This window comes from Notolepis coatsorum (assembly GCF_963971535.1).
Source record: "Notolepis coatsorum genome assembly, chromosome: 11".
Taxonomy (NCBI): domain Eukaryota; kingdom Metazoa; phylum Chordata; class Actinopteri; order Aulopiformes; family Paralepididae; genus Notolepis; species Notolepis coatsorum.
This window is the reverse complement of record NC_140175.1, coordinates 66,133,416-66,205,504: the sequence shown is the minus strand read 5'-3', so window position 1 is coordinate 66,205,504 and position 72,089 is coordinate 66,133,416. Positions and strand designations below refer to the sequence as shown.

General features: G+C 42.6%; 1 protein-coding gene across 1 annotated transcript; it reads left to right on the top strand.

Moving 5' to 3' along the window:
* Positions 1-37,831: 37,831 nt before the first annotated feature.
* On the top strand, positions 37,832-68,390 carry LOC311236634 (syntaxin-2-like). The gene is made up of 9 exons (XM_084324341.1): positions 37,832-38,041; positions 38,717-38,788; positions 39,099-39,198; positions 46,115-46,189; positions 47,112-47,185; positions 54,828-54,936; positions 65,240-65,313; positions 65,843-65,980; positions 68,037-68,390. The coding sequence occupies exons 1-9, from the start codon at positions 38,006-38,008 to the stop codon at positions 68,232-68,234; spliced, it is 876 nt and encodes a 291-aa protein (XP_084180467.1). The 5' UTR covers positions 37,832-38,005; the 3' UTR covers positions 68,235-68,390.
* The last annotated feature ends 3,699 nt before the right edge of the window (positions 68,391-72,089 follow it).

The window sequence follows — 72,089 nt, the reverse complement described above, 5'->3', positions numbered from 1 at the left end:
CTAACCCCTTGGATCAAATCTGAGGTCACTAGTCTCGGGGTTATCATAGATTCAGAACTGAACTTCAATTCTCATATTAGCAAAGTGACAAAAACATCGTTCTTCCATCTCAGAAATATAGCAAAAGTACAAACATTTATTAATCAGAACGATGCTGAGAAGCTAATTCATGCATTCATATCTAGCCGGTCAGACTATTGTAATGCACTTTTCACAGGTCTCCCTAAGAAAACCACAGAGAGGCTTCAGCTAATCCAAAACTCTGCAGCCCGACTGCTAACTAGAACCAAAAGGAGAGAGCACATTAGTCCAGTCTTAGCTGCTTTACACTGGCTTCCTGTAACATTTAGAGTTAACTTTAAGGTCCTTCTCCTTACATACAAAGCTCTAAATGGACAGGGACCTAGCTACATCGCCAACACTCTAAGAAATTACACACCAGCAAGAACACTGCGGTCATCAGCTGCTGGACTACTAGAGGCTCCCAGAAACAGTCAAAAGAGGATCGGTAATGCAGCCTTTATCAACTATGCCCCAAAACTGTGGAACAAACTACCCCAAAACATCAGAGAAGCCAACTCGCTAGACATCTTTAAAAGACAGCTTAATCTCTTTGCTCAGGCATTTCACTGTGTGGTAATGCAAGCAAATACTTGATGCTCTGTTGTGAGGAGAAGATGACTTTTGACCTAAATCTTTCAAAGTTGCATTCCAGTTAGGTACATGGTGTTCACCGCCTAGCCAAGGTTGATTCTCCTAACTGGGCCATTTTCATCTGATTGAACAATCTTATCACACTTTTTACTGTAACCTTGCTATTTACATTTTACATTTTTTTTGTTTTGTATTTTATTTTTTTATTATTTTTTAAACAAACACATAAACAAACATGACAACACACGATAAGATATACAAGCATTAGTTGACAGTGCACATCCAATGAAATCACATTTTAGTTAATTGTCATATATAGGATATAGGCCTACCCCTAATACCTGTTATCTAAAAACCTACACACATATGCTCCAGCTTGTACCCCCCCCCCCCCCTCCCGGACCCCCCATTGGATAATCCATCCATTTTCCCTCGCTCCTAACCAGACATTACCATTATATGCTAGCTTTTATTTTCTCCACCACTTCTAACCACAATGTCATTTTGGATTCATTGAGACCCAAAATTCTTGCTGTAGATATTTCTTGATAGATCACATCGAGATATGTAATAATCCAGACCTTTCGGCACATTTTTTCCGGTTGGAACCATCGTGATGCTATCAGCTTTTTAGCCACTGTGATACCCGATAAAACCAATCTCTTTAGCTGTGGATGTACTGCACACTCAAAAACATCATTCAGCAGTAATACAGAGGGGTGTACAGGTATATTCCAAGTTAAGAGATTTGATAATTGCTGGGTCACCTCTTTCCAGAATATCTTAACTGGTGGGCAGTCCCAGTACATGTGCATAAATGTCCCCTCGTCCCCATTTGTACATAAAGAGCATTTGGAGTCTTGTATAAGACCCATTTTTTTCAGTCTTATAGGAGTCAAGTATGTCCTGTGAATATAGTTAGGATTGATTTGTTGATGGTCCGGGTTCCTTGATGTGAGTCGAACATTTGCCCAGGCTTCTTGCCAATCAAAATCACTTTCCAGGTCTGGTATATCCCTCCTCCAGACGGAGTCTAGGTGGAGGGTTTCATATGAGGACGTTAGTAATTGATGATAAAAATCTGAAACAAAACCTCTTGATGTCTCTCTTTCATAGAAGATTTGTGGTATCTGTGGTGTTCAATTGGTTTCGTTAATGGAAAATCTTGAGTCTTCAAACATAACAATAACTGTAAGTAAAAAAGATGTGTGGACTTGGTGAGATTAAATTTCTTCTGTATTTCTTCATAACTACAGAAACCCTGTTTGTTAAAAACATCCCCTAATGAGTGTATGCCTTGCTTTTCCCATATAGGGAATCTTATAGGTCGTTTTCCAATCAAGAGTGCATTGTTATTGAATAAGGGAGTATGATTGTGCCATTTATGTGGGTTAGGATATTTTTTTTGTGTTTCACACCATATCCGGATCGCATGAGTAATTATGGGGCCAAATTTCCGTTCGCAATGCTTGATTGGTAGTTTAGTGTATGCTATGTCCTTCAGTCTATGTGGGGCTACTATGTTTTCTTCTAATTTTCTCCAGGATACTAATGCTTGGGGATCAAACCATGTTGTCAATGGTCTTAATGTGTACACCTTAAAATAGTGGAAAAAATCTGGAAATGCCATGCCACCGTCTGCTTTATTTCTCTGTGCTGTGGATCTTTTTATACGTGGTGGTTTGTTATTCCAAATAAATTTGTATGTGGAGGAGTGTAATCTTTTCCAGTAACCCTCTGGAGGGGGTAATGGTAGCATTGAGCTAAAGAAGTTGATTCTAGGTAGTACGTCCATCTTAACTATTGATATCCGTGCCTGTACTGAGTTTTTAAGTTTTGCCCACCTATCAAGGTCGTCTTTGATTTTGTTTTGGATTTTTGTGTAATTGTGCTTCACCGTTTGTCTTATGGTGGGGAATATTTCCACTCCCAAACATCTAAAATGTTTTACCATAGGTATCTCTCCTGGGAGGGTTATATCTTTTTTTGCAGGGGCGTTAAGTGGAAGGAAAGCCGACTTCGGCCAATTTATCTTGAATCCCGATAAATCTCCAAAGTTCTCAATCAACTTGAGCAGATGAGGCAGTGTGGTGTTGGGGTTTTGCATAAACAGTATTACGTCGTCCGCATATAAACTAATTTTATGTTGTGTGCCCTTGATTACGATTGGTTCTATGGATTGGGATTGTCTTATATATTGTGCTAAAGGTTCTAATGATAGATCGAATAGTCCGGGACTAAGAGGGCAACCCTGTCTAGCTGAGCGTGATACCGGAAAGATTCCGGAGGTGATTATACCTGTTGTAATCATGGCCGATGGGTCTTTGTATACTACTTTAATCATATCAATGAAACCTTTACCTAACCCCATCTTCTCTAATACTGCCCATAGATACGACCATTCCAGCCTGTCAAAAGCTTTCATTGCATCCAGGGACAGCATCGCCTTACAGGGCTCTACAGTGCGACCAAATTGCTCGCATATGCCCCTAAAAATATTTGTATGCGAACGGTAAAAATCAATTACGCGCACGCTGTGCGAATACAGATTATAGCCTCTCTCGTCTTTTTTTTCCTCCGCTGCGAGATCGTTAAAAAACTACAATTTCCACATTGCACTCAAGCCAACGGTCCAATCACAGTAGAGTGAAGTGACTGGTTTCATGGGAAATAAAGCAAATGACCAATCGGAAGCTCTCATTTTTCTTGTTTACTTCCTGAAACTCTGCGATCAGGGCTCTCGTTTTCCGAGACACCAATTTATTATAGTCTCTCTCTTACCAATAGCAATAGATTTTAGAACACCTAGATTTATCGATAGCAATAGTAATATAACGTTAATGCAACAAAACGAATGCCTTGCTTTGTTAATCATAACGTTGATGCAGTAGCGTATGTCGGTGTGTTGGCTGTAACGGACATGACAATAACATAACGTGTACACATTAAAATTGCGATAATCTATTCTAACATTTTCAAATCGATGCAGTTGAATTTCCCCCTTAGGATCGATGCATTGTTACACCCCTACACCAAAGTCACTGGCCCACTGTGTATCTGTGTGTATAATAACTTGGCTAGCGTTATCAACAGCAGAGGTGGGCAATGGGTCCAGCTGCAGCGACGGAGTGCAAGCGATGTGATGTAATTGGCAGACTCGACTGTCAATCAATGGTCTACCTGACACGCAAACTCAAACAATGTTTCTGTACTGGAGGTGTGATTGATTGATTGATTGAAAACTTTATTAACAGATTGCAGAATGGGTACAATACAGTACAGCTCAATACACACAATTGTTAAGGGGATGCAGACCAGAGAAAGACTTTCGTCTTGTTTACATCAGGGTCCCCCATTTCAATTAATCAGGAAAGTGTACAGTAGGAAAGTGTACAGTATTTCAATAGGCAACCCTGAAAGGATTATTTTTCTAGAAGAGCAACACAGCCAAAACATACGCATTGTATGCATAAAAGGGGCTAAAGTTAAGTGACTGAACCTTTTGTAGCAGTAGTTTGATTTGATAGTTTATTTGATAGGGACAGCACATCAAGTACAAAATACAAAATGTAAACATGCAGGGTTGTAGCAAGAGCTAATTTACACACATGCACGCACAGTACAAATATACATTTATTTTTGAAAAAAAAATAAACTGTTACTTGAAATATTTTCACTGTGCTCCTAAATATTTTTGGGTGCTCCTAAATTTCTTTGTGTGCTCCTAAATTTTTTCATTTAGGATCACCTGTGCCCCTAGTGAAAATGGTTAGCGTAGAGCCCTGCCTTAGGTATGGTGTCGTCCTTGTCGGCATCTAGTACGTGCAGTATTCGTCTTATGTTATCAGTGATCAGGCGGCCTCTTATGAAGCCAGTTTGGTCCGGATGAACTAAAGACGTCATATGCTTTTGTAATCTGATGGCTAATACCTTAGAGTACAGTTTGATATCGGTTCCGAGGAGGCTTAAGGGTCTGTAACTACCGCACTCGGTGGGGTCTTTGTCTTTTTTGAGAAGGACTGTTATGAGTGCAATATTGTCGTTCTTATGGAAGTTCCCCTCCTTGACTGAGTATAAGATCATATTTAGTAATAAGGGTCCAATTATGTCCCAACAAGAGAGGTACATTTCTGGTGGGATACCGTCTCTTCCAGGAGCCTTACCACTTTGCATTTCGGATATGGCCTTCTTGAGTTCCTCTAGTGTGATCGGTGTTTCTAACTGTTTAGCGTCATCCTCTGAAAGTTTAGGGAGAATAATTTGATTAAGATATGTGTCCATTTTGTTTTGATCGAAGGTTGTTTCTGATTTATATAAGTTGGAGTAGAATTCTTTGAATGTCACGTTTATTTTTTCCGGGTCTGTTTCAAGTACTTGTTGTGCTCTAATGGTAGTTATATCTGCAAATTTTGCATTAATTCTTAATCGCATGGCTAATAGGTGACTAGGTTTAGAACCTTGGGAGTACTGCTGTTGTCTTGTGCTACGTATTTGTATTTCCGATTGTTGTCTGTATATGGCATTGATCTCTTTTTTTAGTGCCTTAACTTGATTTTCTAGTCGAGTTGAGTTGTTGTATTGTAAAGAATTAAATAATGTTGAGTAAAGCGTTTCCAGTTCAGCCAGTTTTGTGCATCGATTCTTGCGCATTTTGGAGGAAAAGCTATCAGTGAAATCCTTGATCATTCCCTTTACCGACATCCATATTATTCTGGGGTCTTGTACCGAGTTTGCATTCTCCCGTAGGAATACTATAAGAGCTTCTTTGAGTTGTGTAATGAATTCATTGTTATTAAGCAGCATCGAGTTAAATCGCCATCTTGGGGCTCGGGAAGATAGTATACCAAATGTTCCTTTTAGGAGTAAATAACAGTGATCTGATAGTGCATTGGGTATCATTTCCACTTCATAGTTATCAAATAGTCTCGGGGATGCAAAGACATAATCTATTCTGGATAATGTGTTATGTCTCGCAGATCGACAAGAGTACTTTCGGGTTGTGGGATTAAGTGATCACCATAAGTCATTTACACCTGTAATCTTCGACCAATCCTTTAATGCATTAGATGAATTCTTTTGTTCGCTGGAAAAGGCGAGGTAAGATTTGTCCATCCTTGGATTCCAAATGGCATTAAAATCTGCACCTATTATAAATGAGTAATCGGGAAGGTCTAACATTGCTTTGGTTAGTGTAGTGAAGAAACCCTCTTCGTACAAATTTGAGGCGTATACCGCTGCCAACGCTATTTTCCTGTTCTTGTGTACAATCTTAGCTATAGTTATCCGACCATCTACATCAGACCATACTCCCTTTAATTCAATATTCAACTTACGTCTAACGACTATGGCTACACCTCGAGTTCTCGTACCAAAAGAAGAGTGACTAATATTATGATATGTGTTGTCCGCTAACGTATCTATGTCTTTCTCTAGAATGTGCGTTTCGCTTAGCAGAGCAACGTCCACCTGTTCTTTTTTCATCAGTTTGAGCACGCTTTTGCGTTTGTGTTGGTTATTTATTCCCCCAGTGTTCCAGATCATTATATTCAAACTAGCCATAATCTATACATGTTGTTGTGTAGTTATTGGTAATGCTTCTGGAGTGCGAGGCAACAATAGATCCAACTAGTGAGGTCCCGTTGAGAGCCGAGCTTAAAAACATACATATATACAAATAAAAATCCCCTTTCCCCCCCTCCCATCGAGAGTCGTACAGGATTGTGTCCCATAGACACATCCTACACTTATGACTCCCTCCCTTAGGCCACCGGATTACCCAAATCGAGCTTTGTAATCCTATTCTTCCTATGCTAATTGCCATAGGATCTAAAACTTTCATTCTAATTCGATAGAATGTCGCTTTTGGTCTTGCGCCTTCCCATTAATGTACTAACAATAGTTTGAAAAATGAAAAATATACCTTCATTACTATATTCATTTGAACCTTCTACTAACTTATGTAGGAAACATCAGAATAAAGGAAAAGAGTGGAGATAAACACTAACACCTTAAAATGAAAAAAGATAACAATGAAAGATAAAAAAAATAAAAAAGGAGTGAGAACTCAAATAAAACTCATCAGAGAAAAACAGAGAAAATAAAATTGAGTAAAGAGAAAAAAGAGAAAAACAGAGACTTTTAGAGCTACATTGTGCAAATCTCTAAATCAGTGGAGTAATTATTTAAAATATTAGAATAACCTTGTTGTGCGTATACATTTAGATGTGGCTAATGTCTTTTTATTTTTTAAATGCTTTTTTAAAGCCTTATTAAAGCCTAATTAAACTTCAGTCGTTGAATCCTATGCTTATTCACACCGGATGTTAGTGTTAAATTTACAGGCCTTCGTTGAAGGGGTGCATTATATTCTAGAAGGTTGTAGAATACTAGTAAATATGTAAACACTGCTGTTATGATCCAGAATGATCTTCCTACCCAGGGGTCATGACCTTCTAGTATTTTCCGGGATATTCCTTTGTGTCCCTGAGCAGTCGAGAGAGGAGCCCAGAATATTCATAATGTCAATGTTGGATTATTGTCTCCACAGAGACCAGAAGACTGTAAATATAAACATCTTGTGCCTTATTGTTGCCAGCGTGCATATCATCTGTTACTTTTGTTGAGCCGTGGTAAAGTCATCCTAATAAAATTACTAAAATACAAAGAAATAGAGAGATGAGTAAGTGTAACTGAGGGGTACAATTCCCTGACTGTATTGATAAGTATGGTATCATTAAACCACTACCGTCTTATGTACTTTAATTACTGGCCATACAGTACATGATATATATATATGATGAACACTTCCCACAATGAATCGGTTCCACACAAAGTTATAATTAAGTATTTATTGCAGCAAAAGGTACATAATATACTTCTCTAATTTACTTTGAATGCGCTTATAAGGCAAAGGAATGTGCGTAGGCAAATCAATAATGAATGTCCATTCTCTGGTTACGCAGGAGGTAATTATACAACCTGAATCTTAGGGAATTATATCTATGGTACACTAGTGATATATAGCGGGAGATACTGGAAGGGTCCCCCCGGTTGTAAGCCAGCAGGGGTAGAGGATCTGTCGGTAGTAGAGCCTGGGTCAACGATGATAAGGAGACTCCGAGTACGGGAGACGGTGCAATAAGATCTTGATCCACAGACGAATACAGCTGTTCTCCGTAGCCTGTAGATCCACAGGAAAGAAAGCTAGCCTGCCTCAGGCTCTCTGAGGCGCAGACTCGACGTGGCTCCTCACAGGGTAAATCCCACACACGTGTAGGCGTCGGCGATTCTCCGCTCCATTAATCACAGGACCAAAAGCAAATATAATCCAGCCGCAAAGGGCTATGTAGTCGTCGGGTAGATTAATCCAGTGTACATGTCCACACGGTTCTCGTCTAGGGCTCCTCGGGTGATAGCGCCATGAAAGCAGCCCAGCCTGGATAAGCTCTCTAGCTGATACGAGGAAGCGTTGGTGATGCTGGTCACTGTAGAACTTTAGCCGCACGATACACTATACACAAATAGACTATTACTGACTTAATAGAAATATGTCGCACTCGACGGTATAGCGCCAAACTCTGACAATTCAGTTATTAATTCGCACGCGGTCTCAATGCTCTTATTTGGGGCCAAACAGGCCATACTTCACCGCACGTCGTATCGTGGGTGAGGCTTCAACTTATTGGGTAACATACTTCTGTATTCACCTGCGCCATATTTATATGCACGGCGAACAATCTAGTGCCAACCTCATTTCTGTCTCGTATTCTTGGGCAAGGCCGGGCATGTACAGACATGTCTTGACGGTGGCTTTGAACCTGACTCTGGAGGCATGGCCTTGGCGCCTGTGGACCGCTGTCCAATAGGAGAATGAAATATTATGGTCTGTACTAGGCTAAAGGGATATTCCGTGTATATGTACAAGGAATATACAAGGGATATCAAACGATATACAAATATTATGCAATATATATCAATCAATAAATATATATATTGGTTTAATCTGATCCTTTGTAACAGCCGCCTCCTAATTAGTCCCACCTAATTAGCTAAGCAGAGACAGATTAACCGCACTGTCCACTACTCAATGTCTGTTGTGAGGGGTCGGGCAGTTCACAAAGTCATGGGGTCATGGTCGTCATCGATAGTATCGGGGAGCCTTGGCAGTTCTATTAGCCTCGCCACGGGTCGGTGTAGATCCGTCCTTGGACGAGCACTTCGGCTGCTCGGACCTTTCCGTCGGCACCGGTGATCACTTTGCTTACGCGGCCAGCCGGCCACATAGCTCGGGGTAGTGACTGGTCGATAATCATGACGACTGTTCCTTCTGTCAAATTGTCTCTCTCTTTCACCCATTTCTGGCGGGTCTGTAGAGACGGTAGATAGTGGAGTAGGAAGCTGTTCCAAAACTTGTCAGCCAATACTTGACTGTACCTCCACATTCTTCGGCCGTTCGCTTCTTCAGGCCTGTACATTGTCTGTGGTAGCGTGGGGTCCAGCCGCCCCATCAAGAGTGTGTTGGGGGTGACTGGGTCGACATCTGCTACATCACTTGAGACGTAACCGAGGGGCTTTGAGTTCAATACTCCCTCGATCTCCGTGAGGACTGTCATTAGGACTTCTTCCGCCACGGTCTGGGCCCCAAGCACGGCGTACAGGGCTGTCTTTATTGAACGTACTTCTCGTTCCCAAGTTCCACCGAAGTGAGGTGCATTCGGGGGATTAAACTGGAAGTCAATCTGGGATGGAGCGAGGTGGGTCTTAAGTTCTGGGCCCATAGCTTGGAAGCTCTCTCTCAGCTCTCTTTCTCCGCCTTTGAAGTTTGTCCCGTGATCAGACAATAATATAGACGGTTTGCCTTTCCGCGATGTGAATCTTCGGAAGGCCATAAGGAATGAGTCTGTGCTCATGGTTGGAAGGAGTTCTATATGCATCGCTCGGGTGGTCATGCATTTGAATACAATACCCCACCGCTTCTCGGTTCCTCTTCCTTTCTTTATATACAGCGGGCCGAAACAGTCCATACCGGTGGAGTGAAAAGGCTTGTCGCCGAGTCGGAGGCGACAGGGAGGTAGGTCAGCCATCCGGGGTATACTGGGCTGCGCTCGCCACTTACGACAGTCTAGACAGGTTCGCTGGAAGCGCCGCACTGCTTCTCTCCCTTGCAGTATCCAATAACGACGTCTGATCTCCGCGAAGACTCTCTCTGCTCCGGCATGATGCACATCCTCGTCGTATTTCTTTATGATCAGCTCTGTGACGGCTGTTTAAGACTATCGGGTACTTGACGTCACCCGGTAAGTCTGGAGCTCTCCGCAGACGACCACCCACTCTGATGAGACCATGGGCGTCGCTCTCGGGGGCTAGGTGGAGCAGTCTGCTGTCTGATGGGACGGGCTTTGCTCCCTGTAGACAGTCTAGCTCATCGGGAAACGAGTCTCTCTGGGCTCGTTGTAGTAGAAGAAGTTCTGCTTCTTCGTAGTCAGCTGCTGTAATGTCAGTAGTGAGCTGAACCTCTGGGTGGTGCCACAGGAATGTCTTTAGCTGCGCACTCTCTAGGGTGAGGCAATCGTCTATGTCGGGGTCTGTGGAGACGAGTGTGTTCAATCCACAGAACATAGATTTCTTGTTTTCGGCCTCCTCTTTACTCGCTTCCCGTGGGGTGGGTGTAGGCCACTCTTCTTCCGGGAGCTTGAGGAACTCTGGCCCGTCACTGTATAGGTTGTGACGGGTGAGGTCATCCAGGGACATTCCCCGGGTGATGACGTCAGCTGGGTTGTGTTTTGTGTCCACATACCTCCAGCTTGCTACTTCCGTTAAATCTTGAATCTCTGTGACTCTGACTCCCATGAAGACCTTGTATCTGCACGAATCAGACCGGATCCATGTGAGTACTGTCGTGGAGTCTGACCACAAGATTGTTCTTTGCACCGGAATGGTGAGTTCACGTTGGATTAACGTGGCGAGTTGCGCTCCTGCTAGGGCTGCGCAGAGCTCTAGACGCGGGATAGACTGTTGCTTGCGTGGGGCTATTCTTGAGCGAGCCAGGATGAAAGCAGTATGTATTTCTCCTCCCTCCTCTCGGGCACGCAAGTAGGCCACTGAACCGTAGGCTACTTCGGAGGCGTCGCTGAAGACGTGCAGGTCCATCTGGCACGTCTCCGGCCTCACTGTGGGTGGGAAGTAGCTGCGGCGTATGTTGACACCTGGGAGTGAGCTGAGTTCCGTCTCCCACTCTCTCCATGTGGACGCAAGGTGCTCGGGTATGGGGTCGTCCCAGCCCTGGTCCTTGTCCCATAGCGCTCTTACAATCATCTTTGCCCTGGTGGTGTAAGGTAGAATACATCCCAACGGGTCATATTGTCTGGCGAGTGTTCTGTATACACTCCGTCTGGTGGTCGGTAGTGCAGTCGACCTTCCCTGCTCCTTGGTCAGGGGTGTGTGTTTATAATGGAGCGAGTCTGTTTTGAAGCGCCAGACTAGTCCTAATGTCATTTCTTGGGCTTCTCCTGGGATGGTCGCCATCCAGGTCTCGCTGCTTGCTGCCTTGTCCTCGGGGGAGAGGCTGCGCAATACTTGCGGGTCGCTGCTGGCCCACTGCCTGAGATCAAAGCCGCCTTTGATCAGGGAGGCGCGGAGCTTGAGTAGAAGGGCCTCGGCTTCTTCTGGCGTCGAGACGCTTTGCAGACAGTTGTCCACGTAGAAACTATTTCCTACACTTTGTCGGACCTCTTCATCAGCTGCTGGGTCCTCTGCGACGTGCTTTTGTAGTGCAAACGTAGCACAGCATGGGCTGCATGTGGTTCCGAAAGGGAGGACTTCCCATTGATAGATGGCTGGTTGCTCATCCCCGATCCTCTCTCTCCATAGGAACCGCAGCAGGGACTTGTCCTCCTCCACTAGTCTCACCTGCAGGAACATCCCTTTGATGTCGCCGCTGATGGCCACCTTGTCTTGGCGGAAACGTAGTAACACGCCTAGTAGAGAGGGGCCGAGTGTTGGGCCGGGCAAGAGCTCTTTATTCAGATTTTGTGATGCGATCTGGTAGCTGCAGTTGAACACAATACGATCCTTGCCGTTGTGGTGGACTTTGTGGTGCGGCACGTACCATGATTCGGTCGTCTGATCGGCCTCTTTAATGTCAATTTTCTTTATGTGTCCCGCTGTGATTAGCTTGTTAATCTCAGCGCGGTACACAGTCTCTTGAGCGGGGTCTCTGGCTAGGCGCCGCTCTGTGTTCAATAGATACCGTTCCGTTGCTTCTTTTGGGGCGTGGAAGGTAGGCATACCCTCTCGCCTCAGGAGTGGAGTTGCGTATCTCATCACTCCGTTGACTTTGACTCTCTTTGTCCCCTGCTCGAGGAGGGCTATAGCGTAAATGTCTTCCTTGGAACGAATGTCTTTCTTTTCGTTCTTAAAGGGCATTGTCTCTAGTGTCCATAGCCTCTCGACATGCTGTAGGAGGGTGGTGTCTTCTTCTGTCACTCTGGAGTGGAGGCAGCTAGTGGCTGCTGTTCGGTTAAGAGACTTAGCGAGGGGGCCTTGTAATGTCCATCCTAGGCGGGTCTCGACTGCTGCAGGACAGCCTCTGGGCCCTGTGTGGACCCGGTCAATCGGGACGATGAGGTCTGCATGGTCGGAGCCTATCAGCAGGGTCGGGGTGGCACCGTCTATGAGCGGTATAGGTAGTTGACGCAGGTGCACATATTTATCCATCAGCTTGGCGATGGGGTAGGTGTACTGCGACAGGCCTATTTCTTGGCTGGTGAAAGCGTTAGTAATCCTATACCGTCTCTCTGGCTGCCCGCTTGCTGCGATAGTGAAGGAGACATTCTCGCCCTTTATCGTCTTTAGATCTCTTCTTATTGTCCGAATCGTCATCTGGTTTTCGCTCCCCCGCAGCCCCAGCTGGGCCGCAGCGGACGCGAGGAGAAGGGTCTTCTCTGACCCGTCGTCAAGGACGGCGTAAGTGTCCATGACCTTGTCTTGGTAACTCAATGTTACGCGGACCACCTTTAAGAGCACCCGGGCGCCCCCGCTGCTGGCGGGGTCAATGTACATAACACTTGCCTTTGTGCTGCTTGAGGGTGCAGGCTTTCTTCTGTTACTGTCGTGTAGGACATCTAGGTGGGCTCCGTCACACCGACTACACCTCTTCTTTAAGCGGCAATCGGCTGCCATGTGACTGCGCGCACATCGGTAACAGCGTCGGTTGGACTTTATCCATTGACTCACCTCGTCGGCGGTCATCTTCTTGAACGTGTCACATTGTGACAACCAGTGTTCCTTTTCGCAGTACGGGCACACCATCTTCCACTTCTCTTTCATCGAGGGGGTACTGTGGTTCTTGCTGCTCGGTACTGATTCTGATTGGTGCATGACGGTCACCAATCTGCGGCCATCGTTTGCTCTCCTAGGTCCCTCTCTGGAGCTTGGTGTGCTCCGCATGAACGTATCCAACCGTAGGCTGTTGACTTCTCTCGCCAGGAAGTCGGCTAGGTCTAGGAGGGATGGCTCGGGACCGTTAGGATCACGGTGGTCTCTTTGCCGCCTGAAGCGCTCTTGTCGGGCGGGCGGAAGCTTCTCTAAAATCCTCTCGACATTAGAGTTCGCGTACAGTTCGTGCATACCCTTTTCTCTTTGCGCCCCCAGCATCCCTACCAGGGATTGTACCTTGATAGACAGGTCATCTAGTGAGCGATTGTCTGTGGCTGGGGGTAGGCGGTCAATATGCCTTATCTCTTGTATTACGTAGTCCCATATGCGTCCATATCTTTGGTCGAGTGCTGCTAGAGCCGCTGTGTATGGGGTAGTAGAGGTGGCATAGGCCAGCGCTATATTGTGCGCTCGGGGCACCTTGAGGTGCTTCAGTAGGATAGCATACTTGTACGGTTCATCAGCTACATCGGACATCATTGTCTCTAAGCACATTCGTAGCTCCGTGTACTGTGCTCTGTTCTCGTGGGTGAAGTCCGGAAACGTCGGTGTGCCAATGTATGATGCCATGGATGGCTGGCACATCGGTGAGCGTTGGAAGAGAGGCCTCCTAGGCGAGTCTCCTCTTATGCCTCTTGGTGGGCTGGTACCTGCTGGGTACCATGGCCCGCGTATCCAGGTGCTGTTCCTCGGGGCTGGTCGTGCGTCAAGCTCACCCGTGAATTGAGTCGGGGGTCTGTAGCGCAGAGCCGCGGGGGTAGAGCCTGGGCTGTACTGGACCTCCTGGTCCTGTGGAGTACTGTGCTGCTGTCGGGCTTGACTCTCCTCCTCTCCCTCTTCTTCTTCCTCTGGCAGGTCCTCTAGATCCTGTAGTCGTCTATTTAGCCTCTCCGCGGTGTAGACCGTTTCTTCCTTGTAGCTGGGTCTCACTTGGACCGGTCGGGGAAGGGGTTCGGAGGGGGGTATAGGCTCTCTCTGGTGGTCGGGCTCAGGGTCGCTTGATCGGGTAGGGGAGGGTGCCCTTGACCCTTGTCTTGACGAGGCCCTGGAACCCCGTGCGGAGGGAGGGGGTGTTGCCCTGGTGATCAGCTGCTCCATTATCTGCGCTTGTAATCGGTCGCGCTCGGCTTCGCGCTTGGTGAGAGCGAGGTCGCGCTCTGCTTCTCTTTGGGCACCGGCAGCGGCGCGCTGGGCTTCGGCGGCGGCGCGCTGGGCTTCGGCCCGGTCCCTTACCATATTCTCTTCCGTCTGAAGGCGTCTAATCTCTAGACGTATACGATCTTCGTCGCTCCGTTGCTGCGCTTGAAGGCGTTCTCTTTCCATGGAAGAATGTTCACGCTCACTAAGCGTCTGTGCTTGGAGTCGATCGCGCTCTGTTGAGGCTGCCAGGCTGGCGAGGAATGCCTGTGCCAGCATCTTGTCCGCCTCGCTGGGGGAAGACGCTGGTTGAGGTGATCCGCTCCTGGCAGTACTCGTTGGAGATCTGTTCTCCTGTGGCGAGTCCTGGAGATCCATCTCCGGGGTGCTCGCCTCTTCTTGTAGCGGGTCGAGTTCCATCCCTGGAGGGCTGTCTTTATCCTGGAGCTCTCCGGGGACTACTTCTTCGGTCTTGGCGGGGGGTAAAGTCATGTCGGGTCCCTCCTGGTCCCTACCGTGAGCTTGGTCAGTTACGTTAGAACCCACTAGGGCCTCTATTGGCGGGGTAGCCTGGTCGATAGGGTCGGACATAATTTTACTATCTACTTTTTCCGCGTTTACCGTCTGTAGAAAGCTAGGTAGTATATTGGCAACGTAATCCTCTAAGTACTGAGGTGTCTGCCGTCTACGCTGCGGGCGATCTACTTTAGGAGAACCGTTTTGTGGAGTGTTCATCATTGGCCATGTCAATATTAATACCACTATATTAATATTACACTAGTTACCCTCCGGCTCGAAGGACCAATTGTAACTGAGGGGTACAATTCCCTGACTGTATTGATAAGTATGGTATCATTAAACCACTACCGTCTTATGTACTTTAATTACTGGCCATACAGTACATGATATATATATATGATGAACACTTCCCACAATGAATCGGTTCCACACAAAGTTATAATTAAGTATTTATTGCAGCAAAAGGTACATAATATACTTCTCTAATTTACTTTGAATGCGCTTATAAGGCAAAGGAATGTGCGTAGGCAAATCAATAATGAATGTCCATTCTCTGGTTACGCAGGAGGTAATTATACAACCTGAATCTTAGGGAATTATATCTATGGTACACTAGTGATATATAGCGGGAGATACTGGAAGGGTCCCCCCGGTTGTAAGCCAGCAGGGGTAGAGGATCTGTCGGTAGTAGAGCCTGGGTCAACGATGATAAGGAGACTCCGAGTACGGGAGACGGTGCAATAAGATCTTGATCCACAGACGAATACAGCTGTTCTCCGTAGCCTGTAGATCCACAGGGAAGAAAGCTAGCCTGCCTCAGGCTCTCTGAGGCGCAGACTCGACGTGGCTCCTCACAGGGTAAATCCCACACACGTGTAGGCGTCGGCGATTCTCCGCTCCATTAATCACAGGACCAAAAGCAAATATAATCCAGCCGCAAAGGGCTATGTAGTCGTCGGGTAGATTAATCCAGTGTACATGTCCACACGGTTCTCGTCTAGGGCTCCTCGGGTGAAAGCGCCATGAAAGCAGCCCAGCCTGGATAAGCTCTCTAGCTGATACGAGGAAGCGTTGGTGATGCTGGTCACTGTAGAACTTTAGCCGCACGATACACTATACACGAATAGACTATTACTGACTTAATAGAAATATGTCGCACTCGACGGTATAGCGCCAAACTCTGACAATTCAGTTATTAATTCGCACGCGGTCTCAATGCTCTTATTTGGGGCCAAACAGGCCATACTTCACCGCACGTCGTATCGTGGGTGAGGCTTCAACTTATTGGGTAACATACTTCTGTATTCACCTGCGCCATATTTATATGCACGGCGAACAATCTAGTGCCAACCTCATTTCTGTCTCGTATTCTTGGGCAAGGCCGGGCATGTACAGACATGTCTTGACGGTGGCTTTGAACCTGACTCTGGAGGCATGGCCTTGGCGCCTGTGGACCGCTGTCCAATAGGAGAATGAAATATTATGGTCTGTACTAGGCTAAAGGGATATTCCGTGTATATGTACAAGGAATATACAAGGGATATCAAACGATATACAAATATTATGCAATATATATCAATCAATAAATATATATATTCGGTTTAATCTGATCCTTTGTAACAGTAAGCTTATCTGATTCGAGCCAGTGTTGCGTCCTGCCCGGGGGGACGTGATCCATGTAGCTTCATGTAATCTTCGGCGGCTTTAGGCGTGCGTATTCCCTGCCTAATACCGTCTTTTCCCATGATCGATAATAGTGCCGGGTGGTTAAGAATTGGCCTGAGACCACTCTTGAACATTCTCTGCATCACATCCTTGTAGGAGAAACGCTGAGCGATGGCCTCTTACATAGATCTTCGTAGATAGCTATTGAATTTTCACCATATTTCAGTTTCCCCCTTTGATTGCGCGCTGCTCTAATGATGGCGTCTCTTATTACCGTCTTACGCAGGGTAACAATGATAACTCTCGGACCGTTACCTCTTTGGCCTCGTGTACCGACTCTGTAACATTGGTCCACTGTCGGCGCTGTGGGAAGGTTGTTATTACCTAAAATATCTACTAACACTGTTGGAAAGCTGTCGTCTGTGCATTTGACTGATTCATCCAGTCCCACAATGCGGATATTATTTTGCCTGTAGTAACGTTGGGTCTCGAGCTGCCTCTCCGTTGCTTTCTCTTCGACTTCTTGTATTTTCTTCCGACATTCTTCCTCCACCTGTTTTATCTCCGTCGATAATTCTGTTAATCCATCGTTGAGGTTCTTCTCGTTCACTTGGACCCTCTGTGTAATTTCTATCACCGTCTTCTCCACTGCTGTGATTCGCCCGGCCTGTACAGCGGCTGCTTCCATAACCAGTTCGAATTTAGCATCGATGTGTGCTTTGAATTCCTCGATAGCGACCATCTGTTCCTTCATCAGGATAGTCAGAGAGTTGAAGTCGGGATGTGAAATTGCACTGCTTGTGTCAGATGATGTTGTGGGTGCAATGATGGACCCGATGAGTTTGTTGGAGATTATCTTCTCAAATTCCCCTGCTTTATCTTTTACGGTATTTTTACACGTCGTTACCGTTGTGTCGTCAACTGCTGTCTCCCTCTCGGGGCCAGTCGTCGTTGGTCCCGGTATATTCTCTACTACAGTCCCCCCATCAGGGCTGGTCTCCAACGGTACCGCTGCTGCGTCAGCTGTGCCCTTCGAACGTGTCAAAATCGGCGCCGTTGGAGGGTTTTTCTTTCCACTCTTTTTCTTATCATTAGTATCCATGTTGAGTCTTTCTGTCTTTTGATATAGTTAGTAGAAGGTCTTATCAATACATACGATGTGGTTTAATCTCTTTTGGTATTGTTCAAATAAGGTTTTTAAACTAAATTAACGTTGACGGGAGCGGAGCTATAACCAAACGCGTATCGCTTCACATTGCGTTCAAACCGGAAGACATTTAAAAATTTTATGCTCGCTTATGCCTGTATTTTTTACTGTTGTTGTACGTCCGTTCTATTTTAAAATTTTTAGACTATTTTTAAACGTAATCATTTTAAACTATTTTATTATTTGTATTACTGAATGAAACTGTAAACAGCCTATTGGGATGCTAGATCCTAATGTGAAACACTGTGATTTACCATACCTTGCTATGCTCACTCATGCCTGTATTTTTTACTGTTGTGAAGCACTTTGAACTGCAACCTCTGTATGAAAAGTGCTATACAAATAAAGTTATTATTATTATTATTATTATTATTATTATTATTATTATTATTATTATTATTATTATTATTATTATTATTATTATTATTATTATTATTAACTGTTTCCGAGCTGGACCCTGGGACATACGGAGGTCATAATTATGACCTCAGGCATTTCCAACAAATGAATGGAACACAGTATTGCTGTGTCTGCTATCAGTGTCAAGACTTTTGGTTTATTTAATATAAGGATCAGATATGGAAAGGGGTCTAAATAAGTTAACAGGTGTTTGCGCTTGTGAGCATGCGCAGTTGGCGCAGCTGCCTTTTAAATGGTGGCTGGCGACTGTCATTCTAAATAGAGCACTGACAGGATCACATCGCCCATTGGTAAGTGGACTTGATTAAGGGATTGAAACGTTGTTAACTTGGCTATGTCACATATAAACACAATGTAATGTATCACGTTGGCTGCTGGCTGCTAATGCAGCCTGCGGATAATATTTGCATGTGCACGGTGTTAGTGATGCTGACTAAATGAATGAACGTTGTGTCTGAATGTTTGCCGCTAGCTTGTGGCTAGGCTAACGCACTTCGCTGAAGGTGCACAGCTGAGTGAATGAATGAATGAATGAAAACTTTATTTAACAGAATGAAAACTTTATTTAACAGATTGCAGAATGGGTATAATACAGTACGGCTCAATACATACAATTGTTAAGGGGATGCAGACCTGAGAAAGACGTTTGTCTTGTTTCCATCAGGGTCCCCCATTTTCAATTCATATAGCTAGTGTCTTTGTGGCTTTCCCGGTTTGTCACGGTGAGATTCATGTGGTGGAACTTTGGTGTGTGTTGATGAATGAGAACTGCTATCTTGTCCATTGTGTGTGGGGAGCTTAGTGGCTCGTATCTTACGGAGGAGGAAGTAAACATTGCCATGCATTCTGGGAAATGTAGTCATTGTAGTTTTCCCTCATTTCACCCACAGTTAAAGGAGACATGACATGCTGGTTTGATAAAGTGTATAGTGTAAATGAAATGAATAGTGTATGTATATTTAGTGGTATTGATAGTATATTAATATGTATATTGATATTAATATTAATAGTAATTAATTAATTGATTTATTGGTGTTGGTATTAATATTAATATATAGTGTATATTAATATTATGCTTAATTAATGTGTATGCACTGCATTTTGTTCTGTTTCACAGGTTTTTGACCTATGGTAAGCCTATGGTCAACTGTGGGAATTATAAGTTGTATTGTGGAGAAAAACATCTCGACTAGTTTGTTTAAATAAACAAACTCTAATGACTAACCATTGAGTCATCCATTGTGTGGTGCCTGTCAGCCCTTTCGGAGGGATTCAAATTGAACATTTTTGAAAGATCCGAACAATCAGGGGTGTAGCGAGGATCTCTGGGCACCCCTCCCCTCACCATCCGTGACTCATATGCACACCCCTCCAGACAATTTAACAAATTACTTGACTTAGCATTGATTATACCGGCAATAAGGGCAGCACTGTAGTTAACCATATACCTTCAGAAATTGGCCTGTCATATTATGACCTATATACAGACTTATCTGCACCTTTTTGTTTACTGTTTACTTTTACTCATACTGTATGTTATATAATTTTTCTTTATGTATTACCTATAGTCTTCCTATTACCCTGCCCATACCTGTACCTCCCCTCCCCCCTCCTCCGTGCTGCTATGACACCTGGATTCCCCCAAGGGGATCAATAAAGGAATATCGTATCCCTTTTGAGGGGCCCTCATTCAGCTCGGGCCCTGGGTTGTCAGTTCCACTATTCCTCCCACTTGCTACGCCCCTGTCTGCCAGTATGATGGACATACACTGCCAGAAACCAACTTTAACCAACTTCTTCAACTGAGTTACTCTGGCATCAGTGGCATAGAACAACAACCCACACAGAGTGAGGCAGAGTCACATTTGGGACAAGAACATTGGCTCAGTTCCATTTGGCCCGGCACCGTAGCTCTGAACTGGGTTAAAGGTGACGGCGCCACACTCTGAAGACAGACTCTGTGCTACTACTGTATGTCCAATATCTCCCCTGTATACTCTCAGTGATGGGACGTCAGATTTGGGGGGAAAACACTGGCCTAGTTCCATTTGGTCCACTGTTGTAGAATTACAAATCCCAACATAAGAATTAGCTACAGTATAGACTGCTTTTGCGTCAGCGTGGCTGATTCCTGTAACACAGCACAGCGTGCCGGCGGGTTGCTAATTAGTAATTAGCAGCTGCTTAATGCCTGGACCGGATACTAGCTATGGGAAGGTAGCCTAAACTGTGTGGTCCAAAAACAATATAATTAAGCACGGCAAGACGCTGCAGGTTTTATTTATTTATGTATTTGCACAATGAAACACTTTTTTTTTTATATATAACAGAGCAAATGAAACAGAACCATCACCTCCATAGCCATGAAGTGCTTTGAGAAGCTAGTGAAGGGCTACATCTGTTCCTCCCTCCCCATCAACCTGGACCCTCTGCAATTTGCATATCGCCCCAACAGGTCCACGGAGGACGCCATAGCCCATGTGCTGCACACAGCAGCATCACACCTGGACAAGAGGCAGGGGAACTATGTGAGAATGCTGTTCATCGACTACAGCTCAGCATTCAATACCATAGTCCCCTCCAAACTCATAGCCAAGCTCAGGGACCTGGGCTTGAACCATGACCTCTGCCAGTGGGTCTTGGACTTCCTGATGGGCAGACCCCAGGTGGTAAGAGCAGGCAACTGCACCTCCTCATCCATCACGCTCAACATAGGGGCCCCCCAGGGCTGTGTTCTGAGCCCCCTCCTCTACTCCCTGTACACACATGACTGCGTAGCACAGCGGAACAACAACACCATCATCAAATTTGCTGATGACACAGTAGTGGTGGGCCTGATCTCTGCCAACGACGAAAGGGCCTACCTGGAAGAGGTAGAGAACCTGTCACAGTGGTGTCAGGAGAACTGCCTCTCCCTGAACGTCAGCAAAACAAAAGAGATGATTGTGGACTTCAGGAGGTCGGGGGTCAAGGACTACAGCCCCCTCAGCATCGACGGGGCACCGGTTGAGAGAGTGAACAGTTTCAAGTACCTCGGAGCCCACATATCCGAGGATTTGACATGGACCACACACATTGACAGTGTTGTGAAGAAGGCACGACAACGCCTCTACTTCCTCAGGCGCCTAAGGAAGTTCCAAGTCAGTCAGAAGATCCTTAGGAACTTCTACTCATGTACAATAGAGAGCATCCTGACTGGCAACATCACCTCCTGGTTTGGGAATAGCACTGCACAAGACCGTAGCAGACTACAAAGAGTGACACGTTCAGCCGAACGCACAATTGGAGGGGGGCTTCCCACCCTCCAGAACATTTACAACAAGCGGTGCAAGGGGAAGGCTAAGAGAATTATTAAGGACTCGAGCCACCCGAACAACTGCCTCTTTGAACTGCTGCGGTCAGGCAAGCGGTACCGGAGTCTTAAGGCGAGCACAGAAAGACTCAGAAGAAGCTTCTATCCCCAGGCCATCAGGCTGCTAAACGAACAATAAACACTATGCAACAACCATCAAATGCACACAGCACACACACCCACACGCACACACTCACTTAAACAAACAACACACTGCAGCACCCACTCTCCACACTTTAGATCACACAAACACACTTTATATTTATTGATAAAGGATTTGCACTACAACTCGTACACCTACTGTAAATTGTACCTAAATTGCACCTCATCCCATTTCTGCCTTGCACTATATAGTATTGTATATTAGTACACTGCACAGTATTGTATATTATATGGTAACTCAGTTACGTCTATTCTGCATCGAACATTGTACATATGTCTATACTGAACACTGTGACCTCATTTTTTTTTTACTTCTAATTTACATGCTATACTATGTTATTTTATTTCATACTTATCTTGTCTTGCACAGTCTCTGGAGCGTAACAGTAAGAAGCATTTTGTATAAAAGTATTCTGTACTTCTGTATGACAACTATTAAAGAAACTTGAAACTTGAACTTGAGAACAGTGCAGGTGGAGATTAAAAACTCCTAGAGGTTTATAAAGGTATCTCACCTTAATGAATAATACAGTTATACAATAAGCACCAGTAAATAGAAAAATGAATCTAAAGCGGCAATAAAGTCCCTTTTTAATGCTTGGTGTGTGTGTGAGTCTGTCGAGGCACTTTCTTTTTGGTCCTTCACCTGCCCATGAGTAAAATCAACAGCAGCAGCAAAAGCAATATAAAAGTATTATATAATAAAACAAAACTAAAACACAAAATAAACTAAATATGAAGCAGTACATGAAGGTGAGGTAAAGACCCCTGCTAGACCCATATCAAAAACCTCACTCACAAACCAATAGGCCTACACAACATGAAAACACACACACATACATACATATTCACCCGATACATACAAGCATCCCCGCCCCTTCCTTTACCAGCACACATGCCTGAAATCAACAATTCCAACCATCTGACAGCGACCCACTCAATATAGTACCGTAGAAGCAATCTGCATCTCGGCCTTGACTCCCACACATAATGAGTCAGGGATATCCTCCTCCTGAATCAGTGGAATGCAATATGAGAATGTGTAGTACCTGCTTGGTATATACATTATTGCATATAATAAGGGTGCAGGGTTGAGGGCTTAACTAAAAAAAAATTAAATAAAAAAAATAGTTCTGAATGTAGAATACGGATTATGTGTTCATAGTTGGAATGGATTCAAAATGTTCCATGGAAGTACTCAAACTCCGATGATGCAATCTGATTACATTTATTTTGGATTCCTGTGCTTCTAAAATCCAATCTGATATTATGTTAAGGGATTACAGTTTTCCAATTGACAGGCTATTGTTTTAATTGTGGTATAGAATTAGCTAGTAGCCTCAAACCAGCTCCTTTCAACAGCACAACCTTACCTAAAAAGTTTAATACCAGTCTTATCCTATCTCATTTGAGGCAACAATTGTGATTGGAGGATCAACAGAAGATGACAGGGTTTGAGATAGGTCAATCCAGTTATCATAGTGAAGCAGGAATATTTCAATTATTCAGGAGTGAGATTACACAAAGTGCACGACCCCTGCTAAACTAAAACATGCTGCTCACATTACGTTTCCAGACTAGTTTCAGGGTTAGATAAAGAGCCTGCAGCCTCACCAAGGTGCCATGCTCTGAAGTCAACCCTGACTACACCTTGCTATTGTGTGTGCAGATCACTCTTTGTATAATGCATACAAAAGAGGAAGTGTGGGCCATTTCACTCCCTCTGCTGACGAGATAGAATTCTACCGTGGAGAGTGAAAAATTAACAGCCTTGTTCATCAATATCTTATTATGTTCAAAGTCAGTGTGAGTTCCAACCCTTGCAGGCGTACAATCTCACATACGAGATTACATTCTTGAGAACTGAACATTCTAATGATGATGACAAAATAAAAGCAATGCCGAGAATAAGAAAAAGGGTAAAAACAATGCAGACAATAACAATACAAATATTGACTCAAAAAAGGTTCCCTGTCGATGCGGCCCCTCACACAGTTTAAAACCTTTCTTTCTTCCAGTTAGATAGTCATAACAAATACTTTTGTTTGAAGTTCCTTTTTTTCCGTTTTGATTGATTATTCTGTCCTCAATCGTTCTCCTTTCTCTGTTTACCACTGTGTATTCAGGAGACAATACAATGTGGTGCACACATATACTGGAAATGTTGTGGAGCAGGTGGTATTCTGACTTATTATCCAGCATTAATTTTGTCCCACAATGTCCATTGAAAGCTATTGAGTGATACAAATCTAAGATAGAATTCTGGGAAAACATTCCAAAAAAACACTGGTTCAGGCTAGTCAGTGTCCACTCACTCCGCAGGTAACAGCCTGTTTAGCTAAAGTACAAGGGGAGACCATGGCTCAGGATCGGTAGAGGCTAGAGCGGTAATCGTCTGGTAATCGGAAAGTTCCTGGTTCAATTATGGCTCCTCCCTGCATCGTGTTTGAGGTGTCTTTGAGCATGGCACTTAACCCCTAACTGCTCCCAATGAAGCACCTTGCATGGTTGTCTACGGCGCCATTGGTGTGTGAATGTGTGAGTTAATGTGAGGCATTCAAGTTGTAAAACGCTTTGGATAAAAGTGCCATATAAACGCAGTCCATTTACCCTTTGAAAGGACCATGGGGACCTAGTAGTCTGCAGCCACTATTGTATTGAATCAATACCCCACTTTATGAAATCAGTATGACACATTTATCAGCCCTATGGGGACATGCATGGGAGAAAATAGTATCACGTTACCTGAGTGTCCAGAGTACAAAAGAGGGCATGATTCACAACGACCACAACAAAGACAGATGTTCACCATATCATAAGGGATCGTAGAGGATCATTTCAATCAGTTTTCAGTTGCGTTTCAAATAGTCTTCATAGATTCGTTCTGCCGAACCCCCCCCCCCCCCCCCCCCCCCCCCCACATTTTCTGTTAATAGAAGATATGTGAATGACTATAGTTTCTAAGAAGCAGAAACATTTTCTTTCTAAGGTTTATTCAAAATACAACTCTCTCATTCATTCATTCATTCATTCATTCATTCATTCATTCATTCACTCTGTGCCCAGACCACCGCTGTAGGTTAATTGTCCATTAATGTATAGTTACTGTACCCATATGGGATGTTATATGCATAGTAACATGCATAGTCATGTACCTACTTGTCTGGAAGCAAGTGATTAGCATGTATGACATAATCTCTCATCTTGGTACAACTGCCGGCATCCTGCAATTTATTTCTAAAGGTTATACTGCCACCACGTGGTACTTTATTGCACTGCAAGGAGCAAAAAATGCTCTGGAAGTTTTACAGAATGAATGAATGAATGAAAACTTTATTTAACAGATTGCAGAATGGGTACAATACAGTACGACTCAATACACACAATTGTTAAGGGGATGCAGACCTGAGAAAGACGTTTGTCTTGTTTCCATCAGGGTCCCCCATTTTCAATTCATACAGTGCAGTTAAAGTCTGGACTTTATAACCTAAACCGCATGGTCACTGTTCCATTTCAAATCCAAAGTATTGGAGTACAGAGCCAAAACAGCATCGGGAGCCATTAGGGGTTAAATGTCTTGCTCAAGGAGGGGGGGGGGGGCTATAGGCTGTTTAACTAGGTGGCTGTAGTTGGCTATGTTTAACTAGGGGTTTATAGCTATGTGAAAAGATAAATTCTAATTACCTCTTGCAAATTTGCCAACAAAGCAATCATCATCATCATCATCATCATCATCATCATCATCATCATCATCATCATCATCATCATCATCATCATCATCATCATCATCATCATCATCATCTCCTTCTTCTTTATGCTTCACTCATCACTACTGAAAGCTTCCCACCACCCGCTGGTAATGACAACCCTAAGGCATATCTTCACACCATAATTACTCAACAGTCCACACGATGGAGGTAGACACCAACACAGTGACCAAGAGATGGATGTGTACTGTTCAAACCAGTCACTGATCACTACAATTCATCATCAAGCAATCAACTAGACATTTTCAGCACGCTTTTCATACAGTATGTATATATATTTTTTAAAGATCACATTTTCATGTAACAAAATCAGTTTGATACTACTTCACTTTGATACTAGACCTACTGATACTTTGATACACTTTGATAGTTTGATACTACTTCACTTTGATACTAGACCTACTGATACTTTGATACAGGACCAACCTATGGACCTGCCTTGGTGTCACTTGGTTCTCAGAGCCCTCACAACTGCTTTTGGGTAAACATTGCTGAACTGCTGCCACTGGTCCGCTGACCAATCACAACTCTTCAATAACAGTTATATTGGTTAGAATTTGCAAATGACAATTTTACCCCCAAAAAACAGACAACCTCAACCCTTTATATGGCACTCATTTAAATCATTTAAAATTCAAAATGTCAACCCTATGGTGTTATTACAAGATATTTTTTCAATTGTACTTTTTTTAAATCAAGGTCAATGAAAAGTTCATAATATGGTTCCTTGCCGGTCGAGGGTAGAACATCAAGATCGATGAAGTGTTCAAATTATGGTTCCTCGCCCTTTGAGGGGAAAACATTTTCCAGAAAGTGTATGTATATTTTATACATTTATACATTATATATTAATATTTATTATGCATATTTTTTCACACACATATCAAAGTCAGTCTTGCGATCAGAGATGGTCTGTGAACTTCAAAGTCACCCCACTTCCATGTCCAGCCCATGTCACCCCACTTCTCAGGGACCTGCCCTGGCTCCCCATTGCCACACAAATCTGCTTCAAGGCCCTTCACCTGGCATATCGTGTGGCAAGGGGAACGGCTCCCGCCTACCTCCGGTCAATGGTCTCTAACTACACACCCTCAAGACCCCTACGCTCTGCATCTTCTGGCCACCTCAGACCTACTCCTATCCGAGCTCCGGGAGGGTCATCAAAGAGAAGTCGCCTATTCTCGGTCCTTGCCCCACAATGGTGGAACGAACTTCCCACCACAGTTAGGACAGCCGAAACCCGTCCAATCTTTCGCCATCGACTAAAGACACACTTCTTCAATCATTATCTGAAATTAAATAAAAAATAAATAAATGTAATCTAATCCTAACTAACCTTACTGTCATGCACTTACTGTCATGCACACAAAACTTGTAAGTAGCTTTGGATAAAAGTGTGAGCTAAATGACTAAATGTAAATGTAAAGTGCAAGGCAGTTACTAGAATGGCAGCAAGAACGACCGCTAACAAAGTTACCACCTAAACGATGCTCTCCTCCCATTTGCCACTGTAGGGAAACAACCAGTTTTCCACCCAGTTTTAGGAACGAAAGCTGGGAGATAGACTTGTGAGTCTAGTCCCAATCCAATCACTTAGGCAACTGCTTCATGTTTGACCTCAAGATGTTCCCCTTCCTGCTGCAGAACTTGCAGGTCTGGCGGTTGGTATAGACAGGGTCATGGAAGAGGGACAGGTCTACAAGATACACTATACGACTAAGGTACCCATGTACATGTCAAAATACTTCCCAAAGGTCAGTGAATACCACAACCACTACACCAGAGGAAGCTCAACAAATCATGTTAAACCCAGATTCGGCTCAAACAAGGGACTAAACACGTTTCGCAATTATGCCACATCAATGTGGAACGCCCTACCCAAAGCTGTAAAGGAATGTGAATCCCTACCCACATTCAAAACCGCTCTTAAAGAGCACCTACGGGAGGCTGCAATTCGAAAATGGCCACCGTAAATGCCCAAAACCCCCACCACCTCCTAATAGACAGTCTCCTCCCCATCGCATGTATATATTCCCTCCCCGCCGTATGTATATTTCTCTCCCACCCACCCACCCCCTCCTAATGTACAGTCCCCTCCCCATCATATGTATATACTCTGTCAGGATCTAGGGCAGACCTGGGCATTGTACGGCCGCGGGATGATTCTGACCGGCCCGCGAAAGATTACATGATACATATTTTTTTTTTTTTTTTTTTTTTTTTGTCAACGTTCACACGCACAATATACGCTTACCTAGGATTTGACTTGATTCAACAACAAAGCAGTCGGGGCAAGCCGAAAACTGTCGAAAGTGTGGTTATTTGAAGTTTGGATTTCTTTTTTCACAACTGAGGTAGGTAGATTACATTTTTAGAGACTAAAGTACAGAAAAAAGGTACCGTTGGGTACCGGTATCGATTCACAGGTACCGGTACCGTATCGGTTCAAATGTGAACGGTACCCATCCCTACTGAACACACAACTGCAGGGCAAGGGCATTTTTGCTCATGAAATGCATAGCCATGTGAAAGCCTTCATGACAAAGTTGCAATTAATTTCAAGGCAACTAGGCAGCAACAATCTCAAACACATGAAAACCCTGAAAGAAGTCAAACCATCAGCTGATCACCGGCACAGGTACTCATCCATGTTGGGAGCACTGCATGATGAATTTTCAAGGCGTTTTCAAGATTTCAAAAAGGTTGAGGATGAAATGCAACTGGTTTCCTCTCCCTTTACCTGCAGTGTTGATAGTGCACCCACTGATGTTCAGCTTGAACTCATTGACCTGCAGTCTGATTCACTACTGAAAGAGCACTTTAAGTCAGCATGTAGAGTAAAAAAGGTTAAGTCAGCATGTAGAGTAAAAAAGGCTACTGGGTCACTTTTCATGTCTTGTTTATTTTGGCTATAAGATGATGTGATATCTTTAGAAAGATAAGAAAATCCTTGTTTCAATAGTATATGAAACTCAAAATAATAACTTTATTTGTATAGCACTTTTTCATACATGCCCTTTGTTATTAATGTTTCACATTTTGTTTATCATTTTGGAAATAAATTCTATTTGAATAAATGATATTTTTGAAAGCTAACCTCACCTTTTAATTGCCAAATAATAACATACACTCTTACCAGGGGTCAAAACAATGCCATTTACTGCTTTTTATATAGAAATAAAATGTATATTATGCATAATTGAGTTTGGAATTTTGGCCCGGCCCTCCAACATATTTTCAGTTGCTCATTCGGCCCCCCGGGAAAAATAATTGCCCACCCCTGATCTAGGGGTAACAGTACTGTATATTTGAATACCGTTTATGTCACAAATGTATCAGTACTAAATACCTATATGTCCCTATGCCATAAATGTCATGTATGTTGTGTATGTCATAAATGTCTATATGAATTGAAAATGGGGGACCCTGATGTAAACAAGACAAACGTCTTTTCTGCATCCCCTTAACAATTGTGTGTATTGAGCCGTACTGTATTGTACCCATTCTGCAATCTGTTAAATAAAGTTTTCATTCATTCATTCATTCATTCATTCATTCATTCATTCATTCATTCAAATCAAATCCTCTGGGGCGTGGCTGCGGTGTCCCCGGACAGGCTTGGTGACATCAGATGAGGTGTTGGGGTTGCCTGGATGTACTGAACTTCTTCGGGGGTAAGACATGACTGGCCTCTGGCTGCTGGCACTCTGGAACATCTGGATCCTGAAGTTCTTCAGTGACAGGCCCTTCTCAGCAAGCGCCTTGCAGTCACGCCTGTAGACCCAGGCATTTGTGAGGTTCACATAAATAAAATAAAATAAAATGTATTTGTATAGCCCAAGATCACATCGAATAGCCCCCATGGGCTGTACAAGTCTTATTGTACAAGTCAAGAAGAAACATCACAAAAGATCAAAAACAAAAACCACCATAAAATCTAAATGAAAAATCCCCAATGAAAATACGGAATGACTCATTAAAAACCTAGCAATAGGGGGACAATCACCACAGGCGGCGTGGAGGAGAGAAAGCTCAGATGGGCTGTTCAAAGGGGATCCCCCAACTGGATGTCAGTGATAATATAGTGTTGCAATGGATGATTGAGAATATATGGATAGAGAATAGAACAGGCGAATAATTGGTATGAATGTGGGTCATTGACGGATAAGACTTTTGAATAGGCCAATTTAAAAATACAAAAATATATTTGGCCATTGTTCAAACATTTGGAATGTAGTGTACACATGCATTTATGCAAAAAGAAACTAATTAAGAGATTTTTGTGTTTTTAAAGTTGAATAATACTGAACACTGTGACCTCATTTTCTACTTCTAAATTACATGATATACTATGTTATTTGATACTATCTTGTCTAGCACAGTCTCTGGAGCGTAACAGTAAGAAGCATTTTGTATGAAAGTATTCTGTACTTCTGTATGACAACTATTAAAGAAACTTGAAACTTGAAACTTGAATTAATAGGACACAGCCTTAAAAAAGTCATTTGGGGCGACCGTAATTTATCTCAAAATGTATATATTTCCTTAACATTACTAATATTTTAACAAGTATCAGTAATTAAGCTGGCGGGGTGGGTCCGGGTCGTTATAAACAGCGACTCCTACAGTTCGGTCGGGGCGCCTGCTAAGCGCGGATAGGATCTAAGTGGGATAGTGTGATCCTTCCACACGCTACGCCCTCTCAGTGAGAATCCGCGCTGCCAGGTGAAAAGAAGCGGATGATTGGCTGGACGTGTGTCGGAGGAAGCACGTGGTAGCCTCGCGTCTATATTAATCCCAGCCGAAGAGTGCAAGAGCGCTTCCGCATTCTTCGCCGAGCATGCGCATGAGGTCCTCGCTTAGTTCAGACGCCCCATTCAACACGGTTAATCACAAACTCGAAACTCCGTTAAGCTCCAGAGAGAGAGGCTGAAAACCCACAGTTCTTGCCCGACGGATGGGAGCTGAATCGCGGATCCGAGTTTTCTGATAAATAGCCCCAAAACATGGAGGTCGTGAACGGCGCCGGCTTCGCTGACCAGAGCTCTCTCAGATTCAAAGTTTTAATTGCAGGTTGGAACATACATGTTTCGGAACCAATGTGTAACTAGACAGTTACAATATAACATTTATATTAATTAACCCAGTTAATGCCTTAAGAGAAAGAGTCTGGTGGTCAATTACTACGGAAATGTTGTCTTACTAATAATAACTAATTCCTTGGTCAATAGAAGTCTCTGTGATACTTTCTGAATATGATTTGGGAATGGGCAGGGTTATAATAGAAGAAAGACAGTGTAAACAATATAATTAACTCTGAATATAATAATGACGAAAAATAAACAGGATACACAAGGTGCACTACATATAACCTCATCTCATGCACCTTGTTGTGTATCCTGTTTATTTTTCGTCATTATTTTGGGGCTATTCATCAGAAAACTCGGATCCGCGATTCGGCTCCCATCCGTCGGGCAAGAACTGTTGGATCCGCGATTCGGCTCCCATCCGTCGGGCAAGAACTGTGGGTTTTCAGCCTCTCTCTCTGGAGCTTAACGGAGTTTCGAGTTTGTGATTAACCGTGTTGAATGGGGCGTCTGAACTAAGCGAGGACCTCATGCGCATGCGCGGCGAAGAATGCGGAAGCGCTCTTGCACTCTTCGGCTGGGATTAATATAGACGCGACCAGGAAGGGGATTGGGAATTGGCATAACGACTAACATTGGGATGGGAGGAAATCGGAGGAAAAAGGAGGGGGGAAAAGAATAAAAAAAAAAAAAAAGTATCAGTAATTAAATATACAGCTTAAGAAAGACAGGCTTGTGTGCGCTTAAATTTTTTGTAAACCATGATTTCACAAGTTTATTCTATAATGGGAGTGTCTCCCTCGTAATGCAGTTACAATACCCATTTTTGCTCTAAAACCCATAAAACTGATTTAAAATGTGTACAGATAGTATCCACTTAAGCATAGTATACCAGTGATTAATATTTGAGACAAAACTGATGGATATTCTATTTTGAATTTAGTACAGTTATTGACAGTTATTATTAAAAGTCTATTTAAAATGTTACACAATGCAGTTCAGACAAAAGAAAACTGAACAATGTTTTTATTACAATCTTTTCAAGTGGTCAACAAAAATATTCTTCAATTCATTCATATATCACAAAAGTAAAACATGTTAAGCGAGGGCCCACATGTGGGCCCTCTTGAGGAAGATTTTTCCACCTGCACTTTGGCGACCTCTAGCGGCTTGGGTGTGCATATATTTTAATACAATATATATATATATCGAATTAAAGCCCTATTTGTTGCCTGTCGATATCAATTTCAGGTGACACAATCCGTTCAGCGGTTCTCGAGTTACATGCCGATATGTGAGGCGTGCGCCGAAGTACACAGTGTTGTACAAATACAACACGACTCCCGGGGCTCTAGCTCCGTCAATCATTTGGCACGGTAGGTTACAAGCTTCGTCAGGAACATTCAAATATCACAAATGTTAAAAAAATTAAACATTAAAAAAGTTAAGTGCAATACATACACATTACATGCTTCAGGAACTTGAACATTTCACAAATGTCCATTTTCATGTCCTTGTCATATCATCATTGGTTTTGTCAATGTATGAGAGCGAGAAGGAGGGTTAAGTAGCATCACTTTTGTGATGGTAGTCAAATTGGACAGGGATTAACAATTTAAGTCAATAATAAAAGGTAAACAGAGTTGTATGTATGGAATAAAAATTAAACACCAACACAGTTCTATAGAGTCAATAAGCAATAACCACCAACATAGTTGCATGGATGAAATCAACGCTAAACAACTACAACACAGTTGTATCAGTTCCTTTTAGGGATGGCACACAATACCACTTATTCATGTCCGATACCGATATCACAGCCTTGAGTATCTGCCAATACTGATACCCATCCGATACTCCCTTAAAAAACAAAAACCTGTGTTTAACCTAGCCATCTATAAAACATCAAAAACTCCCCTAAAGGAAGAAATACATTACCACACATGACTCAGTTATGCAATAGTGCTGCTGCTTTTTATTTTGTTCAAATTATTTAGTTAATACGTTATAAGACTACAGCGATTTCATGACGGCTTCCTGTCCTCGCATCTAAAACGTCTGTTTACCGGTACAATGCGTGGAGATTTTCAAATCATTGGTAAACAAATGTAGTGCTGAAAATATACACTTTGACTGCTGTTTTGATAGGGTTAGGGTCTTTACTCTTGGCTACATTTGAAAAAGAAACACAACATTGTACTTATTTGAGATAGCCGTGTCGGAGATAAAATTACGGTTTAGCAACATGAAGTGAGGCTAAGTGTCGGAAACCTACATTTTCAACAACAGAAAGGGGCTGGTCGTCCAGCACAATAAATGTGGTTATTTTCTCAGTTTTCTTCAGCTTTGCTTTGTTACTGTCTGCAGGGAGTTTCTCTTGCTTCTGTAAGGTTTCCAGCTATGTTAGCTGCTGCGACAAAACTTTTCCGCTTGGCATTCGTTGCATGTTTGAACTCGGCATACTCCCTTTCCATGATTAATTGTTGTGTGGTGTTGAAGTTTCCAGTGTTGCTGCCAGCCCTAGAAATACTTGCGTTTCAGATATTACACTTGGCTGTGTATACACGTGAGTCCTCTGTATTTGTTTGTGAGTGTCTTCATTCTGTTAGCTCCACCATACAGGTCCGTTATTATCCGCTCCTAGTCTACCCTGCCCTGTGTACCTGTCTGTGACCCCAGTACGGTGTCCTGTACTCTGTGTCGTATTAATGCACACACATTAACATAACACCAGAGGCTGTTTTGCCTTTTTCTTCTTTGAGCTTAAAATAACTCCACACAGCTGACATGATCGCGGTGCGCTGCTAACAAGTTGACTTACGTTTAGCTAATGTTAACGTTGTCACGCTACTACTGTTCACGTGATGGCACGCTTTACAGCCTGTATCGGATCGGAAAATATTCAATCCTGTGAATTTGGCCAGTATCGGACCAATACCGATACTGAGTATCGGATTGGTGCCATCCCTAGTTCCTTTTATATTATATCATGGTAAACTGCAGGCATTTCAAATTGAGGTACATGTGCATGTTTTAACAAATCAGGCAACCTGAAAACCTAGAATAAGAAGCACACCAAAAAACAAAACACTGATATTTTTTACATTTAGTTAAATTATTAATGTTCGGTTATGACATCATACGGTGACATCACGAATGTTCCAGAACGTTCGATCATGACATCATACTGTGACATCACAAATGTTCTAGAACGTTCGGTCATGACATCATACTGTGACATCACAAATGTTCTAGAATGTTCTATTATGACAAATAAGCGGTTCAATGACTTTATCTAAATCCAATCAATATTCCTAATGCCGTTACAATGTAAGGTTATAAAAATAAACATATAAACATTCATACAATACAATAACCTAAATATATAGCTTTGGCTCCTACAGTCAACATTCCCCAAAGATATATCAAACACGAAACAAACTTTGATCAGATTATAATGGAGATGTTGCACAGTGCAATCCACTGAACATTTATTGTTGAAATATGTCACTGTTGATCATGAGCTGTATATATAACCTATGGTTTCAAGGGATGTTAAATCAAAGTCTGTAGAATCAAAGTAAATTTTAGGGATTCAAATCCTCATTTAGAGGTAGGGAATCCACCACAGCTTGCCCTGCTGCTCTTCTTTACTTCTACACCAGCCAGAACTAGGTGGAGTGTTCTCCATGGATGGTGGTGTCAGGTCCAGCATCGCCTTTTCCATCTTTTTCCTTCTCCCTGTAACCTCTGGATGCAGCCTTTTCCCTCTCCGATAGCTCATCTGACTTCACATGGAATCTTGCCCTGTTGTTTTCTTCTCTGGTAGCTGAAACAATAGTGTATAATGTGATACTGATTCTGGTGGGCTAAATTACATACAAACTTAAGTTCAAGATATTACAGAAAAGGTCATAATCCTACTAACATGACAGTTTGAAATACACCAGAGAAAGATATACTGCATGTTACCTATAGTTTTTTTTACCTCTCTCTTTTCCTGGCAAGATAGTCGGCTCTTGCTGTAGGGTCTGCATTGACCCGCTGTCTGTAGTGAGCAGTCTTCTGTTTGCTTGTTTGTGCCATCTAGAAAATAGGTTAAACTAGTTAAACATGACTAATACGTGTACAATTACCTAAATGGAATGTCATGCTATACCGTTTAAAAAAAATTCTCATAAGATGGTACAATACTAAAAAAGAAACGTTAATTCCTAAATAGGAATGAAAAATGACAAATGTTGAAAAATATATGTTAAAGTATACAAAGAGTTATGCTAAAACAAAGAACGTTATGTATATAAATCATGAATAAAATATAAATATACAGAAACTACAAATACAGGACATAATCTAGCAACTAAAACACTCAGCAGTGGTCGCCTCACATGATACTCGGTCGCCCAGATGATGTTTTCAAGGTCAATCAAATATTACAGGCTAACCGTTAGCTACAGAAACCAAACTAGCTAGCTCTTACCACATGTCACTATCAAATTCATCATCAAAATATAGATTTTCAGATAAAACGCATTATTCACAGTGGCAACTACATTACAGCAGTTAAAAAAGAGATTTATTAGCAAATATGAAAGAGACTTACTAACCTGCTAGTTGTTTCTCTGGGTCCCTCACATGTGACTGGCTGATGCAACATCCTGTCCTTGAGGTGGTTTCAAAATAAAAGTCCCACGTGTTTTCTTGATGGTCGCCCCAGATGATATTTCATAAAATTAACATATGCGGACAACATTCGTTTGTATATTATGATGGAACTATATGTGCAAATGCTTCATAATTTTGTCAATGAATGCAAAACATGTTTGAAATTATGCCAAATAGGGCAAGGGAAATATTTAAATAGATTTAAAGTGATTTTAAACCGGTTGTCCAAATAGAAGTCAATATGCTGGACGGTCGCCCCACATGGACATTTGACACTTCAGATAGCAGAAAAATTACCAATAACTCAAATGTTTGGAGGAGTTAGAGTGGGTCTGTATATGGGGAAGGTATTAGAGATACATGTTATCTTTTTATGCATTTTTATGTTTTTTTTAAGGTAAAAAATTCAGTTGGACAGAAAAAAATAGGCGTCACGTCATTGACCCATGTATATGTAATGAAACACATAGCATAATAACAGTGAAAATAGCATATATAACATTACATTATTATAAGTACTCAGCCAAATTTCCCTTGATTGGCTGAGAGAAATACATGTTGTTCTCCAACCTCACAGAGAGGCAGTGGGCGGGATGAGGCATGGCCACGGTGAGACAGCACCCCCTAATAGGGGAAAAAAAGAGGAATAGATATCACTATGAACTTTCCCAGTTTGTTATGTACATATAAACTAAGAAAAAATATGTATGCTTATGCAAATGAGGCACTTCCCCTATTAAATATGCACATATTTGCATGTATCGCCAAGACTCGCATCACCAAAATGGATAATGCCAGATTCAAAAACTTGGTTTAATTTTGTTGATACATTCAAAACGAAACTTTGTATAGAAAGACTTTGTGGCTATGTCCTCTTATCAGCCCATAAATCAGGAAATACTGTCTACTGTCATAAAAAAAAAAACGCCTAGTTTTGGTATAAAATGTACTATATATCAACAAACCTTTCTATAGAAAGAAGCATAATATGGATGGGAAGAAATGTGGAAAGTTTGGTGTGTGTAGGTAGGCCTACTAGGGAAATGGAGTTCCAACTCTTTATGTGTAAGTAAAATGCATAAAATCTAGTTTTTCAGAAAACAACCTCAAAGTATTGTATTGTAAAATGCCATACCTTTTTTTTAAACAGCTATTTACAAACACAACACCCAATCAAACCATTATTAATAGACAACCTAAACACATGCATGATAACTGAATAATAATAATAATAATAATAATAATAATAATAATAATAATAATAATAATAATAATAATAATAATAATAATAATAATAATAATAATAATAATAATAATAATAATAATAATAATAATAATAATAATAATAATAATAATAATAATAATGATGTTATTGAACTGAACAGAACTACACACAGGCTACAAACAGTAGTAAGTGTAGTACCCTCTAATAGGCAAAAACAAATTTGAATAGATATCACTATGAGACTTTCCCAGTTTGTTATGTAGCTACATATAAACTAAGAAAAAAAAGATTGCAAGTTTTCTGAATTGTATGTTTATATATGCAAATGAGGCACTTCCCCATTAAATATGTGCACATTTATGGTTGCAATCAGGCTAAATGAAGTCAAATAAACAACTAAATGTGTGTTATTGACATTTTATTGTCACTAGTTTCATAGAAGACATGTTTAGGAAGCAAAACATAACAACATCTCAATATCGTCGGAAAAAGCAAAAAGACAATTTTGGGGGTGCTGTCTCGCCTTAAATGACCTTATAGGGTTATTATTATTATCTGCCCTTAAGCCTCTTGTAGATCATTTCACACCAGTGTAGAACTTCTTCTTTTATTAGGCGCGCCCCCGTGCGCATGCTCTTCGTCGCGGCTATACTGTGCCGACAGTCAACAAACAGTGAGCAGAAATGTGGAAAGTTTGGTGTGTGTAGGTAGGCCTACTAGGGAAATGGAGTTCCAACTCTTTATGTGTAAGTAAAATGCATAAAATCTAGTTTTTCAGAAAACAACCTCAAAGTATTGTATTGTAAAATGCCATACCTTTTTTTTTAAACAGCTATTTACAAACACAACACCCAATCAAACCATTATTAATAGACAACCTAAACACATGCATGATAACTGAATAATAATAATAATAATAATAATAATAATAATAATAATAATAATAATAATAATAATAATAATAATAATAATAATAATAATAATAATAATAATGATAATAATGATGTTATTGAACTGAACAGAACTACACACTACAAACAGTAGTAAGTGTAGTACCCTCTAATAGGCAAAAACAAATTTGAATAGATATCACTATGAGACTTTCCCAGTTTGTTATGTAGCTACATACAAACTAAGAAAAAAAATATTGCAAGTTTTCTGAATTGTATGTTTATATATGCAAATGAGGCACTTCCCCATTAAATATGTGCACATTTATGGATGCAATCAGGCTAAATTAAGTCAAATAAACAACTAAATGTGTGTTATTGACATTTTATTGTCACTAGTTTCATAGAAGACATGTTTAGGAAGCAAAACATAACAACATCTCAATATCGTCGAAAAAAGCAAAAAGACAATTTTGGGGGTGCTGTCTCGCCTTAAATGACCTTATAGGGTTATTATTATTATCTGCCCTTAACTTAAGCCTCTTGTAGATCATTTCACACCAGTGTAGAACTTCTTCTTTTATTAGGCGCGCCCCCGTGCGCGTGCTCTTCGTCGCGGCTATACTGTGCCGACAGTCAACAAACAGTGAGGTGAGCAGAGTCGCGATGAGTAAAGGAGACGAAGGCTTCTCAAACTTACCCGTGGACAATTAAGATCAACGTCGTTTTTACAGCAAATATTGAAAACAAGATGACCGGTCTAAATGTCTGATTGGAGTGCGTTACTTTTTCATGTCGATGCGGAAAAGTGTTGAACGTGATGAGGGACCGTTTGGCAGACCTGGCGCTGGCAGCCGTGAGTAACGTTAGACTGTTAATTTGATACAGGAGGACACTATAATATCCGCTCGGTAAACTGGTTATTCCATCCTAGGTGTTTTTCGGTTTAAGGGTTTTCAAATGTACTATTGGAACCAGACAAAACTCCAAAGAAAACAACCAACCTATTGGAAGTTGGAACCCATTCAGCAGTCGCATGCAAGGGAAATAATATACACAAATAGTGTTCGTCTATCAGAAACAAATGGTATACAGTCGGTGAGCAAAGTGACGGTGTCCAGGTGCTGCTACAGTATTTTATTAAACACGCACATATTGTGGGTAATGCGCTTACTGTCTTTTCCAGAGTAAGAGCCAACAAGAGTATTAATGGAAGCGGATAACGACCAACTAGCTTAGTTGTTGGGCAACCCCCCCCCCCCGTTGTTAAACGATGCTAGTGGTCCGTATCCGCTTCCATTAATTTGTGCTAAGCTAGGCTAGTGGCTTGCAGTCGGATAGCTTTCTACTGAACGCACAGAGGAAATTGGTATCTGTCTTTCTACTTGTCTGACTCTGGAGAAGACTGTACGAACATTTCCCATCATGCCGGCTTGTTCATCCTGTTCATACCTGTTAAGAAATTAAGGTCTGAAAAAAGTATTAATGTCGTGGGAAAGGTATCATTCAAATCATCTCTGTTCTATTCCAGAACATCAACGATGTGGATGTTTACAGCATTCCAGTGGAGAGCGATGCTCACATGGATGAGTTCTTCAAGGCGGTATGTTTTGTACATGTTACAGTGGTTATGTGTAGGCCTACTGAATGTGTGTGTGTTTTTATAATGTAAATATTTTTTGTGTGGTTGTGAGTGTGTTTACAATGTAAACATTTTAGTTATTTACATGGCATGTGTACTACTGTATGTGTGTTTACGTTTACTATGTAAACAATTTAGTTATTTACATGTTGATTTGATTATGTGTAGACCTACTTTATATTTGTATACTGTCTGTGTTTCCAATGTAAACTGTTTCTTTATACACTTTGGTGTGTGTGTTTCCAATGTAAACATTTGTTGTGTGTGTAAGGTGGGGGAGGTTCGACTTCTCGTTCAGAAGATCATTTCTCAGGTGGATGAAGTGGTGAAGAGACACAACGTCATCCTCTCAGTCCCGAACCCTGACAACAGTGAGTCGGCATCAGTCACTAACCTTTTTAAAGATGCGAGATGTGTAGTACTTCTATCTATGCCCCACACCTGGATGCGTGTATCGCTTCCACAACGGAATTCGGTTTCCGGGTTCCTCTGATTGGCCGCGACCCCCACGTGACCCGCCCCCCTATCCACCGCTCAGCCGCGGCAAAGCGAGCGGCCGCGGACTCGCTCGCTTCCTCAATTTATACGCATGGAAGTATTGACTGAATGAATGAGAACTTTATTTAACAGATTGCAGAATGGGTACAATACAGTACGGCTCAATACACACAATTGTTAAGGGGATGCAGACCTGAGAAAGACGTTTGTCTTGTTTACATCAGGGTCCCCCATTTTCAATTCATATAGAACGACGCAATATTTTATTTGTTTGTCATGACAAACCAATTACATAATCCAATTATGTGTAAAGGCACAACATATTCCAGTTAACGGTATCTTTTTTTAATGATTTGTTACGGCGCAATCAATACTTCCATGCATTCGGGACCTCCATGTTTGGCGGTATTCATCAGACAAATCGGATGCAGGGATTTGGCTCCCATCAGGCGGGCAAGAACTGCAGGTTTTCAGCCTCTCCCCTCTCTCCTGGAGCTTAAGGGGGAGCTTAGTATTCCTGCCGCGGAGGAGGTGGCTACAACATCAACACACAGTGACTACATGCAGTCACTGTGTGTTGTTTTATTTGTTTGTCATGACAAACCAATTACATAATCCAACATATGTGTAAAGGCACAACATATTCCAGTTAACGGTATATTTTTTTAATGATTTGTTACGGCGTAGTCGTTCTATATGAATTGAAAATGGGGGACCCTGATGTAAACAAGACAAACGTCTTTCTCAGGTCTGCACACCCTTAACAATTGTGTGTATTGAGCCGTACTGTATTGTACTCATTCTGCAATCTGTTAAATAAAGTTTTCATTCATTCATTCAGTCAATACTTCCATGCGTATAAATTGAGGAAGCGAGCGAGTCTGCGGCCGCTCTCTGCCGCGCGCGGTGGATAGGGGGGGGCGGGTCACGTGGGGGTTGCGGCCAATCAGAGGAACCAGGAAACCGAATTCCGTTGCAGAAGCGATACAGGCCACCTGGATAGAGTGCAGTGCATACCCAACCATCACAAACCGCCAACTTCCAATTACTGCTTCTGTTGGAGCATTCACACAGTTCACACAGGGAGCCCCTCTGTACAGCCACAGCATTCTATTCTATGTGGCTGCTGTAATAAGGAGAAAGTAGAACCCATTCACTTCTCTGCCCAACTGGTTTGAGATTTCAAACACTCAACCTAATTGCAGTGGAGGCACTGTCTGATCTGTTCTTACTGTCTGATCTGTTCTTACAGTCTGTTCTTACTGTCTGATCTGTTCTTACAGTCTGTTCGTACTGTCTGATCTGTTCTTACTGTCTGTTCTTACTGTCTGATCTGTTCTTACTGTCTGATCTGTTCTTACTGTCTGTTCTTACTGTCTGATCTGTTCTTACAGTCTGTTCTTACTGTCTGATCTGTTCTTACAGTCTGTTCTTACTGTCTGATCTGTTCTTACAGTCTGTTCTTACTGTCTGATCTGTTCTTACAGTCTGTTCTTACTGTCTGATCTGTTCTTACTGCAGTGGCGGCCGGTCCGATCCACTTTTGGGTGGGCGCACATGGGAGGGGGGGGGTTCATAGATTTTTTTGTCAAATGCTTTTTTCAATAGTCACTTTTGGCGAGTTGTTCTACATTTAGGTTAAACATTAATGAACAAAGGGACAGCTACAGTATGTAAATTGTAAAGCATTTTTTTTTTATTCCAGTCAACACGTACTGCGTGTGAGAGGGAGAGAGGCAGTGAGAGAGAGAGAGAGAGAAGAGATCTGATCTGTTATTACTGTCTGATCTGTTCTTACTGTCTGATCTGTTCTTACTGTCTGATCTATTTTTACTATCTGTTCTGTCTGATCTATTCTATTCTTACTGTCTGTTATTACTGTCTGATCTATTCTTACTAGGGGTGGGAATCACCAGTTTCATCACGATACGATATCGATTCTTTGGACAACGATATACGATATTTGCAGATATCACAAAGTCTGCCACGATACGATACGATTAGATTCAGGTACCTGCGATCGATATGAGAAGATATTATGTGCCCATTTAACACAATCGGTCACATTTAGATCAACTAAAAAAAGGCTATGGAAATATCAATTGACGTTTTTATTTTTGAGCTCTTAAATGAAAAACAATCTATTGTTTTTAATACAAATAGACCTCCTGTTCACTGTAAAGTGCCACGTTTTTATATATTGAGCTTTAAACTTTAAGTAAAATGTTTTGGAACTCGCAACCTAAAACCCCTCCCTCTCCCAAACTGTTCCTATAATTGTTTTATGTTGCATGATGATCATGAATACATGTATTATGTATTCATGTTTAAATATCAACATTATCTGTCCATCCTCAGTAAATAATATCAATATAATAATACTCCTGACTTCATCTGGTCTTTTCAAACGCACACACAGAATGCCCCTCCCCCAGTCCCCACACACAGAAAGGTAGAATGCGCCCGCCCCCCCCCCCCCCTCCTCCTCCTTCCCCAGTACCCTCTCCTGTTCTCTCACGGTTAGCTGCTTAGCTTAGTTAGCTTAACACATTGTGCGCCAAAAACGAGTATACTCGTTATTGCCCGCCATGCGTTGTGCGCCAGAAACGATTTAACTCGTTTTTGGGATCAATATTAAATTTTTTCGTCATGGCATTCATAATTCATCCAGCCTCCATCCGGGACTGCAGCTGGACCCTGTCTGATATTGCAACGCCTCAATACCGCCGCCTGGTGGATGTCGGGTGAATTACACTCCAAGCCAAACCGGAAGTGACGCTTGGTGCATCTGGGAGAATCCTCCGGTAGTAATATCTTGTAACGTGGATCAAGAGACACAATCGAGTGCATTGGGATTGCTTTCTAAACGCAATAATCAATATGATTTCGGCGTTTATTGCGTCATACAAACGGGAAATGGATCTAGCAGATCAACGTCAAATAATTGGAATATTTTTCCTCCAGTCTCATCTGCGAACGGTAAGAGGAATCTAACGTTATTTTCAGCCCGATTGTTTATTCATTTCACGGCAATCCATCTGATCAACCTATCAACCCATAGTAAAAAAAGTACTGACGATCAAGGAATTATAAACGACCCCCCCCCCCTCTCTCCTTCACGCATGATGAAGCATAATGTATACCGATCATATACATTTGAATTTTTTAATATAGCGTGTATAGGAAAGAAACGCCAATCGATAATCTATCATATGCGTCAGGGCCTATGACTCACGTTTTAAGAATTACTCCAGAAAACCTTAAAAACATACTTATATTCACGACGGTATTAACACGACAATGTATGAATGAAAAAATATAACGTTCCCACATCCGGAACGATAGATACCCGATGTTGAATGGGCCATAGTAATGTCGATATAGCTATAATATTTAAAAAGTTATAGCCCTGCAAAGAAGGTAAACATCTCCATAGGGTTACAGCACTGGCAGACTGGGCCCAAGGATGGGTACAATGCATGGCGGACAATGTGTTAAGCAGCTAACGTAACGTGTCTGATCTATTCTTACCATCTGTTCTTACAGTCTTATTTCTGTCTGATCTGTTCTTACTGTCTGATCTGTTATTTCTGTCTGATCTATTCTTACTGTCTGATCTATTCTTACCATCTGTTCTTACAGTCTGTTATTTCTGTCTGATCTGTTCTTACTGTCTGATCTGTTCTTACTGTCTGATCTGTTATTTCTGTCTGATCTATTTTTACTGTCTGATCTATTCTTACCATCTGTTCTTACAGTCTGTTATTTCTGTCTGATCTGTTCTTACTGTCTGATCTGTTCTTACTGTCTGATCTGTTATTTCTGTCTGATCTATTCTTACTGTCTGATCTATTCTTACCATCTCAGATTAGTCTGTTATTTCTGTCTGATCTGTTCTTACTGTCTGATCTGTTATTGGAGATCCCCATTAATTAAGTCATCCCCTCAGTCCCCCTAATCTACCCCACAATGCAAAGCATTTAACACACCCTCCTTTGCTGTTACTACCAAAATCTAGTTTGAGCTAATGTCAGTTACCAAGTGTTTCTGCTAATGCCTAGCTACTATTAATTAAAGACCAATGGGGGCCGTTCACTGTTGGTTTGGTTCAGTGTTTGGTTCCTCTAAAGGTGAACGTTTTCACCAGAGAGTTGAGAGTTATGACGTTTGAGAAAAACAATTCCAATTCTTAAGCCCTAGCCATATTTTCTGAAAATCCACCTAAAAATACATACCTATGTAAATGGAAGATCACTCCACTTCTACAAGGGCCATTTGCATGTTCATGGTATCTAAGGACATATATGGATCTCAGGGAATGTATTCCCAGTGTCGGAGATATTGTGTCTGTTACTAGGCTTGAGTAAATTGTAATGAACCAAAGGAGAATATAATTAATTTTGACTGTGACCAGATTTGAATAATTGCCACTGAGCTCATTCAGCACCTTCTTGAGATCATGTGTACAAAAAATCTAAGCAGATGATTAGATACAGTACTGAATTTAGCCATCCGGACCCATGCAATTTGAAATATGAATATAGAATATCAGGCCTATAAATTACCTTATTATGGCCAAGTCACACATCTATGGATCAGGCCAGATCTCCCCTTTTCAATGGCAGAGTTCAATCTGGATTTAGTACCACCAGGCACCCCTGACAGGGCAGCAAAAACATTGAATGAAATCTACTCTTAAGTACAGTTACTTTTTTATAATCTCAATTGCTCTGCCATTTTTCATCAGATTGCAACACGTTTTTTTTTTGCTAGACGTTCACAGAAAGGTAGAGAAGCTAACTATGTTCTATTTCATGGCAATAAAGTTCAGGTTTGTTCCACCCGTGAGATAAGATCCCGAAAATAATAGATGATTGTCAGGGGCTGGCGTGAGCTGGGAAGTGTAGTTTTAGGAAATTCGAAAGCCCATTGAAAGCCCTGGGTCTCTTCTCTCAAAAGACTACACTCAAGTTAGGTTGCGCCAAGTCCTTGCGTTAATATGCGCCTTTTTCTGACTCGATGCGCTGAGATTTCTATGAACTCATATTTCACTAATAACTTAAAATCATTGGTAAACAAACGTAGTGCTGAAACTATACACTTTGACAGGGTTAGGGTCTTTACTCTTGGCTACATTTGAAAAAGAAACGCAACATTAATTAATACGTACTCGTGTATGGCCGTGAAAGAGTTAAGCCCGACGGGTCCGGTACCGGTCCCAAAATGACATTGCGTCATAAATCAATCTGTCTAGACTGTATGACATAATGTTAGTTTTATTTTTCAAATGTATCCAACAGTAAACATCCTAACCATGTCACAACAGCAGTCGTAGTGTATATTTTCAGCAATACGTTTGTTTACCAATAGGTAAAGTGTTATTAACACTTTGAGTGCCAGCCACGAGAAAATCTCATTAGTTCATGCCATGCGTTGAGTGCCAAGGACGAGAAATCTCATTATTTAATCGTTATTTCTTTTATTAGCGATTTCCATTCATTTTTCATCAATCTAGCCTCACGTTACCATTGGGACTGTCTCTGAGCTCGAACAGGGAAAATACCGCCCCCTATCGTCTCCCGGATGGTAATGCACGCATTGGATTGGACTCAATGAAAATGGATGAGAAAAGAAAAATCCGGAATCCACATTTTACTTCTCAAGCATGTAACCCGAGCCTATTGCAGTCATCGCCGACCCTCAGAACAGCGTGGATTATGTGTTTCGAGTACCCAGCGTTGGATCAGTAAACGCGATCGATATTTGGAATGGTGATCTGGAATTTGAATAATCTTTTTGGAGAACATCTGATGTGAGGTAAGGAATCTATTTTACCAGTCTTGGGGTAATCAGAGTTTTTTTTTTACATATATCTCAACGTGTCCCCTATATGTGTGTGTGTGTGCTGACCAGGAAATAGATAATCGATTTTTCAGCCCGCTTATCTAGCGTGCATAAGTACACATATACTATCGATAATCTAGCGTTTATTTGAAAATTATTCATAAATAGGCAGAAAAATGACCGTGTTTTGTGTATTCCACTAAAGGGCGATTCCCGTGGAATCTTTTTTTTTCTCCACAGTACAATCTATTTTCAACGTTAAGCCAAGAGAGGCGGGCATGCATACTGCTCATATTAGACCTTAGTGAGCAGCCCAGTACCTTCAAATGAAACATTTACTAGTGCAGTGCCTACTGCCCCCGGTGTTGCTGCTGGCAGGGTTATCCAGAGCTGATCTTCCAATCAACTTCACACTCGACACTGCTCTTACAGTACATGGGCCGTGATCAACACACCCGCCAAGTGTGAAGTCGATCGAATAAATGGTTCTCGAGAAAATCGACACAGATAGACAGGTACTCTATTTTAGTTAGATTAAAAATATTCTTCCAGGGGATGGGATCTAGACACTATTGGAGATGGATGGTTTAGGGAAGTCCAAGCTAACCGTTTACTGCTTCTGACACAATAGTTTTTATGGAACTATATCCGTCTATTAAATGTCAACAAATCCACCACCCGCCCCCCACAATTTAAGTCACTCTGAATTATTAAAAAGTTAAATAAGAACACCACAAAGATGATGGAATAACAATATTTGACTGTATTTAGTTTTCCAGTATAAATTACAGTGTGGTATGACTGTGGTATTTATTATGTATTTATCCAATTGTCATGGTGATTGATTTAATAAAAAAAATTCTTTACTTTTTTTAATACTGCTGCAAGGAACAACTATATGATTAAAAATAGAATATATAACTATAATTTGAATCTCTCCCTCAGGAACCAAAGATGAGCTGGAGCACTTGACCAGTGACATCAAGAAGAATGCCAACCTGGTCCGGGCCAAGTTGAAATGTACGTATTTTGAAACGTCTTTGGTAACTTGTAGAAGGCAAGGCATCCTTTGGTCGAGAAGAAAGGTAAAACTGATTTGGCTGTCATCATATGATCTTAAATCAATGAGTAATCATGTTTAATAATCGTGATTTCAGAATAATTATGATTATGATTTTTGCCATAACCAAGCATACTCTAGCTTTGTCCATGGGCTAGTATAGACCCAAACTTGGAATTTGCACCAGCAATCAGTCAGGTACTGGTACATTTAGGCTGATACATCTGTTAATTCTACACACTAGTCACTTTGTCAGCCTATTCTATTGTATTCTTTAAAGAAACACATAAAACACATTGGCTAATAAGAAATAAATATGGCTGTTGGAATTGTGAATAATTTAGCCATTTTGCCTGGTAGACGCCGTTAGTTAGATTCCCTGGTACATATGCATGTGAGACGGATGATTGGCACATAAAGAATGGCCTCTTAACTACTGGACAGCAGCAGCAGTTCCCTGTGACTTGTGGTTGTCATGGAGGTGGTGGACCTGTGTTCTGTTCCGTCTGAGTTTCTGTCTCACTTCCTCTTCATTCTGGGAGAGTGTGGATGCCTTGGGATTTGACTTGTAAATGAGCTGTAATGGAAAGCTAGTATTCTGTTCCCCAGCCCAGTAGTACAGCAGGTGACCTAATACTGGACTGGAATAATATGACCTGACCCTCTCCTCCACTGCTAACAATAGAGATAAGGCCTACGATTGCATGTAGCCTGTGCTTTATTTGCCTAACAACCTGCCTAGGCCTGCATGGACATAATGGTAGTGGTGGAGCCTGTTTCTCCAAGTGCTTGTTATTAAAGGTTTAGTTTGGGTACTGTGTTTGGGGGGGGGGTTGTGTATTTGCAAATGTTATATCATTCCTATTGCTGTGTATTGTTTAGCCATGCAAGAGAGCCTGTCTGGAGACGAGAACGCCAACCGTGTGTCTGTGGACCACCGCATTCAGAAGAACCAGGTTTGAAATTACATGTTCTAATCTGGGGGAGATAGAGAATATGCTATACAGCGCCATTAATATAGCATCACAAGATAACATAACAACACAAGATAACATAACATCACAAGATAACATAACACCACAATATAACATCATAAGATAATATAGCATCACAAGATAACATAACAACACAAGATAACATAACATCACAAGATAACATCACAAGATAACATAACATCACAAGATAACATAACATCACAAGATAACATAACATCACAAGATAACATAACATCACAACACAAGATAACATAACATAACAACACAAGATAACATAACATCACAATATAACATCACAAGATAACATAAGATAATATAGCATCACAAGATAACATAACATCATAAGATAACATAACATCACAAGATAACATAACAAGATAACATCACAAGATAACATCACAAGATAACATATCACAAGATAACATCACAAGATAACATAACAACACAAGATAACATCACAAGATAACATAAAATCACAAGATAACATCATAAGATAACATAACAACACAAGCTAACATAACATCACAAGATAACATAACATCACAAGATAACATCACAAGATAACATCACAAGATAACATAACATCACAAGATAACATCACAAGATAACATAACAACACAAGATAACATCACAACACAAGATAATACACACAACACAAGATAACACAACATAACACAAGATAACATCACAACACAAGATAACAACACAACACAAGATAACACAACATCACAACACAAGATAACACAACATCACAACACAACATCACAACACAAGATAACGTAACACACAACACAAGATATCACATCACATTCACAACACAAGATAACATAACATCACAACACAAGATAACATCACAAAATAGGGCTGTACCGAATGCTTCGAAGCTTCGATCAGAATGTTGACATTCAAATTCTAAATCAACATTCGAATTTAAATTTTTTTAATAATATTATAATATTATACTATAAGACGTCACCATCACTTTCATACCAACCATGCCCTTATTGGATTATTTATGTTGACGAAACTGATGAGTTATATTCATTAACACTATGATCGCCGCGGACGAGTTTTCACGTCATTCCGAGCCATGCTCATTCTGCCGAAGACGCCGTAACTCGTCTTGGATGTCAATATTTCAAAAATCTGTCATCGAAATCATATTTCCTTTCCGGAGCCCTGAGACACACTGCTGATCTCCTCTCAACTCTCTAGCGGTTCAAGAGCGCCATCTGGTGGCCGATCGGCAGATCGCCAACCGGATATTAACCTTTGAACCGGTAGTGCTCATCCATATGTGGTCCGGCCACTCGCTATAGCTCCCGCGACTCCATCTTGAAACACTGGATAATAGATCGCTCACCCTAACTCAATAAACAACGTTATTTGGACGTATATACTATTATACAACCTGGAAATGGATTGGGCATTTCTACATCCCATAATAGAAAAAAATCTGTTCCACGCTCATCTGCCAGCGGCGCGAGGAAGCCACGGTAAGATTCAGCGTTATTTTCTAACGTATTCTATACTAACTGATCTGATGAACATATGACCCACTCTGGATGAATCATCTAACGCTGCCCACGGAATTATAAACGATCCCCCGCCCATCCGGTCATCATCAGATGATGCGTAGATACTTCTAGAACCACGTCCAGTTGAAACTTTTTATCTCGCACAGATTCCTACCAAACTGTATTTGATCATCAATATAATGCATTTAGGGCTATAAATCACGTTCTGAAGAAAGCTGCAGAAAACGATAAAAACATACTTATACTTTAGACCATATTTTAGTATGAATATGTGAATGAAAAAGTTTAACGTTGCTACACCCTGAACAATACATATAGGACATTGAATGGGCCATAATAATGGCAATTTAGCAATGGAATTTAAAAAGTTATAGCCCTGCAAAGAAGGGGAACTTCTCCATAGACAAATAGAGCTGGCGAGGGATGGTAAATTATGAATTTAACCCATGGCGATTAAAGTGTTAAAGAAAGTTGATTTAATAAAAGAAAAATACTAATTTAATCAGATTAACACAGATTTGAACACATGGTTCAAATTCATAATTTACCATCCCTAGCCAACTCTATTTGTCTATGGAGAAGTTCCCCTTCTTTGCAGGGCTATAACTTTTTAAATTCTATTGCTAAATTGCCATTATTATGGCCCATTCAATGTCCTATATCCATTGTTCAGGGTGTAGCAACGATATACTTTTTCATTCACATATTCATACTAAAATATGGTCTAAAGTATAAGTATGTTTTTATCGTTTTCTGCAGCTTTCTCCAGAACTTGATTTATAGCTCCAAATGCATTATATTGATGATCAAATACAGTTTGGTAGGAATCTGTGCGAGATAAAAAATGTCAACTGGATGTGCTTCTAGGAGTTACTACATATCATAGCGGACGACTCAGCCCTGCTGGTCTCTGGCAAGAACAAGTTGCAGGTTGAAAAAACCCTCAGCTCGGAACTAGGCAAAATCTGCATATGGCTCGCTGATAACAAACTATCATTACACATGGGCAAAACGGAGTCCATTCTCTTCGGTTCAAATAACAAACTCAGCAAGACCGACGGCTTCTCAGTTACAGTGGGTGACAATATTGTCACAAGGAAAGACGAAATTACCTACCTGGGTTCCATCCTAGAGGCAAATCTTTCCTGTGACAAAATGGCATCCAATGTAATAAAAAAAAGTCAACCAACGAACTAGATTCTTGTACCGGATCTCCTCCCTGGTAAACAAGAATACCCTGAAGACTCTGGCAGGAGCACTCATTCAAGGGTACTATGACTATGCATGCACCTCATGGTACCAAAGCACCTCAAAGGCGCTTAAAACAAAATTACAAACATCACAAAACAAACTGGTCAGACTACTACTTGACCTGAACCCCAGAACCCACCTCACCCCTGCCCACTTTGACAACCTAGGATGGCTTAGAGTAGACGACAGAGTACAGCAACTTGCAATGGGCCTGGTCTACAAGATACACTATACGACCGGGGTGCCCATGTACATGTCAAAATACTTCCCAAAGGTCAGTGAATACCACAACCACTACACCAGAGGAAGCTCAACAAATCATGTTAAACCCAGATTCGGATCAAACAAGGGACTAAACACGTTTCGCAATTATGCCACAACAATGTGGAACGCCCTACCCAAAGCTGTAAAGGAATGTGAATCCCTGCCCACATTCAAAACCGCTCTTAAAGAGCACCTACGGGAGGCTGCAATTCGAAACTGGCCACCGTAAATGCCCAAAACCCCCATCACCTCCTAATAGACAGTCTCCTCCCCACCGCATGTATATATTCCCTCCCCGCCGTATGTATATTTCTCTCCCACCCACCCACCCCCTCCTAATGTACAGTCCCCTCCCCATCATATGTATATACTCTGTCAGGATCTAGGGGTAACAGTACTGTATATTTGAATACCGTTTATGTCACAAATGTATCAGTACTAAATACCTACCGGTATATGTCCCTATGCCATAAATGTCATGTATGTCATAAATGTCTATATGAATTGAAAATGGGGGACCCTGATGGAAACAAGACAAACGTCTTTCTCAGGTCTGCATCCCCTTAACAATTGTATATATTGAGCCGTACTGTATTGTACCCATTCTGCAATCTGTTAAATAAAGTTTTCATTCATTCATTCATTCATTCATCTGATGATGACCGGATGGGCGGGGGATCGTTTATAATTCCGTGGGCAGCGTTAGATGATTCATCCAGAGTGGGTCATATGTTCATCATAGCAGTTTATATGGAACACGTTAGAATATAACGCTGAATCTTACCGTGGCTTCCTCGCGCCGCTGGCAGATGAGCGTGGAACAGAATATTTTCTATTATGGGATGGAGAAATGCCCGATCCATTTCCAGGTTGTATAATAGTATATACGTCCAAATCATGTTGTTTTTTCGAGTTATTTGCACCGATCGATGTCCAGTGTATCAAGACGGAGTCTCTCTAACGATAGCGAGTGCCCGGACCACATATGGATGAGCACTACCGGTTCAAAGGCTCATTTCCGGTTGGCGATCTGCCGATCGGCCACCAGATGGCGCTCTTGAACCGCTAGAGAGTTGAGTGGAGCTTTGCAGTGTGTCTCAGGGCTCCGGAAAGGATATATGATTTCGATGACAGATTAAATATTGACATCAAAGACGAGTTACGGCGTCTTCGGCAGAATGAGCATGGCTAGGAATGACGTGTAAACTTGTCCACGGCGATCATAGTGTTAATAGACATTTGAAGCTTCGTTCGAATACTTCAATTGAAGCTTCGAATGTTAAAAAATGACATTTGGTACAACCCTACAAGATAACATAACACACAACACAAGATAACATCACATTCACAACACAAGATAACATCACATCACATTCACAACACAAGATAACACAACATCACAACACAAGATAACATCACACAACATCACAACACAAGATAACACAACATCACAACACAATATAACATAACATCACAACACAAGATAACACATCACAACACAAGATAACACCACATTCACAACACCAGATAACATAACATCACAACACAAGATAACATCACAACACAAGATAACATAACATCACAACACAAGATAACATCACAACACAAGATAACATACCATCACAACACAAGATACCATAACACACAACATAATATTTGGTGGACTCTTTTATCCAGTAAAATGCATACATTTTGTCTGGCAGAGCAGCAAAAAGCAATATTTATTACATACACAGAAACTCAATACTCTCTACATCAAAAGCCGAAAGCTAATTTATATCCATCCCATAGTACAGTGTTTCTCAAAGTGGGGGGGGGGGGGGGGGGGGGGGGCGCAGAGGCATGACAGGGGGGGCCTTGAGATTTATTTAAAAAAAATAAAAAAATTTGGATTACAGAAAATTATCACTAAAGTGCTATCTGTTGCAGCTGCACTGTTCTCCATGAAAATACCATTTCTCAAAATCTGAAAATCATTATTTAATAAAACACAGAAAAGGATCACCAAGATACTCTGGATAAAAAAAACCTTTACAGACAACATTGAGACAAAGCTTCCTGACACATCTCCATCCAAACTCTTGGAAGAACTCTTTGAAATCTCATCTGATACCACCTAGAGCAGGGGTCTCAAACTCAATTTACCTGGGGGCCGCTGGAGGTAGAGTCTGGGTGAGGCTGGGCCGCATCAAATATTCCACAAAAAAAGGGTTTCCAAGTATTCCAAAAATGTATTAATACATCAACAAACTACCCCTTTGCCTCATCATAAAACCTCACAAACACCAGCAACTGAGCATTCTCAGTGGTGTCAGTGGACTCATCCACAGCTATGGAAATGCACTGTGCATTTTTTTTATTCTATCACAAAGCTGTTTAATGAAATCATCAGCCAGTATTTCAGTTATTCTGGTTGCTGTGCTATCTGAGGAGGATTTGCTTTTGTTTGCCTTTAAACATGGTCTCCATCACTTCAGTTATACATTATTTTATTATTTCTGCATCAAAGAATGGCTTCTTGTGTTTAGCCAACACCCATGCCGTGAGGACTCGTTGCTTTTTCTCATTGTGACATAGATTTAACAATAATTCTGCTTGCAGCTTAATATGACTATTTCATTCAATTTATATTTGTGGTTCTTAGCGCTGAATTTTGAGGAAAGGTTGCATCAAAATAACTTGTTTCATAGTGGCGTTTCAAATTGTCACTACCGTTTCTTGGCATATTAGGCACATTGGTTTGGTGCTGGTTGGAGGGAGGATGAACGCATATTTTTCAGTCCATTCACTTTAGAATTGCCGATTTTTACTGTTGACTTTTCTTTTTTTACTGGCCATCTTTGAACATGCCATATTTTTCTACTAGCTGCCTGCTGGCGAAATTAGGCTACTAGCTACAGTACCTGCAGATGAAACTACCTGTAGATGCACTGTCAACTCTCGCTCTGACTCAGACCCGTTGAAAGACCTGCCCTACTCTGCCTCTGATTCGCAGTGGGTGAGGGGGAAAAACCGCTGACGGGACGCTGGACATGATTGGACCGACACACACAGACAGTGGAGCAGTCGGACATGCAGAGAACTGCTTGCAGAGGAGAATATTGACTCGCTGCGTTGTGGCGATGTCTCGCAGATAATACAGATAATGCATATGAAAATTATAATTTGCCAACAGTCCAGAGACAGTTGTGGTTCGGTCCAGACTTTGAGGATGCCTGGTGTAGAGGATTTGAGATTGAGCCTCAGGCTGCCATGCGCTGGCTGCATGCTAAAATGTAAGATGGGCCAGGAGTACCCAAGGACTTTAATTCAATATGACATTGCTATGTAATAGGCCTGCACAATTGATAAACATTTGTATCTCAACACGAAGAAGCCCTGGCCTTCAAATCATATTCCAGACATGTATGAAAACTGTTTTGATTAGACCACAAAAATCACAGCTTTGTAATTTTAACACTTTTTCCAATGAAAAGGAAAGTTATTAATTAAAAAAAAAATGTATTCCCTCCTAATATCGTCAATCATATTGCAATTACAATATCTGTCAAAAGAAGGGAAGTGTTATAAATTTGTTCCTCAACTCATTCAGTCCTACAAGGTAAACATTGGTTAGCTGTTATTATCGACGATTATTGATATATTCATTGATATACTGTATCCTTATGGTCAAAAGTGGTGCCAATAAAGCGCCAACAGGATTCTTGAGAATAATGGCTATAAATGCAAAATGTGTGTGTTAAAACAGTGTTCCATGTAGGGATGGGCGATTAATCGATTTATCGATTAATTCGAATGAATGATTTAGGACGATTTAAGACACCTTTTATTTTACAAAAAGTGATGTTTGGTGAAAGTTAGATTTGCACTTTATTAATCCCAATAGGGAAATTCATTCTTGTTTGATGATCAAGAGGCACCTTTTATTTGTTTTAAGTGAAGTTTGGTGAAAAAGCAAGTTATTGCACTATTAATCCCAATAGGGACATTCATCTGTGTTTGATCAAGAGTAACCTTTTATATATATATATATATTATATATATATATATATATTTTTTAAGTGAAGATTGGTGAAAGTTAGGTTTGCACTTCAATCCCAATAGGGAAATTCATCTTGGTTTGATCATTTGTGTCAAATAAAAACAAAGCTTATTTGAATGATTTCCTTGGCGTTTCTAGTTTTTAAGAAAAAAATCGATTAAAATCGGATGTGGTGTGAAAAAATCAGATTTTATTTTTAGGCCATATCGCCCAGCCCTAGTCCATGTTTTTGGTCTGATTTCTACTCTGCAATGTTGCTACAGTATATCTAACATTGTTCTTATTTTAAGCACAAGGCTATTTATTTGTGTGTGAGAATTGTTAGTCTATGCAACAAACTCGTTTCTGGTTAAATAACATCACGATTGAGTGGTGGATATTATCTCCTGTAGTGAGTTTTGTGCCCTATATGATTTGATCAGCCCCAATCCAAAATTATATGATTGATTTGTAACCCTAATAATCAGGGTTCAATGGTGAGATTTCTGGTCCCTGTGTGTTTCTGCAGCACTCCAACCTGATGCGGTGGTTCGTGGACGTCATGACAGGCTACAATGAGACACAGGTGTCCTTCAGAGAGAAATGTAAAGCACGTATTCAGAGACACCTGGCAATCAGTGAGTCAGCGCAAACATACACTCTTATCTCTCTCTTCCTACTCTCTTTCTACTCTTCTCTCTAGCGGCCACCTGCTGTCTTTTGTACTGTACATCTGCATCGTATTCAGTAATTTGTTTGTTTGCTGAGGGGGTGGGGGGAGAGGCCCTGCCAGCCAGCCAGCCAGCTCCCCAGAGGAAGTGAAACACAAGCTAGCTTGCAACAGGAGACACCTGTGTGTTGTCGGCGTTCCCCTGGCAACTATCCCTCAGGTAGTCGAGGGAGACGGGTGGGGTTACGATATCAGTTGGTCATGTGACTCGTAGTAAGTGTTCTGTACACTGCTCAAAATTATTATTTGAAGCGGAACATATCTTCAACCCCCCCCTTCCCATGGCTGTACCTACAGTTGGAAGTAGGTTGGGACAATGTGACTTTGGAATAGAATTAAACCCCCCTTTTAGAAAACACAATTAGACACTTTCACCAACTGTTCTTTCTCATTGATCAGGCTACAGCTAAAGGGTTTTGGGTTATTAAGGGTTTTGAATATATAACAAAAATATAAAGGAATACTTTTATCGTCTCCTGATATTTGAGAAACGTTGTCTGGTGTCGGTCAATATTTTCTAAAAAAGAAGAAGAATATAGTGTTTTTTTTTCTATCCCGTCTCAACATACTTCCTAGGACCATCCATGCAAGGGGGCGTGGATGACATTGGGGCGTGGATGACATTGGGCACTACAGCTAGCAGTGGTTGCCTACCTGCTCCCCCCTTCTGCCAGGAAATACAATTAAATTGAAAAGACGATACATATTCATCATCTGCTTATTGCTTATCCCAACTGTTGTGAAGGATCAGATTAAACCGAATATATATATTTATTTATGGATATATATTTAATAGTATTTGTATATCGTTTGATATCCCTTGTATATTCCTTGTACATATACACTGAATATCCCTTTAGTCTACTAACAGCCCATAATAGTTTCATTCTCTCATTGGACAAGAACTTGGCGCCAGCAGCCAAGCCCCTTGGTTCAAGTTCAATCGTGCCGACGAACATGTCGTTACTAGCCCGGTTCCGCGTAGGAATACGTCTGGCGAAATACGAATGGTACTATTTGTTCACAGCGCATATATATATGGCGCAAGTAAAGTAGAACTTTCTTTTAGTCCCTTAGCCCTTAGTTCTTTACCCTCCAACCTAGTGGCAAGATGTTAAGCCTCACCCACGATACACGTGTGGTGCAGTATGGTCAACTTGGCCTCAGAATGGCATTGAGACATCGTGTGGATTAATAGTTGAATTGTCATAGTTTGGCACTATACCGTCGAGTGGGACGTATTTCTATTAAGTTAATAATAGTCTATTATGTATGGTCCATCGTTCGGTTAGAGTTATACAGTGAGTAGTACCCCCATCGTTTCCTCGCGTTATCTAGAGTCTTAACCAGGCTGGGCAGACCACGTGTGGTGCTTTCATCCGAGGAGTTCTGGGCTAGGACGAGTGGACCTGCACATTGGATTACCTTACCCGGACGACGGCGAGCCCTACACGGCTTGGATTATCTACTTGCTTTGGGTGCTTTGATTTATGCCATGGATAACAGCCAACACTGGTGAGTGTTGGAACTACCCCCCGAGAGGAGTCCAGGTGAGACGGCGCTCTACCCCGAGTGAGGTCGCCTCACGTCTCTTCGTTGTGGACCGGCAGCTACCGTCTACAAGAGGGCCCAACTGTATTCATCTGTGGACCAAGGTTCTGTGGGCACCGTGTTCAGCACTCTGAATTCTCCCAAGAAATCGTTGGCCAGATGGGATATCGCGGGCGGCCCTCCTAACCCCCCCCCCCCCCTACTGACTTACAACGAGCAGGACCCCCCTTTAGTATATCCAGCTATAATCATTAAGTACCATCGCTATAGTTCCCTAAAGAACCAGGTTGTATACTTGCTTCCTGCGTAACCAGAGATTGGACATTCAATGTTGATTTGCCTACGAATACTCATTTGCCTTACAAGTGCATTCAAATCATAAATGTCATTAAGTGAACGTTGTATATACCCTTTGCTATATATTAAATATTCGACTTATACATTTGTGTGGACTTGGTTTCATGGTGGGAAAGTGTTCATCATATCTATATCATGTACTGTGTGGCCAGTAGTTAAAGTACATAAAGCGGTAGTGGTTTAATGATACCATACTTATCAATACAGTCAGGGAATTGTACCCCTCAGTTACAATTGGTCCTTCGAGCCGGAGGGTAACTAGTGTAATATTAATATAGTGTTATTAATATTGAAATGGCCTATGATGAACACTCCACGAAACGGTCCTCCTAACGTAGAACGCCCGCGGCGCAGACGACAGACACCTCAGTACTTAGAGGATTACGCTGTCAGTCAACTACCTAGCCTTCGACAAACGGTAAACGCGGTAAAAGTAGAAAGTAAAATTATGTCTGACCTTAACGACCAGGTTACCCCAACCACAGAGGCCCTAGTGGGTTCTAATGTAACTGACCAAGCTCACGGTGGGGACCAGGAGGGAGCTGACATGCCTTTACCCCCCGCCAATACCGAAGAAGTAGTCCCCGACCAGCCCCGGGAGGAAGACAACCCTACAGAGAGAGAACTCTGCACGGAACAAGATGAGGAGAGCGCCGAGGAGATAGAGCTCCAGGACTCCCCAACGAGTACAGCCAGGAGCGGCTCACCTCTACAACCGTCTTCCCCCAGCGAAGCGGAGAGGATGCTATCACAGGCGTTCCTCGTCAGCCTGACAGCCTCTACCGAACGCGATCGACTCCAGGGTGAACGCGATCGACTTCAGGGTGAACGCGATCGACTCCAGACGCAGCAACGGAGCGAAGAAGAGCGCATACGCCTGGAGATGAGACGCCTTCAGACGGAAGAGAATATGGCAAGAGACCGAGCAGACACCCAGCGCGCCGCTGACGGTGCCCAAAGAGAGGCAGAGCGCGACCTCGCTCTCATCCAGCGCGAAACCGAGCGCGACAGACTACAGGGCGAGCGCGACAGACTACAAGCGCAGCTAATGGAGCAGCTGATCACCAAGGCAACACCCTCTCCCTCCGCCAGGGGTTCAAGGAACTCGTCGAGACAACAGTCAAGGGCAGCATCCCCTAACCGAGCAAGCGACCCTGAACTTGACCAACAGACCAAGCCTATACCCCCCGCAGACCCCCTTCCCCGACCGGTCCAAGCGAGACCCAGCTACAAGGAAGGAGCGGCATACACTGCGGAGAAGCTAAATAAACGACTACAGGATCTAGAGGACCTGATAGAAGAAGAAGAGGGAGAGGAGGAGAACCAAGCCCGACGACAGCACAGTACTCCACCGGACCAGGAGGTCCAGTACAGCCCAGGCTATACCCCCGCGGCGCTGCGCTACAGACCCCCGACTCTATTCACGGGTGAGCATGACGCACGACCAGCCCCGAGGAATAGCACCTGGACCAGCGGGCCATGGTACCCTGCCGGTACCAGCCCACAGAGAGGCGCAAGAGGAGACTCGCCTAGGAGGCCTCTCCCCCAACGCTCGCCGATGTATCAGCCATCCACAGCGTCATACATTGGCACACCAACGTTTCCAGACTTCACCTATGAGAATCGAGCACAGTACACGGAGCTCCGGATGTGCTTAGAGACAATGATGGTGGATGTCGCTGATGAACGCCACAAGTATGCAATATTACTGAAGCACCTGAAAGTACCCCGAGCGCACAATATAGCGCTAGCCTATGCCACCTCTACGACCCCATACACCGCGGCTCTAGCAGCGCTGGACCAGAGATATGGACGTATATGGGATTACGTAATCCAAGAGATAAGGCATATTGACCGCCTACCCCCAGCAACAGACAATCGCTCATTAGACGACCTGTCTATAAAAGTGCAGTCCCTGGTAGGGATGCTGGGAGCGCAACGAGAAAAGGGTATGCACGAGCTATACGCCAACTCTAACGTCGAGAGGATTTTAGAGAAGCTGCCACCCGCCAGACAAGAGCGCTTCAGGCGGCAGAGAGACCACCGTGATCCTAACGGTCCCGAACCATCCCTCCTCGATCTAGCCGACTTCCTGGCGAGAGAAGTCAGCAGCCTACGACTGGATACGTTCGTGCGGAGCACACCAAGCTCCAGAGAGGGACCCAGGAGAATAAACGATGGAAGAAGATCGGTGACTGTCATGCACCAATCAGAATCAGTACCGAGCAGTAAGAACCACAGTACCCCCTCGAGAAAAGAGAAGTGGAAGATGGTGTGCCCGTACTGCGAGAAGGAACACTGGCTGTCACAATGTGACCTGTTCACAAAGATGAATGCAGAAGAAGTGAGTCAATGGATAAAGTCCAACAGGCGCTGTTACCGATGTGCGCGCAGTCACATGGCAGCCGAGTGCCGCCTAAAGAAGAGGTGCAGTCGGTGTGACGGAGCCCACCTAGATGTCCTACACGACAGTAACAGAAGAAAGCCTGCACCTGCACCATCGAGCAGCACAAAGGCAAGTGTCATGTACATTGACCCCGCCAGCAGAAGCGGCGCCCAAGTGCTCTTAAAGGTAGTCCGTGTAACATTGAGCTACCAAGATAAAGTCATGGACACTTACGCCGTCCTTGATGACGGGTCAGAGAAGACCCTTCTGCTCGCGTCCGCTGCGGCCCAGCTGGGACTGCGGGGGAGCGAGAACCAAATGACGATTCGGACAATAAGAAGAGATTTAAAGACGATAAAAGGCGAGAATGTCTCCTTCACTATCGCAGCAAGCGGGCAGCCAGAGCGACGGTATAGGATTACAAATGCTTTCACCAGCCAAGAAATAGGACTATCACAGTACACCTACCCCATCGCCAAGCTGATGGATAAATATGTGCACCTGCGTCAACTACCTATCCCGCTCATAGACGGCGCCACCCCGACCCTGCTGATAGGCTCCGACCATGCAGACCTCATAGTCCCGATAGACCGGGTCCATACAGGACCCAGAGGCTGTCCTGCAGCAGTCGAGACCCGCCTAGGATGGACACTACAAGGCCCCCTCGCTAAATCTCTCAACCGAACAGCAGCCACTAGCTGCCTCCACTCCAGAGTGACAGAAGAAGACACCACTCTCCTGCAGCATGTCGAGAGGCTATGGACACTAGAGACAATGCCCTTTAAGAACGAAAAGAAAGACATTCGTTCTAAAGAAGACATTTACGCCATAAACCTCCTCGAGCAGGGGACAAAGAGAGTCACAGTCAGCGGAGTGATGAGATACGCAACTCCACTCCTGAGGCGGGAGGGAATGCCCACCTTTCACGCAAAGAAAGACTCTACGGAGCGGTATCTATTGAACACAGAGCGGCGCCTAGCCAAAGACCCCGCTCAAGAGAGTGTGTACCGCGCTGAGATTGAGAAGCTAATCACAGCGGGACACGTGACAAAGATTGACATTGAAGAGGTCCGACACAGTGTGAAGAACAGTTTCTACGTGGACAACTGTTTACAAAGCGTTTCGACTCAAGAAGAAGCCGAGGCTCTCCTACTCAAGCTACGCGCCTCTCTGATCAAAGGCGGCTTTGATCTCAGGCAGTGGGCCAGCAGCGACCGCACGTATTGCGCAGCCTCTCCCCCGCGGACAAGGCTGCCAGCAGCGAGACCTGGATGGCGACAATCCCAGGAGAAGCCCAAGAAATGACACTAGGACTAGTCTGGCGCTTCAAAACAGACTCGCTCCACTATAGACACAAACCCCTGACCACGGAGCAGGGAAGGTCGACGGCGATACCGACCACCAGACGGAGTGTGTACAGAACACTCGCCAGACAATATGACCCGTTGGGATGTATTCTACCTTACACCACCAGGGCAAAGATGATTGTACGAGCATTATGGGACAAGGACCAGGGCTGGGATGACCCAATACACGCACCCCTTGCCTCCACATGAAGAGAGTGGGAGACGGAACTCCGCTCACTCCCAGGCGTCAATATACGCCGCAGCTACTTCCCACCCACAGTGAGGCCAGAGACATGCAAGATGGATCTACACGTCTTCAGCGACGCCTCCGAAGTAGCCTATGGATCTGTGGCCTACTTGCGTGCCCAAGAGAAGGGAGGAGAGATACACACGCCTTCATCCTGGCTCGCTCAAGAATAGCCCCACGAAAGCAACAATCTATCCCGCGTCTAGAGCTCTGCGCAGCCCTAGCAGGAGCGCATCTAGCCACGTTAAGCCAACGTGAACTCACCATTCCGGTGCACAGAACAATCTTGTGGTGAGATTCCACGACAGTACTCACATGGATCAAGTCTGATTCATGCAGATACAAGGTCTTCGTGGGAGTCAGAGTCACAGAGATTCAAGAGTTAACAGAAGCAGCGAGCTGGCGGTATGTGGACACCAAACACAACCCAGCTGACGTCATCACCCGGGGAATGTCCCTAGATGACCTCACCCGTCACAACATCTACAGTGACGGACCAGAGTTCCTCAAGCTCCCGGAAGGAGAGTGGCCTACGCCCACCCCACGGGAGGCGAGTAAAGAGGAGGCTGAGAACAAGAAACCTATGTTCTGTGGACTGAGCACAGTCGCCTCCACAGACCCCAACATAGATGCTTGCCTCACCCTACAGAGTGCGCAACTAAAGACATTTCTGTGGCACCACCCAGAGATTCAGCCCACTGCCGACATTTCAGCAGCTGACTACGAAGAAGCAGAACTTCTTCTACTACAACGAGCCCAGAGAGACTCGTTCCCCGACGAGCTAGACTGTCTACAGGGAGGAAAGCCCGTCCCATCAGACAGCAGATTGCTCCACCTGGCACCCGAGAGCGACGCCCATAATCTCATCAGAGTGGGTGGTCGTCTGCGGAGGGCCCCCAATCTACCGGATGACGTTAAGTACCCGATAGTCTTGAACAGCCGACACAAGGTCACAGAGCTGATCATAAAGAAATACGACGAGGATGTACACCACGCAGGAGCAGAGAGAGTCTTCGCGGAGATCAGACGTCGCTATTGGATACTTCAAGGAAGAGAAGCAGTGCAACGCTTCCAGCGAACCTGTCTAGACTGCCGAAAGTGGCACGCGCAGCCCAGCATACCCCGGATGGCTGACCTACCTCCCTGTCGCCTCCGACTCGGCGACAAGCCATTCCACTCCACAGGCATGGACTGTTTTGGCCCGTTGTATATAAAGAAAGGAAGAGGAACCGAGAAGCGGTGGGGTATTGTATTCAAATGCATGACCACCAGAGCGATACATATCGAACTCCTTCCAACCATGAGCACAGACTCATTCCTTATGGCCTTCCGAAGATTCACATCACGGAAAGGAAAACCGTCTACATTGTTGTCTGATCACGGGACAAACTTCAAAGGCGGAGAAAGAGAGCTGAGAGAGAGCTTCCAAGCGATGGGCCCAGAACTTAAGACCCACCTCGCTCCATCCCAGATTGACTTCCAGTTTAATCCCCCGAACGCACCCCACTTCGGTGGAACCTGGGAACGAGAAGTACGTTCTATAAAGACAGCCCTGTACGCCGTGCTTGGGGCCCAGACTGTAGCGGAAGAAGTCCTAATGACAGTCCTCACGGAGATCGAGGGAGTATTGAACTCCAAGCCCCTCGGCTACGTCTCCAGTGATATAGCAGATGTCGACCCAGTCACCCCCAACACACTCTTGATGGGGCGGCTGGACCCCGCGCTACCCCAGACAATGTACAGGCCTGAAGAAGCGAACGGCCGAAGAATGTGGAGGTACAGTCAAGTACTAGCTGACAAGTTTTGGAACAGCTTTCTACTCCACTACCTACCGTCTCTACAGACCCGCCAGAAGTGGGTAAAAGAGAGAGACAATTTGACAGAAGGAACAGTCGTCATGATTATCGACCAGTCACTACCCAGAGCTATGTGGCCGGCTGGCCGCGTAAGCAAAGTGATCACCGGTGCCGATGGCAAGGTCCGAGCAGCTGAGGTGCTCGTCCAAGGGCGAACTTACACACGACCCGTGGCGAGGCTAATAGAACTGCCCAGACTCCCAGACACTATCGATGACGACCATGACCCCACGACTTTGTGAGTTGACTGACCCTTACAGCGGACCTTGAGTGGTAGACAGTGCGGTTAATCTGTCTCTGCTTAGCTAATTAGGTGGGACTAATTAGGGTGCGGCTGTTGTGAAGGATCAGATTAAACCGAATATATATATTTATTTATGGATATATATTTAATAGTATTTGTATATCGTTTGATATCCCTTGTATATTCCTTGTACATATACACTGAATATCCCTTTAGTCTACTAACAGCCCATAATAGTTTCATTCTCTCATTGGACAAGAACTTGGCGCCAGCAGCCAAGCCCCTTGGTTCAAGTTCAATCGTGCCGACGAACATGTCGTTACTAGCCCGGTTCCGCGTAGGAATACGTCTGGCGAAATACGAATGGTACTATTTGTTCACAGCGCATATATATATGGCGCAAGTAAAGTAGAACTTTCTTTTAGTCCCTTAGCCCTTAGTTCTTTACCCTCCAACCTAGTGGCAAGACGTTAAGCCTCACCCACGATACACGTGTGGTGCAGTATGGTCAACTTGGCCTCAGAATGGCATTGAGACATCGTGTGGATTAATAGTTGAATTGTCATAGTTTGGCACTATACCGTCGAGTGGGACGTATTTCTATTAAGTTAATAATAGTCTATTATGTATGGTGCATCGTTCGGTTAGAGTTATACAGTGAGTAGTACCCCCATCGTTTCCTCGCGTTATCTAGAGTCTTAACCAGGCTGGGCAGACCACGTGTGGTGCTTTCATCCGAGGAGTTCTGGGCTAGGACGAGTGGACCTGCACATTGGATTACCTTACCCGGACGACGGCGAGCCCTACACGGCTTGGATTATCTACTTGCTTTGGGTGCTTTGATTTATGCCATGGATAACAGCCAACACTGGTGAGTGTTGGAACTACCCCCCGAGAGGAGTCCAGGTGAGACGGCGCTCTACCCCGAGTGAGGTCGCCTCACGTCTCTTCGTTGTGGACCGGCAGCTACCGTCTACAAGAGGGCCCAACTGTATTCATCTGTGGACCAAGGTTCTGTGGGCACCGTGTTCAGCACTCTGAATTCTCCCAAGAAATCGTTGGCCAGATGGGATATCGCCGGCGGCTCTCCTAACCCCCCCCCCCCCCCTACTGACTTACAACCAGCAGGACCCCCCTTTAGTATATCCAGCTATAATCATTAAGTACCATCGCTATAGTTCCCTAAAGAACCAGGTTGTATACTTGCTTCCTGCGTAACCAGAGATTGGACATTCAATGTTGATTTGCCTACGAATACTCATTTGCCTTACAAGTGCATTCAAATCATAAATGTCATTAAGTGAACGTTGTATATACCCTTTGCTATATATTAAATATTCGACTTATACATTTGTGTGGACTTGGTTTCATGGTGGGAAAGTGTTCATCATATCTATATCATGTACTGTGTGGCCAGTAGTTAAAGTACATAAAGCGGTAGTGGTTTAATGATACCATACTTATCAATACAGTCAGGGAATTGTACCCCTCAATTACACCAACTATTATTACTATATTCTCCTATATTATTATTACTAATAATAATAATTCATTACATTTATATAGCGCTTTTCTAGACACTCAAAAGTGCTCCCCACAATGTAGGGTGGAAATAGCCCTTCACCACCACTGGTAGCACCCAACCTTGGGCTACGCAGGCTCAATGGCTGCCATACACTGGCATCAGGCACACATCACACTACACAATGGCTGAACGACTCAGGAGACGGTGATTGATATCGGCCAATTAAAGGGAAGGGATGATTAGTTGACCTTGATGTCAGATACCTGATTGGGAATGTGGCCAGGAATGTCGGGGAACCCCCTGCTCTCTGCGATAGGCGTCCTGTGTTCTTTAATGACGAGATTCAGTCAGGACCTCAGTTTTGCGTCTCATCCGAAGGATGTCTATTTTTATTACTATGTTTCCCCCCCTGCTTGTACCTCCCCTTGTCCCTTCCCCATGCTGCTATGACACCTCAAAGGGGGTTCATAAATTAACACTTGACTTGACGGCACAATTTAACTGTCCAAATAAAGAGGATATCTTAAACCAAACATGAATATCCTGGGAACAGGACTTGAAGCAAAAACCAGTTTTTTCTTTTTTGCTCTGAAATTGCCTCCCACTACTATCAAGAGTTGTAGAGAATACATTGGACTCTATTGAAAGATTATTTATATACAAGAGCTTTTTACACGTCTGTGTTTTTTGTTTCTTCAGCTGGTAAAATAATAACGGATGAAGAGATGGAGGAAATCCTTCTTAGCAGCAGCCCTGCCATCTTCACCTCTGACGTTAGTAGGGTCATCATTTAAATCTGAATAATATTAAAAATTTTCTTTTTGACTGTTTTAATTAGGGCTGGGCGATACGGCCTCTAAATTATATCATTCTATTTTTTTGCTCTATCACGATACACGATAGCTATATATTGCGATGTTTTGACATTTCCTCTAAAGCACTTAAAAATGCTTGATTTAACCCTTTAATGGATACAGTCACGCCAATATGATGATTATATAAACCTCTGTTGTCAAGCCTCGTCAATATACCCGGCTTAGAAACTGATGTGAGGTTTTGTGCAAAACATCACGATGTCCAAGATATGTTTAAAAAGTGTATCGTTAATGAACTGTACCCGATATTTATTTTATATCGTCATATTGCCCACCCCTAGTTTTAATAGTCACAAACCATTTAGTTCATTGGCCATACACTTCTTTTTATTGTCCAGTTACAAAATAGCAATATTATTTTTGATTGTGGTCTCTTCTTTCTTTTGTACGGAAATTGGAAATGTACCCATGGGGACTCTTCCCACAGATCATCTCAGATTCCCAGATAACGCGGCATGCGCTGAATGAGATTGAGTCACGCCACCAGGACTTCCTCCGCCTGGAGTCGGTTCTCAGGGAGCTGCAGGAGCTGTTTGAGCAGATTGCCATGCTGGTGGATACTCAGGTACGTTAAGATTAGAGCTGGGCCGCTAACGGCATTAACGTGCTGCGTTAACGCGATACTAGTATCGCGCGATAATATAATTGACGCAGTTAATCTTTTTTTTTTTTTTTTTTTTTTTTTTTTTTTAAACCTTTATTTACCCAGGGTAGGTTCGCTGAGCACAGATGCTCTTTTTCAGGAACGCCCTGCTTCACATTCACACAGTTCCATTCACACCTGGGAGCTGCCCAGTACAACCACAGTTGACACCATTGGCCACTGAGCAACTCCACTGGAGCAGTTGATTTGCATTGGCAGGGTTTGGCCCTGTCTGGCACCCAACGGGAAAAATATTATATGCACTATAAGTAGACACCACTACATAAAACAAGCTGGTCTGCCTGAGTGACTGGTGGAAGAAGGAGAAATAGAGATTGGACTGATTGAGTCAAGCCATGTCACATAGTTCAAGTTTGAAATGCTTCTTTCTGTTTTGCTCCTGAGAGTGTGCTAGATACTGTACTGTACTGGTAATATTATTTATTTGTGTTAACTTCTGAATAAAACAACTTATTAAACACAAGTACGTCTTATTGAACATTATTTTGATATTTCATTACCAATTATCATAGCAAAACAGCTTTTTCAAACAGTCTGTAATGCATTTTGGAAACGGGAGATGGGCTCATGGTGTAATGGGCCACCTGGCCTGAGAAACATAAGGAGGAAAGAAAAAGTAAGGACTTACTTCTGGTCATTATTTGGGTAGAACACACATATTTTGAATGCCTTCAGAAAATTTCTTTTTTTTTTGAGCCATTTTAATCTAAATCCAGGATTGCAGATAGATTAATCAAGATAATTTTTTTTTTATCTATGCCCACCTCTAGTTAAGATGTTTGTGGACTTCGCCATGCTGGTGGAGACTCGGGTACGATGAGATGTTTGTGGACTTGGCCATGCTGGTGGATACTTGGGTACGATGAGATGTTTGTGGACATGGCCATGCTGGTGGATACTCGGGTACGATGAGATGTTTATGGACTTGGCCATGCTGGTGGAGGCTCGGGTACGATGAGATGTTTATGGACTTGGCCATGCTGGTGGAGGCTCGGGTACGATGAGATGTTTGTGGACATGACCATGCTGGTGGAGACTCTGGTACGATGAGATGTTTGTGGACTTGGCCATGCTGGTGGAGACTCTGGTACGAGATGTTTGTGGACTTGCCCATGCTGGTGGAGACTCGGGCACGATGAGATGTTTGTGGACATGGCCATGCTGGTGGAGACTCGGGTACGATGAGATGTTTGTGGACTTGCCATGCTGGTGGAGACTCTGGTACGATGAGATGTTTGTGGACTTGCCCATGCTGGTGGAGACTCGGGTACGGTGGCTGCTTTAGCTCTAAACCCAGATTTGACGTTGGCACTATAGCCACCAGACAAATGCAGGTTTATTTATTTCTTTGTTTTGTCACAAACGGTAGCGGCACATTTCATTATCTTTTTAAAGTGCATTGCAGCAGTTAATTAACGTGGAAACATTATGGGAAATGCACTTAGTCTTTTCCAGAGTCAGACTAGAAGATGAGATACCAATTTCCTCTCTGTGCATTCAGAAGAAATATATCCGGCTGCACACTAGCCTATAATAATAATAATTGTATTCATATAGCACCTTTCATATAATAATTGCAGCCCAGCCTAGTTTAGCATGGATGTGGATACAGACTAGCTAGCCTAGCTGTTGGCCAAAAATTCCTCTCCTGGTGTTTTAAGCTAGGCTAGTGGTCCGTATCCCCTTCCATACTTTCGTTCTAAGCCAGCCTAGTTTGCAGCAGGATAACTTTCTACTGAACGCACAGAGAGGAAATTGGGTTTCTATCTTCTCGTCCGACTCTGGAGAAGACGATAAGAGTATTTCCCATAATGTTGGTCGTAGTCCCCAACGTCTATCGGTGTAAACAATGTTTTCCCAACATGGAGACGGCAGCGCAGCACCTGTGCTGGATCTGGAGTGCCACTGCTGCAAGGTCATGAGTTGAGACATACTCTTTGTCTTGTCCTCTTACCAGGGAGAGATGCTTAACAACATAGAGAAGAACGTGAGTGGCGCTACGGAGCATGTGGCCATGGCGAAGGAAGAGACTAAGAAGGCGGTGGTCTACCAGAAGAAGGCACGCAGGGTATGGATCCTTCCCAGTTTCAAGACCCCTGCTGCTGCTACCACACCGGCTGAGGAAAAACATAGAAAACCACAACTGAAGCTTTAAACTGCTAATGGCACTGAACCGGCTACAGTTAAAAGTTAACACCGTGAACTCTCCAAAAACTCCTTGTGGTTGAGGTCTGCCTCAGTAGGCTGAACGCCTGTGGTAATCTACTTGTGTGCTGTGGACATGTTGTATATGTTGTTGAAAATAAATGTTTTTTTGCAATCAAAGCATATGTGATTTTTTTTAATATTTTTTCACCCGCATTTTTATGATCACATTGCCACATAACTTCCCTCACCCTGCAACCATATCCAGCCTCATTAGATGATGTTACACACCAGTAGGGCTGACCTTTGAATTTTTTTTTGGAATTCGAAACTTCGGGGCCGAGATTAGATTTTAATTCGAAGCTTCAAGATTAAAAATAATTATAATTTATAAATAAAATTCGTATTTTATTAAAAAAAAAATTATGTTGTGGGACTTGTACAGCACTTTGTCAGTGCTGTAAAGTTTAAACCTTTTTAAATCTTAGACAAACAAAACACTTTGCTTTCATGAAATATTATAAGCCGTTTATTATAAATAAATAAATAAATGTTTTAGGCTTTATAAAAGCAGCACAATGAACACAAATCTGTCAGTGCCGAGTCCAACCTCATCTTAAATAACAAACAGCATTGCTTGTTGTAATTAACAAAGAGAGGCAGAGTTGATTTAGCAAAAAAAAAAAATTATTCCTTTTTGTATATATTCAAATTTTATTTTCATATTCGAATCCCATGCCCATCGAACGAAGCTTCAAAGTATTTAAGACAGCCCTACACACCAGACACCAATCTCAACTACAAGTTAGAATGATTAAATAGTCAACAACAGAGGTTGATTGATTGATTGAAAACTTTATTAACAGATTGCAGAATGAGTACAATACAGTACAGCTCAATACTAACAACTGCTAAGAGGATGCAGACCAGAAAAATACTTTCGTCTTGTTTAGATAAAGGTCCTCCATTTTCAATTTATCAAGACATTTATGACATACAAATTGAAGATTGAGGTTTTAGCCAGTTCATCTAAATTTAACACATAAGAGTTGCTATGTGTAAAATTTACCATGGATCACTTTTATTCATTCGTTTGCTAATAAAACTGGTGAAAAACTGATCATATGGTTTGTAGGCTGCATGAGATTTGAGACGCAGATCTCAATGATCAACTATGCCTGTTTTCGATGTGTGTCTATTTTACACCTACTATTTTACACCTACTGTAGTTGGATAGTCTTTTCACGTAACATAACCGATGGGGATGGATGGGTAATTTCAACCAACACACAGCGGGCATCTCCATCAACCAGTCACCAGAAGTCCATTCAGTTTCAATGGAGCCAAGCAACCCGGGACCCCTGGGTCAACTAGTTTATCACTCACGTAAAGATCCCCACTGCAGAACTTTCATCTTTATCAGATTTCTTCATTACATTGTTTCCCTACCATAAATAAATGGAATCCGTCAATAGAGCTGCTCGCTGTGTGTTCACCCACTAATACTAACTATTTATTTTGTTGTTTGTCTTGGCAGAAATATGTGATAATTGCCATAGCTGTTGTGGTCCTGCTTGCTGTAATCGCACTAGTGGTTGGTTTGTCTGTTGGCCTCCCCAACACCTAACCTCAACCTCAGATATAGGTACAGTACTAACCTCAACCCTACTAACTTCAACCATACCAACACCTAACCTCAACCCTACTAACTAGGGATGTTCGATATTGGCTTTTTTACCGATATACGATATACCGATATTGTCCAACTCTTAATTTCCGATACCGATATCAACCGATACCGATATATGCAGGGTTTCCCCCCCCCCAAAAAACTGAATAATTTCAGGTAATTAACATTACATATCTCTTGTCGTGGAATGAACACAACATTATGCATACTTTTGACAATAAATAAAATCAGAATTTGTTCTTACTTGCTTGCCTGGGTAAATAAAGGTAAAATAAATGTAAATTATTTTAAATATATTTTTTTAAACCGATACAGATAATTTCCGATATTACATTTTAATGCCAATATCGGTAGGCCGATAATATCGGACATCCCTACTACTAACGCATAACTTCAACCATACCAACACCTAACCCCAACCCTACTAACGCATAACTTCAACCATACCAACACCTAACCTCAATCGTACTAACACCCAACCTCAACCTCAGATATAGGTACAGTACTAACGAATGCCTAACCTCAACCGTACCAACACCTAACCTCAACCTCCGATATAGGTACAGTACTAACACCTAACCTCAACCCTACTTACACCTAACCTCAACCCTACTAACGCATAACTTCAACCATACCAACACCTAACCTCAACCTCAGATATACTGCATGTACAGTACTAACACCTAACTTCCGATATAGGTACTGTACTAACACCTAACCTCAACCATACCAACACCTAACCTCAACCTCCGATATAGTTACATTACTAACACCTAACATTAACCCTACCAACACCTAACCGCAACGTACCAACACCTAACCTCAGATATAGGTACAGTACTAACACCCAACCTCAACCATACCAACACCTAACCTCAACCGTACCAACACCCAACCTCAGATATAGGTACAGTACTAACACCCAACCTCAACCATACCAACACCTAACCTCAACCGTACCAACACCCAACCTTAACCTCAGATATATGTACAGTACTAACACCTAACCTCAACCATAACAACACCTAACCTCAACCTCATTTATAGGTACATTACTAACTGCTCCTACAATACCATACATACTTACCAACACCTTAGCAACAACCAACCTCAACTGTACCAACACCTAAACTTAACCTCAGATATAGGTACAGCTAGTACAGTAACCTACACAATTACCACTCTGGCCTGGGGTTCCAAAAAGCATCTTAAGACAAAATACCTCTTACTCATTGGGTCACTCATTACATATTCTGATATTCCATATCCTGTTTACCATTAGCCTGAATACACTGTAGTACCGTTGGGTATGTACACAGACATATTAATATGGAAAATTAATATAAACCTATCCTGTCTTGAGTTTAACAGGTACATTGGATAATGTCTGGAATATGAATGTGCATGTAAATGTACTCCTTGACTTCCCTGGCTCCTATGTGGCAGCATTACTTACTGGTTTAGTTAAGGGGTAGGATGTTGAAGACATAACAAACATTGGAATGAGGCTATTGGAAGGAGCCCATTAAGAGGCCCTATGCTAGGAAAACACCACCATGGTACTTTATTCAGAAGCCATAATATGGAATTTTTTTTTGTTAATTACACTGATTAATTATTCTAAGTATTTCAATAACAGTTGAACTCTTATGACATGCTTGGAACTAGTCTTGTCCTCAAGGGAGGTGTAGCTTCCATAAATTATGTCTGACTGGTAAGACTAGTCTGAAGCAGTGGTTCACAAAGTGGGGTCCTTGAGGGGGTTCCAGGAGGCAATAAGTCTAATTTCACGAATATTATATTCACTAGAAGTTAGCCCAGTGAGGGAATATACAAGAATGACTATTCTGATCATAGGTTTCACTCTCTAAATCCGTTATCTTATGCCTATGTACCTATGTACATTAGCATAGTCCTTCGTGAGGGGTACATTTTCAAATAAAAATGTTTTAAGCTCCAACCACCGGAATTCGTTATAGTAGTCAAGAAAACACTCCTGGTGAATTTTTGTCCTCAATCTGACAACATTTACCCCCCTACCTCATCAACCTTGAAGTTTCACCCTGATGATCCCAGAGTAGGGCGGGCCATACTTTTGTGTCAAAAATTCACCAGGAGAGTTTTCTTGACTACTATACCGAATTCTGGGGGTTGGAGCTTAGACTTTCCAACTTT

What these genes read in the sequence shown, in the direction of transcription:
- LOC311236634 (XM_084324341.1), top strand. Translation starts at nt 38,006, where the DNA reads ATGAGGGACCGTTTGGCAGACCTGGCGCTGGCAGCC. An exon ending in CAGACCTGGCGCTGGCAGCC is followed by an intron (nt 38,042 to 38,716) that starts GTGAGTAACGTT and finishes GTTCTATTCCAG; the next exon opens with AACATCAACGATGTGGATGT. An exon ending in ACCGCATTCAGAAGAACCAG is followed by an intron (nt 47,186 to 54,827) that starts GTTTGAAATTAC and finishes GTGTTTCTGCAG; the next exon opens with CACTCCAACCTGATGCGGTG.